At 34.9% G+C, this 72,089-nt stretch overlaps 1 protein-coding gene across 3 annotated transcripts; it reads left to right on the top strand.

The window, feature by feature from the left end:
- The first annotated feature begins 24,608 nt into the window (after positions 1-24,608).
- Positions 24,609-26,995, top strand: LOC131060828 (uncharacterized). 3 transcript variants are annotated; one of them, XM_057994247.2, is made up of 3 exons: positions 24,609-25,195; positions 25,870-26,052; positions 26,733-26,995. In XM_057994247.2, exons 1-3 carry the CDS (start codon positions 25,004-25,006, stop codon positions 26,787-26,789), a joined length of 432 nt encoding a protein of 143 aa, XP_057850230.2. In that variant the 5' UTR covers positions 24,609-25,003; the 3' UTR covers positions 26,790-26,995. The 3 variants fall into 3 exon arrangements, 2 of the variants coding, with proteins under 2 accessions (XP_057850230.2, XP_057850229.2); XM_057994246.2 differs by lacking the exon at positions 26,733-26,995 and adding an exon at positions 26,144-26,538; XR_009110452.2 differs by lacking the exon at positions 26,733-26,995 and adding an exon at positions 26,144-26,538 and having other exon boundaries at positions 24,762-25,195; positions 25,883-26,052.
- The last annotated feature ends 45,094 nt before the right edge of the window (positions 26,996-72,089 follow it).

Consider the following 72,089-nt stretch of genomic DNA (forward strand, 5'->3'; position numbering starts at 1 on the left):
ATTCCTTCTCCTACTCAATGCATCTACAAATTTGTTAGATTTCCCACTTCTATGTTTAAACACAAAGGTGTAACTCTACAAGAACTCTACCAATCTCATATGTCTCTGATTCAACTTATTTTGACTGCTCAAATATTGCAAAGCTTGATGATTTGTATACAACACAACCTCCTTAGGAAGCAAGTAATGTCTCCATTTCTTCAAGGCTTGAATTAAGGCATAAAATCCCTGATCATATACTGAATATATCTTCTGGGCATCATTCAATTTCTCACTGAAATATGCTATTGCTCTCCCTTCTTGACTCAAAACTTCTCCTATTGTTGTTCCACTTGAAATACCTTATTGAAATCCGGTAAAGCCAACACAAGTTGTTCAGTCACTTTCTGCTTCAACAACTTGAAACTTTGGTTTGCTCCAGTGGTCCACTTGAATCCCTTCTTATCTCCCCTCATGGTCTCAGTCATAGGATTACAAACTGAACTGAAATTTTTTATAAACTTCTAGTAAAAACTAGCCAATCCATGAAATTATCTTACCTCTCCAATGATTTCTAGTGTAGGCCACTCAACAATGGCTTTCACTTTCTCAGGGTCCATCTTCAAACCATCCTCAGATATCACAAAGCCCAAATAGACTAACTCATCCTTCATGAAAGTGCACTTCTTGATATTGATCAGTAACTTTTCTTCTCTCAACCTCTCTAAAACTTGTCTTAACTGCAACAAATGTTTCTCTTTTGTTTTACTGAAAATTAGAATTTCATCCAAGTATACAATAACAAACTTACCCAATAATTTCTTTAAAACCTCATTCATCAACCTCATGAAATTACTCAGTGCATTAGTTAGTCCAAAAGGCATCACCAACCACTCATATAATCCTTCATTGGTCTTAAATGCAGTCTTCCATTCATCGCCTTCTCTGATCCTGATATGATGATATCCACTCCTCAAATCTATCTTTGTAAAGTACTTTGCTCCACTCAAACAGTCCATTATGTCATCCATCCTAGGCAAGGGAAACCAATATTTCACTATGATCTTGTTTATTTCTCTTGAATCGATGCATATCCTCCATTCTCCATTCTTCTTAGGTGCTAATATTGTTGGTACTCCACAAGGACTCAGACTTTTCCTGATCAAACCTCTCTTCAATAGCTCCTGCACTTGTCTATTTAGTTTTTCATTCTTTGTTGGTGTTAACCAGTGTGCAACTTTGTTAGGCAAACTAGCTCCGAGAACTAAGTCCATGTAATGACTAATACTTCTAATAGGTGGCAATCCATCAAGTACATTATCTGAAATGATGTCCTCATATTCTGTCAGCAAATCTCTTATCTCTATTGGGTGTTCTCCTTCCAATTTTGATCTCTCAGTCCTCTTAGGAATTAAGGCAAAACATACATTCTCATGTCTCATTCCATCTATGAACTTCCTTGCATCTACAAGATAGATTCTGGTATTTGTACAGACTTCATTCTTCAAAGGTTCCTCCAAAGGAAACAAGGTTTGCTTCATCCCATTAGCCACAATAGTGTATGTATTCTTCCTTCCATCATATATTACCTGTCTATCAAGCTGCCAAGTGTAATACCCTAAAAATGGTCATCTAAACCATGGGCCCCTAATCTCGACAACATCACCAAGGTCCTAACCAAAGGCAATTAAATAAATCTTGAGCACACAATTAATTCCTAAAATCATCAATGTCACATTGCAAATCAATCACTCAATATTAATTAAATATTTATTTAATTAATTGATCATTCCAAGTAAATCATTTTAAACAATTATCTTATTTATTTTAATTAAATATCTTAGCATATTTAATTAAATAAATCAAATTTCCATAAATCTTCAAAAAAGGAAACAAATCAAGAAAGAGGAATTAATTCAATTAAATAAATCAATTGAGCACAAATATTCAAAAATGGAAATAAATCAAAAAAGGAATTAATTGACCAAGAAAGGAATTAATTGAGAAAAGAAATCAATTGGAGATAATCTTGAAAAAATAAATTAAAAATTGATAGATAATCTCAAAGAAAACAATTAAAACAATTAAATATTAAAATTGAATGAAATAGATAATAAATCAGTTTTTTCTTTATTTTATCTTAATTTTAGTTCAATTTCCTTTAAATCAGTTTTTTCTTGATTTAATCTTAATTTTAGTTAAATTTCCTTTAAAATTGAGAAAAGCACGCAATCACATCAATTCACCTGGATTATGCTTCCTCTTGGAAAATCTTGACCACTCATCATCATTTGATCTCAACTGTTGGTTTCTTTCTGAATTTTCTATAAATTCAGGCTCATCTCTCATTCAAAGAGAGGCTGGAGAATATATTGTTATTATACTGTTTTTGCTCTAGGATTTTATTGAGATATTGCATATTAATTATTTCATATTGATTAAATCATTTAGTTTAATATTGCAAAAATATTGTTAGATTAATATTGCATCCTTCTAGCATTCATCATGTTCATATAGATAAAATCATTCGTCTTGATGTTGTCTAGTCACTAGTATTGCTTATAATCTGAGAGAAATCTTATACTCTCATCTTTTAGAAGGCAATGGGTTGATTTGTTATGGTTTATTATTCATTTATTATATCTGATTAACCATGCATGTAATGACTTGATTGAAGTGTTGTGCTTACAGATACAGGTTCATTTTTCACACACACACCAAGGTCTTCCCAACAAAAGATGATAGATGTCCATAGGTATAATATCACACAAAACTTAATCATGATAATTCCCAATTTTCAATTCTACTAAGCACTGTTCACTTACTAACAACTTATGTTCATCCTGAATCCATGCTATCTGGTAAGGCTTAGGGTGTTTCAATCTCTCCAGTTTCAACTTAGTCACCATCTCTTTTGAAACAAGATTATCCAAACTACCACTATCAATAACAACTTTACAACACTTATCGGATACCTTACATCTGGTCTTGAATAGGTTCTTCCTCTGTAAGGGTTCTTTATCTTCTCTGATATGACATAAAGCTCTCCTCATCATCAACAGTTCTCCATCTTCCAATTTATTGTCTGATTCGGTGGGGTTCTCTTCCACCACTGCCGATCTTTTGGTAGTCTCCAACTTCTTATATTCAAATGCACGGTGTCCTTCTCCTCTACATTTAAAACAGGTTCCTTTGAATGTCCTTTTGTCTTGTCTTCCAAAGTTTTCATTCTGGTAACCATCCGGTTCTCTCCTCTAGTAGAAATTTCTATCATCCTTCCGGTATGAACTACCTTCTTTTCTTACTTCCTTATCCTTGTTCTGATCTATACTGGTTCCTCTTCCTCCAGTGTATCCTCTTCCTCCTTGAAATCTTCCTCTGGTAAACCTTCCACCTCTACCTCTATGTCTCTACTCATGCCTTTTATTCAATTTTTCTTCAGCCTTTATTGCATACCGATAAGCCTCTTCAATGCTCTCTAATTTGATCATACTGAGTTCATCTTGTATAGACATCCACAATCTGTTCAAATATCTTACAATTTGTTCAATTTCATGTCTGGATTTGATGTTCAACTTGTAAAATGTTTTGGTGTACTCCTTCACACTAGATTCCTTATGTCTCTGATTCTACAACTTCTGGAACAGATCTACTTGATAATTTGTCAGGATAAACTTTGATTTTAACTTAGCAATCATCCTATCCCATGTCTTAATCTTTTCTTTACCTCTTCTTTGCCTATCAACTTGCAAGTTCTCCCACCAAAGAGATGCATGACCCTTCAACTGGGTACAAGCATACTTCACCTTCCTCTCTTCTACAGTGTTTTCTAAGTAAAAATATTTCTCCATCTTCGAGATCCAATTCAACAATTCATCTGAATCTAACTTCCCATCATATTCCAGTGGGGTAAAATGAGGCTTAGTGTTCACCCTAGTCAAAACCCTTAAAAACCTCTCCTCCTCTCGATGAACTGCCGGTAGGTTTACTTGTTCTGCTGGGGATTCTTCTCCTTCATCTTCGCTCACATCCTCCACATGTTGGCCTCTTCTCTGGGTTGTCCCCATGACTTCTAACTAGGTTGTTATTCCTTGCAACATCTCCATTACAGCAGGGTTTGCATTCCCACGCGCTCCACCATTCGTAGTTCCTCTTCGCACCCTTGATTCACGTTAGTCCTTCGCAATTGCAGGTCAGATCCGCAATCTACCACCCTACAACAAAATTTAGTACACGCAACCTCTGAAATGAACTTCGCTCTAATACCACTTGAAGCAGTCACCGGTAAGGAGAGACCTCAAAGAGATTGGTGCAAACTGGTCAACAAGAGTTAATACAACGGAAACAAACAGATATGATGGAGGCAAATGAAGAACAAATTGTTTTATTGCATGAAAGTCAAATACATCCAACTGGCAACAACTAGATTACAACATACCAACACATAGGCCTGGTAGAATAGGTCTCATAAGGAACTTGAATTGAAAGATTTATCTTCTAAACACTATCTATCTGATACTTCTTTTCTTTGAATTGATTGACTACATTGTAAAGCATGATTAAATATATATATATATTGATCCAAAGGATCAAGTCAGCCCAAAAGGATCAAAACCCTAATGTGCAGAAATGAATGAGGTCGGCCTCTAGAAAATCCCAAAGGATGAAATGTAGAAGGTCGGCCACACGTCAAGAAACATTGAGATCAATGTCCAAGGCTCTGCAAGAATCAAAATTGGTTCTGATAGATCACCAAAATAAGTCTCAGGCAACCGGAAACAACAAAACAATCCGGTAACAAGAAACTATTAAGGAAAACTGGTAGCGATATCTTGCCGGAAAGTGATCCAAATGAGATGCAGTTAGAAAGCAATCTGGGTGATCAAGTCTTCAAGAAGAATCCAACTCCATAGGAAACCAGTGTGCCAAAACTGGGATACATAGAAAGAAAAACTAAAACTACAAACATAAAAAGAAATGTTTTTGGTTGATGCAAGATTTCTATGAGTTGGGGATGCTCCTACATCATTTTGTCTCCAATGATCTAATTTGCAGAATGATTTAGCCTTACATACCTTGGTGTTTTCTAATTTTTAGGTTCTCTGTACTGCTCTTCAGTTATAGTTCAGTTTTCTGATGATGTTAGGGTAACTAGTTTAGTATTTTGTTCCGGTACAGGCATTATCACTTCAATTATGATCATTTCCACTGTCAGTGCACTGTCATAAGATTTAGCTTGGTCTTTATACTACTCATCCACTTTCACATTAGCACTCTCCACAATTCTCTACAATATTTTATTATAACATCTATATGCTTTTATTTTAGTTGAATAATGAAGAAATATTCCTTCATCACATCTAGGGTCAAAATTTCCAATGGAATCATCTCTTTTGATATAACACTTACTTCCAAAGATTCTAAAATATTTAAGAGTAGGAGAATAACCAAACCATAATTCATAAGGTGTGTTGCCGGTATCTCCTTTGATATGAACTTTGTTGAATGTATAAACTGTTGTACTCACTAGTTCTCTCTAGTAGATATGAGAAAAATTAGTTTCCATCATCATGCTTCTTGCTACATCCAAAATGGTTTTGTTCTTTCTTTCCACAATGTCACTCTGTTGAGGTGTCCGGGGTGAAGATAACTGTCTCCTAATGACATTTTTCTCACAATAGTTGTTGAACCCACCAGATGTGAATTCACCACCTTGATCTAATCTCAGACACTTGATTTTCATTCATGTCTCTATCTCAACCATAGCTTTAAAGATCTTGAATTTCTCAAAGGCTTCAGATTTCTCCCTCAGAAAAGCAACCCACATCATTCTAAAATAGTCATCAATGATTAACATGAAATGTCTATCACCTTGAAAGATTCTTGTAGTAGCAGGACCACATAGGTCAGTATGAATCAAATCAAGAACATCATTAGATTTATCAAGTATGCTCTTAAAAGAAGTTCTGATTTGCTTACCCATTTGAAATTCTTTACATACCAGATTATGAGGCTTCACAATATTCGGTAAATCTCTAACTGCCTTAGTTGAAGTGATCTTTACAATGCAATCAAAATTTACATGACACAACCTCTTATGCCATAGCCAACTTTCATCAATGTGTGCAATCAAACATGTCTTTTCATTGGACTTCAAATGAAAGATGTTACCTTTTGTCTGTGTACCAGTTGCAATCTCCAAACCTGATTTGCTAATGATTTTGTACATTCCATCCTTGAATTGTAATTGAAATCCTCTGTCTACCAACTGCCCTACACTCAAAAGATTATGCTTCAGACCTTCAACATAATAAACATTATCAGTGCTATGCTTACCATCCAATGAAATGGTTCCTCTTCCTTTGATCATGTTGGCATTCTACACTCTTATGAGAATAGTTGGTGTTGTCATTGATGGCAACCATCTGGAAACCTTCTGGCACTCATCTGGTAAAGCCATCGGCAGGCACCATCACTAGCATAGACATCTACATACACCGGCAGACACTTCACCAGCAGTGGTAACAATGCATACCAGCACCCCAACCGACAGGGAATAAACTTTTGTTTATTGTATTTAATTGTAATTATCTTTTGTAAAGCTGACATGGCATATTGTAAAAGACTCATATATAGGTATGAGATCTTATAGGTTATTTTGTGTAGTAAGGTATATGCATGGAGAGAATATATAGATGATATTTTCTAAAAGGAGATATAGTTGACATCGAAGGTTTTGGTTATAGAATGAGCTTAAACCGATACTCAACCTGGCATAGTTGATGCTGATTTGAAGCAGTACATTGTATTGGATTTCATAATCCACTTTTGTAGTCAGTGTGACTATTATTGAGTAGTGAGCTCTAGGTAGTTGACCTTCCTGCATGTGCATGCCCCTCATTGTAAGTAATATTTATTCATTGGCCAGTGAGTGAATATTGTGGGTCACAAATCCCATCGAGGTTTTTCTCACACCGGGTTTCTATTAGAGGTCCCACAGATACTGAGAGGGGGGGATGAATCAGTATCTAACTGATGATAAGAATTTCTTAACTTAAAACATGCAGAACATAATATAACAGTGTATCGGTATGCAAGAAATAATGCAGTAAACAGAATCAAGAATATCCACATGAAAAGTACACCATAACACAAGATGTTTAATGAGGAAACCTGGTGTGGGAAAAACCTTGGTGGAATTTGTGACCCACAATATTCACTCACTGGCCAATAAGAGAATATTACTTACTATAGGGGCCTGCACATGCAGGAAGGCCAACTGCCTAGAGCTCATTGCTCAATGGGAAGTCACACTGACTTACAATAAGGATTATACTAATCCAATAACTTGTACTACTTTACAATAGCATCTTCAATGCCAGATTTAGTATCGGTTCCTACTCTATTCTTTACATATACCCTTGACCTATATTTCGCACATTAGGTCAGCCTAATATTTTCCTTTATGCTTTTTCCATCACTATTACAAATTTCTGCAATGACCTCCTTTATATATAAGAGTCATTTTACAATTTGCCAAGTCGGCTTACAATAATAAACAAAATATTGTATAACAAAAATCATGTTGGCCTCAGTGCCGGTATACTTTCTTTCTTCTATGCTGGTACCAGTGTCTTGAGTGATCTGCTAATGCCGGTGCACTATCTTTCCGATGTAATGCTTTGCTGGTATAATGTCTTGCCAGTGCCATAGGATTGCAAGGTTGCCATCAATGACAAAACCTTCAATCACATACAATGTCTCATTGGAGTGTGCATATTCCAACAGTTTCCTCATTAAACATCTTGTGTTATGGTATGTTTTCTATGCTGTCTTTATTGTTCCTATTTACTGCATTAATTTTTATTTATCGGTACACTATTTTGGGATGCAAAGTTCTTAATAAGGTTAAATATCTTGTTAATCAGTTAGACACTGATTCACCCCCCCCCCCTCTCAGTATCTTTGGGACTGCCATTAATCCTAACAATTGGTATTAGAGCCTCGTCCTCTATTTTTGAAAGCCTAATAGCTTGAGGAAGATTCTGACACCGGTACAGATGGAGAACTTAAGAAAACAATTGGAAGGAGCTCTTGTAGACTATGATGCAGAGAAGTTGAAGAACATCAAACTTGAAGATGATCTAAGGACTGCATAGGAATTCATTCAAGGACTTCAGGAGAATCTTACTATAGCTTGAAATAAAATAAAAGAACTTCATGAGAAGATGCAAAATGATAATGATGAAAAGGAAACTCTTAATGAACTTGTGAACAAGTTGAGACAAGAAAACAATAATATGAAAAATGAAATGCAAGATATGACTATGAGGTTTTGTAAAGACATTGAAGATAGAAAGAAGAATGAAGATGACTTGACTAAGAGACTCAATGATGCTGGAAATAAAAATCTAAGACTCAGTCATGAAAATGATATGTTGAAGACAGATCTGATTCACATGAAACATGATAAAACTGAACTTATGAGACAAAAGGGAATTATGGAAAATGAGTTAGCTACTGCAAATCAACACAAAGAGAAATTCAAGAAAAGCTCAGAAGAATTTGATAACGTGCTGAAATTTTAGAAACCTAATAGAGATACTAATGGAATTGTATTTGAAGTTGGAGAAAGTTTTGGTACTACAAACAATCATGATCACAATAAACCGGTAAGACAACCTAGTGCTTATAAATTTAATGGGAAATGTTTTAACTATAACAAGTATGGTCATAGAGAAAATTAGTGTAGATTTAGAAACAATATAAACATCAATGCACCCACCAGTCAATGTTCCAAATGCAACAAAGTTGGTCATAATTTAGAAAACTACAAAATGAATGTGAAATGTTATGTTTGTGGAAGATTTGGGCGCTTATCTAATCAATGCAGAACACAAACCAGCATAGGATATGGAAAAGCTATTCAGAAGAATAATGTAACTTGTTATGCCTGTAACAAAATTGGACATATTGCAAAATTTTGTAGAAGCAAGACTTCACCGGCAAATAGTAAAGCACCCAGTTTGAAAGGAAAAGAAAAGGCAAATGAGGTAAAGCAAGAATTTTCAAAACAATGGATTAGGAAGACAAATTAGAATGTTGATGAGACTATTTCTTCACTGGTAGAATAGAGTATTACTCCATCGGCAGGAGATTCTTCATCCAACTGAGAAGTAACCCTTTGGGGGTATTGCAGCAAATTGAATATCATGCAAATTACCCTAGGTCGATGGTGAGAAGATAGATTTCTTCTTTACCGACAGATGTGTTAAGTTTTCACTTAATTGACGAGCATTTAATGCAGTTGTTGAAAGAAATTTTATTATAAATCATCGATTTTCCCTCATTTTTGATTCACCGAGCATTCAAATTAGCAGTGAGCGTGAAATATAAGCAAAGGCATTCAAGGCGAAGGTGTGAAGCGATTTCTTTCAAACATTCAGATATTATTAGGCAGCTAAAGGTATTTTTCAAATGGCTTCTTCTTCTACTCCCGAATTTATTGCAAACCCTACTATTGTGGAAAAAGTAAAACGCCCTAGGCCCGTGTTCAAAATTATTCCTGAAGTAGCTAAGAAAGATGATTCCATAGGAGCATTTTCAAAGATTCCTAAAGGTGTAGCTTATGCTGAAGACCCTAGGATTTATATTTATTGCAACATTGAAGAATTAGGTTCTAAGGAATTGCTGAAAATATTTAGAACCGTAATTTGTGATGAAAATGGCACTGTTAAACCCAAGCACAAGATTGTGGAGACTTTAGGTTTTGTTGAGATAATGAATATGCCCAAATTTCTAGAAGAAGTAGTGAGAATTGTCCTATGTAGGGCACATGGAAAATTTCTTTGGTTAGATTCTGTCTGCAAATTTACCTGGCAAGCAATTAGGGCAGTAACATGTTTACCCTCAACCGACAGTAGACCAGACAAAACAAAGAAAGTCCCTAACAACAAAGTCATGACCCTAACCGGAGCAACATATGATACTATATCTATAAGAGTGAATGACATTAAGGACATCAATGTGAGATTCATAAGTATGGTTTTAGGTTACAAGACTACACATGCAAACAAACTTAATTCAGTTGCTAGTATTTGCATTAATAGTGCTTATGAAATGGTGAACAACAATGCAAAAATAGATGTATGTGAATGGATGAAGGATGAACTCATAGATAATTTGAAAAAGATTAAAGGAGACAAGAAAGGGACATTTCATTTTGGTAATCTCTTGGTATGCTTAATGTTGTATTTCACAAAGGAGATACCCAGTATAGGACATAAAGACTTTGGATATGACATACTAGTAGGAAAACAATTACAGGAAGCTTTCACCGGCATGGGTACTGCTAAGGACAACAATATAATTGAATATTTCAAAGCTTTTCAAGCCAAAATGAAAACTAGAGAAAGACTACCACAGAGTGTAGTGGATAAATATGATAAAGAAATCTGTTTTGTAATCAAGAAAGATGAAACATGGATGGAAGTTGTACTACCTAGGACTGTATGGGTAACAGAAATGGGTTATGAGGTAGATCTCAACATAATTGAGACTTATGCAAAAGCCTTGTTAGATGCACCAAGAGAACCAATAGAAGAAGTTTTTGGTAGTGTTGAAACAATTGAAAGCAATGTGAAAACAATGAAGCAAAGGAAGAAAAGAGAAAAATACATAAGAGATGCATTGAAGCAAGTAAAGGAAATCAAAGAAAATGTTATGAACATTACTGGTATATCGGCTAGTGAGATGGAAGGACTGCAACCGGAGGCACACATTTCACTAGTTGGCACATCTTCTGACAGTGAGATACCAGTTGAATTCAAAAGAGTTGAAAGGAAGAGAAATCCTTCACCGGTACCCTCTCCTCCACCCAAAAGGACAAGAACCTTAAGGAAGAAACAATAGGCAGTAAGGCAACTGACTAAGAAACTAACTCCTAAGAAGAAACAGAAACTGGTCATACCCTCATTGGATAATCTGCTAAATGAAATAACTGATGATGGTAATTTGGCTAATGTGAGAAAATTGTATAACACATTCAAAGATTCAGAAATGGAAAGCATTGAAAACAATATAATTTTACATCTAGATATATACAAGAAAGTTTTAATTGAAGTTGTGGATGACTTGCCCAATGAACTATATAGAAGATTAGATGCAAAGAGGATCGTCGTGATGGAATTGGACAAGAAACTAAAAGTTGAAAAACTTCTAGTTGTACATCTAGTTAACTCAAAAGAGGAGATTGATGACCTAATTTGTGAGGCTAACAGATTTGTTTTTGCTAGTGGTCACCAGCAAGTGAGTTTGATGGTAGGTAGAGTAAATGAGATTGCAGAGGAGATTGTTGATAAATGGGATATCTTTTTTGTGGTAAAAGAAAAACAAGAGGAATTGAACCGACCAAAGAAAACATTCAAATTTTATCATAAGGATAAAGACAAAGGGAAAGGTAAAGTTGGTGGAATACCAAACATCAAGATAACTGATAACTTGCCACCACCTTTGGATACTACGTCGGTACATACTGATGTTCCACTGGTTACTGAAAGTGAATGTATCACACATGACAACACTAATCCTGAATCTGAAATACTATTCACCATGAATGTAGACACTCAGGAAGTGAATATTGTTGTGGATAAAGAGGGTACAGAGGATAAGGATGATAATGTTGACAGTGGCAACATTGCTGATAAACTGGTAGAGACTATTGAGGTTGAGATCCAAATAGAAAAATCATTACAAACTAAGGAAACATTACAAATAGAGCAACCATTGGATACTAGAATGAATACTGAAGGTATAGATGCTAGCATAGAGAAACCTATTGAGACAGAGATACCGACAGTTGAGAACACAAAGAAACCTACTGAAACTAAGACACCAACAATTGAGCACACAGAGAAACTGACAAAGGCAGAGGTACAAATTGAGGTAGTGAAACCGGTAATCACTGAGATACCTAAATAATCCAACAAACCTTTACTGGTTGAAATACAAACTCAGACTGATCCACCGGAGGATAACATAGGCAAAATGGTTACAAATGTTGGAAGCACAGAGGTAATCAAGGTAGTTGGTCAGACATCTAGTACTTCATCAAGTGAATTCAGACCTACTAATGTGATAGAGGTACTCCTGGACTCTATCAAGAAGATAACTGACTGTAATGCATTGGCTTACAAAGCAATTGATGACACAATACTGATTCTTAAATTAATTGCACCGAAATGTAATATAGATCATGTAAAGGATTCTTAGGGTAAATTGGACACATTGTCCAAATTCATTACTGACAATGTAATAATAGTTGATAAGGTGAATGAGGACACCTTCAAAGAGAAAGTTGAAAAGGAAAAGGATAAATTCATTAAGGATACAATAAAGAAGTGCACAGAACATATAAACACACTTTTACTGGCACTGAATACTACAATTTTGGAATATAAACAGTTGTACAGATAAACATGTTGTCGTGCCTGTGAAGTGTGTACCTGTTCCTACAACACAAAACACTCAATAAATCATTACAAGCAATGGTTAATGAATTTAAAGCAAAGAAAGATAAAACCATAGCTAAGCGATCTATCGCCTCCTAGTAAATGCGAGTATGAATTTTTCTCTCTGATCTGGTTAGGTAAATTCTAGTTACTTAACTACACTTAAATGGAGGATTTAAATGATGAAGATGCATAAGCTAGAAATGATAGCATGATTAAGCTACATGATTTCATGATTATTCTATATAATAATCTAGAATGAAGATGTAATTAAGCTAAAATTGATCATTATGACAATGCTAAAATGATAAACTAAGAGCTATATGACTATAGTAACAATGCTTGAATGCAAATGAGATGGGATGATTATTGCTCCAAAATGGGGTCTATTTATAGGATTTCCAAGGCTAGGGGTGAGGTGGCAGGAATCAACGGTCAAGATTAAGTCTGAAGATATCAATGGTTAAATTGGAGGAGGTTGGAAAAGAGGTTGGATTAAAGGGAACATTTGGAGGTTGGTAGGAGAAGGGGTTGGATGAAAGGGGATAATGTCATCTCCATGGTGACAAGTGTCAAGAAGCTTCTAGAAAGGTTCGATAAAAGGGAACATTTAGTGACACGTGTCACAAAGATTTTCTCATGAGAGGGTAAACTGTTCAAGGAAAGGGGACATGGTGGTTAGGATGTGCACGCTAGGATGGTTAATTAAACCTGGGGTTAGATGGAATGAGTTAGGTTTAGGAATGGTTAGGTTAGGTGGTTAAAAGTTAGGAGAATTAGAATTTAAAAATTCAAATAATAGGAAAAGGCTAATTAATTTCAACAACTCATGAATTTGATTTTTTTTAATTATTTAGGAGATTTAGAAGAAGTGAATTTGATGGGGGGAATTAATTAATTTAAATTAATTAATCAAAGGGGATTATTGAAATGAACCTATTAAATAACTCCTTAGATTTATTAATAAGTAGATGAATGGGAGAATTTAATCAAATTGCTTAGTGAATTTAATTAAATTGCGAAGGGGGATTAATTAAATAATTTCTTATTCAATTAATTATCTTCAGACAATTTTTAGGTGTATATATTTTGCCCTTCTTTGAAGCGAGGTGTGATGATGCATTGATTCAAAGATTAAATTCCTTTTGATGTTGATATTGGTTCGATAGGATACCCCATTCCTTAATTGATAAATTGCGGTATGATGATGCCCCCTCGAGAGATTAATTGAGATTTATGAGATTGATGTCCCGATTACAATTGATTTGATTTCTGCAATGTTGATTGATGAAAATGCAAGTTCTTTGATCTTGATGATACAATTCTGATTGATTGATAAAGCTTGATATGATATGATAAGATTGATTGAGATTTAGTCTGGTTTCGGGAAGGATACATCCTGTATAAGACAAAGCTGATCAGAGCGTCTGGTTTTAGGAAGGATACATCCTGTATAAGACTAGATCAGAACGTCTGGTTTTAGGAAAGATACATCTTGTATAAGACTAGATCTGAACGTCTGGTTTCAGGAACGATATATCCTATGATGTGGGACAAGATTATCCTAAACAAATGTTTCAGTTTCGTGATAAAGGATGATATATCTTGATGAGAAACTATGTTTGAGTGATCAGTTTATCAAATAGGGTGATAATGCACTTTGAGATGTTTAGATCTTGAACTTGTTGAGGGTGAGCACTTGAAAATCTTGAGGTGTCTATGTTATAGAGTCTGATTTCGATGGATGATAACTTGACCAGGCCAACAAAGTAGACAATCCAAGCACAGATTGACAGATAACAAGTGTTTATGATTACTACAAATTGATCAAGCAAAATGATAGAGCTAAAAAATTCATGCAAAGTAATAGCTCTAGACTGATAAAAATAGAGACTCCTACGACAATACTTCATGAACCATACGACAAAACATACAAGACCAGATGACAAATCAGAAATTTCCTTTGAAAGAGTAGAGACTCATACAACAAAAATTTATGAACCATATGACAAAATAGATATCTCATACGACAGATAACCTGCCTTGTACGACAGAGAATAGGACAATGAAAAAAATGTTTGTTTTACCAAATTTGATTAGTGAATTTTGGTGTTTTGCTTTTTTGTTTTTCATTTTTAGATGTCTGATTTTTCAATTTAGGGATGAATACACAGCAAACACATGATGTGATAATCGACTCCAAGCATGCTAAACCCTAAGGAAATTGGCTAAGGAGAGAAAACCTTTGCTTGCAAGCTTAGGCACACACCCAATAGCTAATCAGAATATGATCGCTGAGTCTCACGCAATGGATTCTCAACGTCGTATTATCCGACTCCAAATGCTAATGGGGGCACGATATGGCAAGTATCTTGGGAGAGTTACTATCTCTCTTGCACAAAGATTATCACCCTTTTGGAGGTGAATCAGGTAGCTTCTAATTTAATCGAAACTAGTAAGGGATCCATTTGGTGCGTCGGGGTATAATACTCAATTAAGAGGTCTCCCAGCCTTGAAAACAAAGGTTTGCTATACCCGAAGGTACGGAGGAGAGCTATTCCTGAGCATTGTCGTTGACTTGATTTTCATCAAATCAAATTTATTTTATAGTGGGTTGGATTACTTGGCGTTAGCCGTTCCCAATTAGGTCGTGCCTGTGAAGTGTGTACCTGTTCCTGCAACACAAAAAACTCAATAAATCATTACAAGCAATGGTTAATGAATTTAAAGCAAAGAAAGATAAAACCATAGCTAAGTGATCTATTGCCTCCTAGTAAATGCGAGTATGAATTTTTCTCTCAGATCTAGTTAGGCAAATTCTAGTGACTTGACTACACTTAAATGGAGGATTTAAAAGATGAAGATGCATAAGATAGAAATGATAGCATGATTAAGCTACATGATTTCATGATTATTCTAGAAAATAAGTTAGAATGAAGATGCAATTAAGCTAAAATTGATCATTATGACAATGATAAAATGATAAACTAAGAGTTATATGACTATAGTAACAATGCTTGAATGCAAATGAGATGGGATGATTATTGCTCCAAAATGGGGTCTATTTATAGGAATTCTAAGGCTAGAGGTGAGGTGGCAGGAATCAACGATCAAGATTAAGTCTAAAGATATCAATGGTTAAATTGGAGGAGGTTGGCAAAGAGGTTGGTAGGAGAAGGAGTTGGATAAAAGGGGACAATGTCATCTCCATGGTGACAAGTATCAAGAAGCTTCTAGAAAGGTTCGATAAAAGGGAACATTTAGTGACACGTGTCACAAAGCTTTTCTCATGAGAGGGTAAACTATTCAAGGAAAGGGGACATGGTGGTTAGGATGTGCAAGATAGGATGGTTAATTAAACCCGGGGTTAGATGGAATGAGTTATGTTTAGGAATGGTTAGGTTAGGTGGTTAAAAGCTAGGAGAATTTGAATTTAAAAATTCAAATAATAAGAAAAAGCTAATTAATTTCAACAACTCATGAATTTGATTTGTTTTAATTATTTAGGAGATTTAGAAGAAGTGAATTTGATGGGGGGAATTAATTAATTTAAATTAATTAATCAAAGGGGATTATTGAAATGAACCTATTAAATAACTCCTTAGATTTATTAATAGGTAGATGAATGGGAGAATTTAATCAAATTGCTTAGTGAATTTAATTAAATTGGGAAGGGGGGTTACTTAAATAATTGCTTATTCAATTAATCATCTTCAGACCATTTTTAGGTGTATACACATGCAAACCACATCTGTTGACACGGGACATAGAAAAGGAAATAAGCAGAGTAGAGAAAGAAATAGATGACATAGCTGATAACATAATTGGTTCATCTGAACCTATATCAGTTATTGAGTGGGAAATAGCAGGTTTTGAGGAGAAACTGGAGAAATTTGAGAAAGAGAAGGCAAGGATTAAGGCTAATGCCAGAGAACTTAAGTATAAACTTGGTCCTAAGTTGGACAACCTTATCTCTCTGAGAAATGAGATCTCTAAGGCATTACTTCAAGTAGAAAGATCACCGAAAGAGCACATGCATCATCTCACCATCACAATCCAACAGACTGAGGCAACCTTAAATGACAGCAACAAATTCATGCAGAGTTTAAATTTGGTTTTGGTAGACATATTTCAGATTGTAACCAACCGGTTACAAACCTTGAGGTGAAATTTTTGCACTCGTTTGACAATTTTTGACAACCTTTTTCATTGATGTCAAAGGGGGAGTAGTGGAGAGAGAAAATTGATTAATCAGAGGAGATCATCTACTCAGGGGGAGCATATCTTTTTGGTAACTTTTTGGACTTCGATTTTTGGAAACAATTTTTGGATTTTTCTCATGAGTGTTACCATCAATGCCAAAAGGGGATATTGTTGGCATTCTACACTCTTATGAGAATAGTTGGTGTTGTCATTGATGGAAACCATCTGGCAACCTTCTAGCACTCATCTAGTAAAGCCATTGATAGGCACCGGCACCAGCATAGACATCTACATACACAGGTAGACACTTCATCGACAGTGGCAACAATGCATACCGGCACCCCAGCCGACAGGGAATAAACTTTTCTTTATTGTATTTAATTATAATTATCTTTTGTAAAGCCAACATGGCATATTGTAAACGACTCATATATATGTATGAGATCTTATAGGTCATTTTGTGTAGTAAGGTATATGCATGGACAAAATATATAGATGATATTTTGTAAAAGGAGATATAGTTGACAACAAAGGTTTTGGTTATAGAATGAGCTTAAACCGATACTAAACCTAGCATAGTTGATGCTAATTTGAAGCAATACATTGTATTGGATTTCATAATCCACTTTTGTAGTCAGTGTGACTCTTATTGAGTAGTGAGCTCTAGGCATTTGGCCTCCCTGCATGTGCAAGCCCCTCATTGTAACTAATATTTATTCATTGGCCAGTGAGTGAATATTGTGGGTCACAAATCCCACCGAGGTTTTTCCCACACTGGGTTTCCTTGTTAAACATCTTGTGTTATGGTGTGTTTTCTATGATGTATTTATTGTTCCTGTTTACTGCATTAATTCTTATTTATCGATACACTATTTTGGGATGCAAAGTTTTTAATAAGGTTAAATATTCTGCTAATCGGTTAGATACTAATTCACCCCCTCCCCTCTCTGTATCTTTGGGACTGTCATTAATCCTAACAGATCATGCATGCCTTTTTATTACCAAATCTGACTTGACCACCATCAAATTCTTACAGGGTTAGAAACTTTCATTTATGACCTATCATATGATGAGAACATCCACTGTCTATTACCCATTCATTTGTGTCTTCAAATTTTGTTCCAAGGTCCTTTTCCTCATTCTTGATAACTGGTTTTAGATCATCTTCCTTCATAGCATAAAATACCTAGTCTTTTCCATTGTCAAATCCACTAGCTGAATCTCCTGCCGGTTCTTCTTCTGATTCATCAGTTACTCCTTCCTCATCAACATAGTAGCATGATTTGTTTTTGTATTTCCTGTACTTATGCTTGATCTGATATCCAGGGTTAGGCTTAAAAGATCTTCTTTCTTTTTCTTCCAATTTTGAATTCCTTTCAGGACATCTAGATGCAAAATTACCTATCTTATTACATGCAAAACATTTGAAAGGAGATTTTCCTTCATAATTTCTTCCCAACGGACCTCTAGGTATCCTTCTAGCAAATAGGGCTTCAAGCTGCTCAAGCTCTTCATCTTCTTTTTCATACAAAACTTTCTAATCTTGCTTCTTGATTGATGATATAGATGACTTAAATGCAGTATCAACCTTTGTAGCTCTAGGAGGACCAAATTCTTCAATCTCAAAAGCAGATATCTTCCCAACAAGAGTATCTCTATTGAAAGAAGAATTAGGCATGGTTATTATCTCATTAATTGTAGTTACCTTCATCTTATATGTTGGTGGAAAAACCCTTAACACTTTTAAAACAATCTCTTCCTTGCTCAGAGATACACCACAACACTGAATTCCCAATACAATTTCATTAACCCTTTCCATGAATGCATAAATTCTTTCATCTTCTTCCATCTTCAAGTTTTCATATCTTACCTGGTAACATTCAAGTTTTGCAATTTTAACAGTAGGATCACCTTCATTCAGAGTCTCCAACTTGTCCCAATAGCTTTTGCTAATGATTTGTCTGATAGTCCCATGATTAACTGATCTGATCTGATAAGGCGCTTAAGAGGGCTTCTATATCTTTGCAATCATTCTCAATGTTATTATCCAATTTTCCTGGTGCAGGAATGCCAGATGTCGAATTATGAGGAGTGTAACCATTCTCAGTTATTTCCCAAATTTCCTTTCTAATGCATCTTAAATGAGTCTCCATCTGAATCTTCCATACTCCATAGTTTGTTCCATCAAGCCTAGGGCTATCCTTCCCAAAAACATGAGTTGAACTATTAGTTGCCATAGAATCTTCCTCAAGCGGTTAAGCTTCTACAAAAAGAGGACCAGACTTTGATACCAATTGTTAGGATAACTGGTGAACAACTGAGGGGGGGTGAATCAGTTGTTAACAGATTATGTGAATTAAAGCACTTAAAACCTTATACCAGTATAATTGATTAAGAATTAAAGCATAAATGAAAACAAGAGAATCAATATGATGCAACCATAACACATAACACCATGATTTGTACGTAGAAAACGTCAATGAGGAAAAACCACAATGGGAAACCCTACCCACAGTTAGATGATACTTCTGCAGCAAGTATATGATTACAATAGAGGCCTACACACACAGGAAGGCACACTGCCTAGAGCGCACTGCTCATCACAATGGAGTCTCATTGAATACAGATATTTCAACCACCTCAAGATGTTTGGACTACAATCTAGAGAGAAGAACTGTCAGTGATAGCATCAAACATGCTAGATTAGAGTTCTAGTTAAGCTCAATACCAGAGGTCTAAAAATTCTTACATAAACCCAACTCGATCACCTATGTTTGACCAAATCCTCTGCACAAAATATTATTACATTATTCACTCCTTTCCCATATCCATATGTCCACACCTCATCTACAATGAGATCTTACATATATTTATGCCAACCCAGGACCTAACCAATTAGGTCGGCCACACAAATGATAATACAATAGATCCATTACATAATCCTGAAATAAAATCATAACACATGTCGGCCTAAGGCCAAAAAAATAGCATCCAATCAATGAAACATCCTGGAAGCGCATCCGAGGATCCACCAACACGTTTCATGCAAACCGGTACATAACCTAGATAGCACCAGACCTAAATTAGATCCACACATGTGAAAGCAATGACACCGATAAATCAAGGCACGGACACAATCACCATCAACATCCTAAATCCCTTCTATAAGCTACACCAACACCACTTATGCATAACATCAAAGATCTTCAATAAAGCTCTATCAGTAAAACCCTTACCGGGCCAATAAAGCAAGCTTACTAGAACAAAAGATAGCATCTAATCATCAAGTCAATACCAACTAATTGAAACATATTTCAAAAGCATATGAACCATCCATACAAACATATTCCATCAACCAGATCATACCAGTGGCAATCAATTGATTATCTTCCCAATCCAATCTTCCTACCGGAAGCTAGTAAACAACCAAAATATCAAGTATTGACATCAATGACAAAACATCACTGCAACACATAATCAATTCCATCATATGGCCAACAGATCAACCCACAAATAATCCACACCCAAAATCATTTTAATGACATGAATTATCAAATCATTATTCAACTTGAAAATTCTCCTAAGCTATTTGTCAAAGACTTTCATCCATAAAATCCATTTTTTTTCTTTTTTTGTACACAAGCCTCACTAGAGTATCCATGTCTGTTAGCCTCTCAAAACACTAGTATAACAAGCCAAAGGCACAAATAATACCTCATAGATCCCTTCAATAAATAAAAATTTATTTAACACACTTATCTCTCAAAATTTATTTTAAGGTAATCAATAATCTTTCATCCCCTCCCAAAAATACCATCCACCATCATAAATATAATCCTTTTCATCTGTACCAAAATTTGGATATGATTCCACCCAAACTATACTATTTGAGAAAAAGGTCCTGAGTTGGCCTGAGGAACAAACAAGTTAGCATAATCTCAAGCCACACATTGGTTGATTCGTCTCCCCATTGACCCTCCCATCATTGACCCCCTAGGTCCTAACTACAAGTCCCATGGTGGGAGCGATCTCCAACCCAATTGTTTATGTTGTTGTCACTTCCTTTTCTTCTTTTGCCTACATTTTTAAGAATTCTCCTTCTTGAAATATAATTAATTAAATATTTTTTATATTTAATTAATCTAGCATTATTCCTCTAAATCACTTTCAAAAATCAATATTCCCTCTATTTCTCATATTTAAATATTTTTTATTATTTAACTATTCTAAGTTTCCTTCAATGTTAACTAAATGATATTATTATTTAATTAATTTCTTTCTCTATAATAATTAAATAATCTAATTATTAATTATTTAATTAGCTAACTAATTCTTCTATAATTAAATGAATTCTTAAATTTATAAATAAGTATTCCTTCTTCTAAACATATATTTTCTAAAAATAAATTAAATATTTATTTTAATTATTTTATCCTCACATGCACACAATTAAATAATTTTTTGTTTAATGTTAATTACTTCTCCACTTCCACCTCTCAACTAGCACTCACTTTGAGTTCAACTAATTAATCAATTTAGTCTTTTCAATCATGCATCCACATCTCTCCATCTTGCAATCAATTATCTCCTACTCAAGTCTTCGCACCAAATATCACCCATTGATCTTCAATCTTTCTCATCAAATCTCGACCATTCATCACTATCAAAGATCTATAATAAATCTTCATTTTTAATCATCAACGACCACAGTCTTTGAGCTTTTTTGGGGATCACACTGTCAAAATAGTGCTTCAATATAATTATGAGAGCAATACATTGCCAATACAAAAATGTTGAGAAGAGCAATGGAGGTGAAAATATTGACTGCATAAAGTATTATCATTTTATTATTTGATTTATTGCATTCGTCATACATTCTTCATTTTTTGAGATTTAGGACATGTAGTGTATTTCTTAGGATTTGTGGTTGTACATTATTGTTTCACATCGATTTCTATTTTGGTTTCTACAAAAACCTTAATAAATCTCACAATGAAAAAACTTAAGTGGTACCTTGCTTTCAATAGGTCTTGATTCTATGTTAAGTTTGAAAAAATCTTTCTCCCATAACTAGTTTATCATGGCTACTTCTTCAATTCATAGCCTCATAATTATTATATCTATCTATTGTACTACTATAGTTTCAGACAATTCTTTTGCTTCGCCCTTCCTCAAATTTATATATAATGAGGCTATTTTTCTTAGGTTTCTCACTTTGGGTGGTTGCTAGATCCAAATTTATTCTTCATCCTATGATGAGAATATGAGCAATGCTACCATTTAGAGTAATTATAATGTAAGGACAAATAATTACCTTCTTCAAATGTAGTAACTGCGTATGATCTTATGGTTTCAAAATAAAATTTCTAGGTCTAGGAAATATAAAATGGATTAAGTGGGGGAATTAGCATCAAAATATAAGAAGGTGCCATTGTAGCCATTAGATTATTCGTCAAGGGCTTAAAAATTCATAAAATTAATAAATTCAAAAATAAGTAACATGTGGATGCTTTTCTCGGAGGCAAGGAGAGACTCTATAAATCTTAGGCTAGTTACCTTTGTTAAGTCCTTCCCAATCTATAGGCCAATATATGTATCACCCTAATAAAAAAATTATCCTTGAAGGTTGTTACAAGTGTATGTTCTCATATCACTACCTTCTAGTTAATTATTTAAGGTGAAGATAGTTCATCAATTTTCCTTTTTACCTTCCAATGACCCTTGAATAGTTTGTTCAATATGTTTTTCTTGGTAAAGTTGACCTTCCCCTCCGTCAAATCTACATATACAAGCTGGTTGAATTCAAAAAAGCTAAAAGCGTCCCACCTAGAACTATGAATTGGATCTAGATTATTGATCATGGAAAGCCTAATAAGGCTTCTTTATGACCTAATCCCATCATTACAGTCTGATTGGTAAAACTCAAAATCCTTGCTTTCACTCCCTTGAGTCATGGTCTAGTGACTTTTTTTACCACCCCTTTCCCTACCTTGAAACCCCACTCTCTAATTCTATTGAACTTCCCACTAAAGTGTAAAGTATAAAGACAAGTCCCCTATGGATGATGTAACCCTAGAGAGTTATTCACCTCCCCTAAATCTAAACATGTCAATGCTACTTTGGAGGAAGCCAAACAAGAAAATACCATGTCCAAGGTAAGAAGGATAAGACTTTCTATAGGAACTATGAAGAATTGGAGATTGAAATGAGACACCTTTAGGATAGTTTCGACCAACATAACATCATCCTATGATGGTTCAAGAATAAAAACAAAAGGTTAAAAAAAGGAATCTCCTCTCTTAGCAATCAAATTAGAGGAGATGAAATTGAAATTGATATCCATGTTTTTTAAAGAGTGGAGAAAAAAAAAAAAAAAAATCTAACCTTATGCTCATTTATATCATGGTACTAAAGTAGAGAATGGAGATGATGGAGTGAATTCAATTGAAATTCTTATCCTCCCTAAAGAATTTTATGTAGATTAGAAAAATCACAATTAAGAACTTTGCAACAAGCATGACTTGATTGTATGTTCAACATGAAATATTATATGGTTGGCAAAGGACTTAAGATTTAAAATCCAATTCCAAAACAAATAAATCCAAAAAATATATGGCCAAAGTGGATAGTAAGATTATGGTGAAACATGTAAGCTTTCTTAGGGGTGAATGGAATTATATAAAAGGTCTTAAGTTTATGTCTTCTAACTAATTTTCTTCACTATCTCTATGTTGTTTGTGTTGATTTATAGTATTGCCTTTTGATGTGGCTTTTCACGTATCATGAGAACCTTTTTTGTGTGTCTTGATTTTAGGACATGTTGTGGACCTTTGAATCCCATTTGCAAAAGGGGTTGGCCCTTTCAAAAACCCACTTTTACCCTTAATATGAAAAGAAAAAAAAATGATCAATATTACACTAGAAATAAATGTACACCCATCTCATTACTACTCATCAAAACTAAAAACTTCCTCTTTATCAAATGTAAATAATATATTTGTCCACTCATGTGATATATACCCATCAAAACTTAATTTGTTATCATTTAAATAATGTATCTATTAACTTCTAAAAATGTATTTAAACATGGTTTTAAAAGTTAATATTTTTTCCAAGTGGGACACTAATTTGATATATTAGACTGTCTTGACATATGCCCCCAAAAAGAGTCATTTCTCATTTACCTTGTATGTTACCTTAGAAGATGTACATACATCAAATCTCTCATTTTGAAATCTATTATACACAAACACCATCATCATTCATCCACTTATGAAGTTAAACATATGTAAACTAAGTATTCTTTGTAGCTGTATGAAAGTCAAGAATAAAGAGTCAGCCCTAAATTATTTTATACTAATACCTAAGAAATACATATATATATATATATATATACATATATATACATATATACATATATATACATATATACATATATATACATATATACATATATACATATATATACATATATATACATATATACATATATATAAAATACTCAATTATGATTTTATGTAGTAGAATATTACCTATTTCCATTATAAATTTATGTATTAGAATATTACCTATTCATTAATACCCCAGAGACTAACCCTGAGTTCTTCTAATTCACATCTGCAAGCTATGTTCAAAGAAAATGGGTTAATTCTAATCGACTAGAAATAGTATCTTGCTTTAAAAGTACACAAACTCATTTCAAAGCTTTTTGATCATTTATTTTGATAGATAAATCTTACAGAGTAACATCTGCCTTTCCTCATCTAGAAAGATATTTGGAGCAATTTTTTTCCTTCCTTACTGGTAAGCTGTTCAAAACATTTTTCTCCTTGGTTGGGCCTCAATTTTGGGAGATGCTATTTACTACTGAATGAGGTTCCGCCTTGGTCTACTGCTTGAACAATGGACGCCATATTTTTCTCTGTGGGGATACAAGAGACTAACGTCTTTCAGTTCCTAATCAAGATGTACAGCCAGCAAATGAGTTAACTCTTATCATTATTGCTTAGTCCATTTAGAAAGAGTCTTAAAAATTATACTAATGTCCACAAGCGAACAAAATGTGGGCAGTGAAATTCCTCAATATGTTTCATGTATGCTATATCAATGAAGTCCCCAACTCATCTGTGGTGAATAGAATATAGTAAAATAATACCATAAAACTACAACAAATGCAAGCCAGCATTCTGCCATCTGCCAGGGAGAAGGTGACAATTTTAAGTGGTTCACAGCTGTCAATGATCATTTTCCCAAACCTAGCATTATAAAGTTCCTCCTTTCCTCTCTTGAGAACCAGAATTTCATATTTTGAAATGTATGCAGCCATTGGGGTTTACTGCACTAGGTTCCATGGATGTTGCAGTCAGATAGCTCCCAATGGAAAGGGTGTATCTCTCCTAGCATTCAAGGCCGATTTCCTATTCCATGGAGGAATGCTTGTTTCATCTTCCAAGACCATTGCCCTCCACTCTCCCCACTTAGCTCTCTCAGAGACTAAAGCAGATGTGAGAAAAAATATTTCATTTATTCTTACTAAAGATGAACTTGTCTTTTTTAGACTTAAGATTTTTATATTTTACGATATTGACATGAGATGTTTTTGGATTTGATTTTGTCTTTTCTTTTCTTCTTTTCTTGATGATGAATCGTAGAATTTGATTCAAAATATCCAAAAAAAACCATGCAGTCAAATCTAGAAATATCTCATACTGAACTGTTTTTTTGATGAAATGTTAAAAAAAAATCATTAAATCTAGCACTAGCTAATCTGTTTTAGTTGATTCTATGTAATGAATTTCTAATTCTCCTTTTTATTGATTTTTCAGATCAAATTTCATGATCCATCATTTTATCTTCTCTTTTTTCTTAATAATAAATCATTAAATTTGATCTAAAACATTAACCACACAATCAAACACAAAAACATTTCTTACTGAACTGTCTCTTGATCCAATGTTAAAAAAAATAAAATCATTAAATCTAGCACTAGCTTATCTGATTCTCTGTAATGAATTTCTAATTCTCTCTTGCAAAGAAAGTTATTTTCCTGAAAGTAAACAGCCAAGTAGTTTGTCAATTTCAATGTCAAAGAGATTTAACATCTAAATTAACAGACAACTCACGGGTTGTTGAATCCATTCTGAGCTATTCTGACTAGGGTGCACCCTTACAAATTCAGTCTGTATTTGCAGGTAGAAGTGAGGACAAGGGAAGCACAGAGCCTGAAGCTTCACTTGTTCTTCTAAACAAATTCTTGCTTGCTTCTGTCCATAAAAGGGGTCTACATGGACTTGGTCTTGATGTCAAGCAAGGAGTTGTACCCTGCTTCAATGGGTTTGCACTCGATGTTTTCCAAACAAAGGTATTTTAACCATTTCCTTTGAGTTCATTCTCTTGTCTATAGGACCAATCTCTCATGATAGCTAATACACTTGGTATTTTGGATTTCGTAGCAACAAGCAAAGCATTCGAGCCAAGGAGAAAAGAGAATTACTCTCACAAACAATCAACTGAGTCAACATACTACCAGATGAATTCAAAATCAATTGGGCTATAATCAAACACAATATACTACCAGTTGAATTCAAAATCAACAGCCAATAGCATATGTTTATACCCCTTGTAATGACAGATGATCAGGCATAGCTTTTAAAGATTTTTGGTTTTTTTATATTTTGATGATAAAGCATTTAATGTGATTCGAAATGTTGATGAAAAACTCTTAACACAATCTAATCTAGAAACAATAATGATCAACCATCATTACTTCCAATATCGATACAAGAGTTTTACAGCTAAAAAATTGTAAAAAACAATAAGAATTGTAATTACAGCTTAAAAAAAATTGCGTAATAAGGATTGTAGTTTGTTGGGTTAGGGCTGAAGGTGTACGAAGTCGTGGAGCTTTTTTTTTGTTTGGTACAGATGCACATGTGAATGATGATTGTGATGTAATGCCAAAAATGCTCTCGTGAATGCTCTCGTGAATAGTAATATTGTGAATCATGTCTATTCTAATTGATGTGTGGTACCCGAGTGCAGAAGACAATCCAGCTGTATCGATCATTAGAAAGGCAAAACCATTGCAAGGGAACGTGATATCTCACGAGTTGGCTTATCATTTCTGCTTGTCATATGAAAACGATGCAAAAATCTTGTCATCTTGCCTCCTAAGAAATCAGAAATAGATTTGTATTCGTCTGGAATGGGCTGCATTGTTGGATAGAATTTATCTCTTAACTTAGCTCTCAGACAGGCATCTTATATAATTTGGAAGTGATTGATTTTAAGAGATTTAAACAAAAGTTGAGGAATTCAGAATACTTTTTCTTATGTCATTGTTTTCATTTTCATTCACTGTCACGCAATTTAAAGTTGATAGAAAATAAATTCAATTAATAAATGTCTATTGTTTTAGCAAGCTTTTGTAAATTTGATATAGTTAGTAAACAATCTAGTGAGTGTATAATTGGATTTTTTTTTAGATATTAGACATATCCACTACTTAATTGGCTTGGGAAAGGAAACTACTATTGAGTGTGTTGGTTAATAGATTTGTCTTTCACACAATTTAATTCTTTAACTTTTGCATGTCCATAAATGAAAGACAAAACACACTAACAGTTGGATAACTGCTTAAACAATTAACATCTGTATACGGGTACAACTCCCCAAGAATGATTTTCAATAAGCTTAGGTTACAACAATTTCTATGCACACTTTTTACCAAAAAGCATTAAAGATATTTAAGCATTCATTTGTCAACACAAAATGAATACCGCAAATATTTTTAAGCACAATTTTTTTTTAAAAGTTCACAGACTTTCATTCCTTTAATCGGTAAGACAGACATTTCAGAAGTTTTTCTTTTTGCACATTCACATACACTGCATCAGAAAAATGACAAATTCCGCAATTGAATCAAATCTTCACAGAGATTCACACTTTAATTTATAAATACACAGATTTAAAAGACAGAATATGCTACAATTTCATTCACAGATCAAATTGTCTTTCCTTTAGAATACATAGCACTGCAAAAATATAAAGTTTATGTCCTATCTCAACCAAAATTTGTTCGGGCCATTTACAAGGCTTATAACAGAGTATATACAGCCACCAGGCCATGATAGTTCGTTACAATTAAAACCAGAGTAAAATGTCTAGCTCTCCCCGAGATTAAAATAAGTCTATCCCTAAAACTAAAAAGCAACTACCAAAACAGGAAAAGCGGCATAAGCCGCGAGCAACAGCTATGTGATCAATCTCCGGTAGTCGACGTGGCATCCACCTGTTTCTCCTAAGGCGAAGGAGTGTTGTGGATATTGCGCCATTCCAAATGAGCTATAGAGAAGTTGACGATGAGCTAGTAATGCGGAAGACCAATATGAAGTATTCGCTGCTTCTAGACCTCCTTCTTCTTCCTCACCTGTACAACTTGTCCCTTATGTGTCTCGAGATAATCAAAGCAAACAACCAACATGGATTCAATTCGTGCAATTTTTGAGAAGTCTTCTATTGTTAAGGATTTTTCTTCCTGGATTTGTTGAACTCGATCCTTGAAGGCTTGAATCATATTAGTTGAATCTTCAAGTGTCTGCCTATCATCTTTCATGAGCTGAATATCTATGCACTTCATAACTTCTTGCATAATATTAATCAATTATTTTAACTCCTTCAAAAGTTTGATTGATTCTTCATGCCCCTACTCAATAATAGAGTTCCTTCATTCGATATTTTCTTTACATACAAAAAGCACATTGTCATCTAGACCATGCACTAGTTTTTCTACCAAGAAGTTCATGACTATATACCTTTGGGTATCTCTCATTTGTTTCAGCACAGCTACCCATTTGCATTTCTCTTTCTCCCAGGTGATTATTTTTGTTTCTAATTTCTTTCCCACAGACTCTGCACTTCCAAATAAATTAATCAGATCAGAGATGTAGCTTGTGCCTTGCTGAGCAATTAATTCCAACCACTCACTAAAAATGTATGCTACCATCCAACTTCTTTGAACCTGATCAAGCAATTTTTGTTTCATTGGTGACTTTAAATTAAATGACAAAGGTACCTGGGAAAGCGGTTGTGGATTGGGATCTTGTATGGCATTGATGTATGGAGCCATCTGCATTATAATCTGTTTCATTTCATTCTTATCTTTTTCATCCTTCCAAGTCCTGGTCAGAATTCTCTTGGTGGAGGTCTCCAGGTGTTTGGCATCTACAGCTTGAGAGGCCACCCCTAAATCAACTTTCTCAATAACAAAGTCTTTTTCAATGACAGTCTCAGCATCTTTATCCAGTGGAGGTCAAGCTACCTCTCCAACCCAATGCCCTGTTTGATCATCTACATCTATCAGTGCTTCAGTTTTGAGTTTCTTGGACTTTGACGTTCTCCCCAAACATTTACTAACAATATCTTTCATTGGAATAGAGATTGGAATTACATTTTTTTTCTTGCTAAGTGAAGTGCTTAACCATTTGGGGACAGTAGACATTTCCTTGGGTGGAGGTGTTTGCTAGCTAGTGATAACAACAACCACAACATTTATACAGTCCCCTGCTTCTTGAATCTCTTTTCCCTTGTCAGTAGCATCAGCAGTGAGCTTGTCTAGTACCTAGGCATCCATCGTCCCTTGAATTTCTTCTCCAGAGTCCAAATCTACCATAAGTGGATTTGTGGGAAGTTTCTAACTGTTCTTCTTGCTATGGGAGCATGTGACGCGAACAAGGGAGGAACCTAGAGAAGATTATCCTAAGTTTGCAGTTTTAATTTTCTCGGTCCTCTATTTTTCATTGTCTGCAACATCAATAGAAATATTAGAAGAGGAAAAAGATACTTGTGAAGTTGCACGAGTTCAGCCAACTTTTCTACTCCTTGGTGCAGAAATGGACTGCTATCCAAAATGATGGTCCTTTAGCCATCTTTCAGTCTGTGCAATAACATTGAAAGTTTTAGCTTGAATGTTGTCATCTCCTTTTCTATCCCAATCAACTTTTGGAATAGGTTGCCCTTGTATCTTCTCATTGAACTCGAGATCAACAACTTCTTTGCCCTCATCCTCTTGTACATCAGAGACATTCATAGATAGACTCATCGTCACAATTTGTTGAACTGTGAACCTAGATCACATTCTCTTACTGATTTCAAACTCATCATTACAGTTATCCCAATAGTCTTCCAGCTGAGATTCATGATGAAAATCAATACCAACATTCAAGTTTTCTATGGCATACCTTCGGCTATCAAATTTGTGTCTAGCAACATATGACTACAAATTGAACTTCTTGAATTCAAGTTCAAGATTTAAAGCATTTGAAACAAATTTACAGCTATAATAACCCATCTCTACTCGAAAAACAACTCTAGACTTCCCTTCATTTGTTTTATCAATATAGGCGAGTTGTCGACTGACCTCAATCAAAATATAACTATCCAGAGCATACCTGGGTAACCTGAAAGGTTCACCCTGAAAGCCATCAACTCTAACATAAGTGAACTGAGAAAACTAAATGAAGAAACTACCATAGATACCTACAAATTCCATCACTTCTGTTGATAATCTTTTGTTTTTGTTACCTTGCAACTCATGAACCAGTCTACCTGCAAAAATAGCATTCCACCTCATGAAGTTTTCAACATATTTCTGCTGCGGCAGGTGAGGGTAGTATTCGTAAACCCTTATCCCATCAACCCAGGGTTCATGGTATAAACCATTCCAGACTCGAGTGCAGGAAGAGCATATAAAATAGGTATGAGGACATATAAAAACTGCACATCCCTACAAATTTGTGTAAGCCCTCATGTAATCTCTCTGCAATAACTTGCCCCCAATCTAGATAAGCACTTCCATTCAACATAACTTGAATGTAGACATACATCCAGTCTTCCCAATAGAAGGCATGAGTATTTCCCTTCAATCTGTTCAACAAAATAATAATATCTCGCACTTGTGTTATAAAATGTTCTCTGGTGAGTGGCCTCGACAACCTAGAACCTCCTTTTTAGATTTTCAGCAACCAGTTTCTAGCAATTATGCTTCTATAGGTACTCTTCTTCTCAGAGAAGAAAGAGTATGAGGTTCCAATGGTCCAGTATTCGTATGGCTCCTTATGGGGAATTCCCATGGCTGCTATTATAGTCTCCCTATCAATTTTCAATAACACCTCTCCATTGATATCCCTAATACACCTTTGTTTTGCATCATACTGATTCATGCATTCTAAAACCAACTCTGGGACCGGTGCTACAATAGGAAATGTAGCGGCTTCAATCAGACCACTTCTTACAATTTTCTCCATCATGGAATTCTGAGCTAGATTCTTATCTCTTTCTAGGAAGTTAGTGAGGTCTGCTTGCATTAGTGAAGTGTCACCCATCTCCGGTAGTGAGCGAATCAAACAAGAAGTATGACCCAATTTTGGCAAAGTTGGCCTCATGATGGCCCCTCTCATACTTATCAAACAACTTTGGGAATAAAATGAGTTTCACTTTTATAGAAAAGGAAATGGACAACAACTAGCTTTTGATCAAGAAAATATAGCAGGAGAAGAAATAATTGAAACTAACCTGATCCTGATAGCAAATTCCCAAAACCTTCTGGGTGCAGATACAATATGTCTGGCCTCCCTCGCTTTCATAGCTACTAAGAAAATACTTGAGAGATTGCTAGTTTTTACAACAAAAATGAATAAAATCTCACTCAAATCCTTGCTAGTTGCACTAATTAAGAAAGTTCATTGATTTGATGGATATTCAGCATGCATTTAATTCTGGGTCACTCCATTACATGTCTCATGAATTGTCGTAATTACTTGCCATAATTAGAAACTGAAATCCCGAACTTCCCAAAATATTTCCTTTTCCACCATCATTTTCCCTCCATGATATGTGCACCACTTCTGAATGAGGCCTCGGATTATGAATTTCAAACATTAAACCTTCAACCAAGAACCAAAAGGTTCAAGGGTTCAAGTTCAACTCTGAGAAGAAACATAGAACACAACACAAAACAGTCTTCACAACATTAAAAAAAAAAAGACAATGAACAAGCAAAGATAAGACTGACACACAACTAACTTTGAACCTTGAACCAAAAGGTTCAAGTTCAACATAAAATTTCAACAATAGTGCTCGCCTTTTACCATGAAACAAATCCGCGAAGACAACTAACTTTAAAGTGGACATTGAACTTGAACTAAGACAAGGTTCAATCACTTAAGTTCAAATGAAGGAAACACACAATCGAAAAGGAAAAGGAAAATAAAAATTAAAGGACGAACTTTGAATTGAAACTCAAAAAAAAGGGGGGAACTAATAGAGTGTATGGTTGGAATTTATTAAGATCATAGACATATTCATCCTATTTAATTAGGGCATGCTTCTTAATTGTTTGTACTAGTAGAATTTAATTTCAATTAGGTTCTTCGTGAGCTAAAGTACAAGTGAATTTAAACTTATAATTTATTTCAGTTTGAATTTTAAATCTAAGTAAAGTCAGATTATAATATTAAAGAATATTTTGTTAAGCAACAATAAATATATTACTATAGTTATAGATGAGAAATGTATATCATATTTCAGATTGTTTTCTACTTGTTTTACACTTGCTTTAGTTTTCTTGTAAATGTATTGTTCAAAGTATTTATTTTGAGATATTAGTGCATCCATGACTAAAACCTAGTCTTGTCCTATTATTGTGTTTCATTTATCCCATGTGGTATAAACTTAACCTAAATCTTACTCATTTCCTCACCTTGTTTCACAACTATGACTATGTATTGTAGGAAGAATCGCTAGTGTGATCTTGTCCACCTTTATCAAAACCTAATCTCACTTTCCTTGAGCTCACCTAATTCAAAAATTTAACCATTTTGTATTGTCTTGTGTGCAAATTCATTCAATTAACATATTGGATTTGTTAATTTAAAGGAGAGCTCCTAGAATATATATGATCACTCGTGAATATTAAAAGTGCTCATTCAAGAGCATTATAAAAATTATCTAATGGAATTTAAATCAAAGAAAAAATACATTAGCAAAATAATTTGTTACATTGACCACTCATCTTGTATAAATCACATACTCAAATTACTCTCATACAAATTGTGGACAAGAACAAATAAGGGACTTTAGTTAAGCTTAAATAAAATTAACACTCCAAACTTAGAAAAATAAGCTCACAAAGTCTTTCTTTAACACCATCTTGACAACGTTTCTATTGAAACACTAGAGAAGAAAGATTTTGAATAAAATGATTAACAAATGTATGATTGCAGCAACCACATTACAATTGTGGGAGTGAAAGATAGAATCATTGTTGTAAGCATGTTGTTACATCCCACTTATGCCCTAAATATTTTGATGATGTTTAAATACAATGATGCGTATTACTTTATGTTGTTGAATAGTGATTCACAATGCAAATGTTAATTATATGATTTTGATCATTATGAAATATAAGTTAAATTTTATCAATGTATGTAAATATTGGTGTTATGATAAGATTTTGGACTAACTACATGATTTTTGACCTAGTGGATGAAGGAAAGTCAACATCCTCTGAGAAGGGAGGGAAAGTATCATTAGGAATAGGAGGTAATAGAAGAAGGACCTAAAAAAATATGAAACCCTAACCTATAAGTTTTAAATTGGTTGAGAAGAGTAGGGTTTGGTACCTTCAAATCGGTGTCTATCCAAATAAACACTAATGGTGAATCTAACGGTTAAGATTGTTTCATCCTTGTCAAAGATTATGTTATTCTCTTAAAACAAATTATAATTTAAAAATAATTAAGATCTTTTTATTTTATCTCTCAATGATTCTTATGACAAAATTAATATATCGATGATTACGTGTGATTGCTATGATATATATATGACATTAATTATTTCTCACACTTTAACTTGTATGTAAAGCCTAGGTTGCCACTACTTGAGTGGTTTATGCCATAGTTGAGTGGCCTTATATAATATTATCATCGGAAAAGCTTTGGAATAAATTCAAAAAGGCAAACCATAAGAGCCATCAGCTCTTAGCTAATGAAAAGGTAAATTATTTTGCATTCTATTCAAATGTGTCATCTATCGCCACCTTCATGATGAAGGAACAAGAAAATAGCATATGGATGACAATTCGATGAAGTTAAATGAAATTTGATTCTAATTAAAATGAAATAAGCTTGAAATATCATGTAATGTTGATAACCGATTTCATTATAAAAATTGAGATAAAAGTGAGATTCGTGGATATAGTATGGGAAGGAGTAACATTTTAAAACCACCATTTTTGGTTGGGAGACACTTTTTTTATATAAAAATATAGTTGCAAAAGAAGCTCTGAGCTCATAATTCAAGAGAAAAAAGTTTAAGAAAGGTCAGCATTAACCTTGCAGTAGCTAGCGGGGAGAGAAGGGAGTTGTAGCTCTCAATAGGAAAAAGAAATCTGCTTTTTATTTAGTCAACAACATCTCCAGGTTACGTACTTGGTTTTATTCTGCATGTAAATAAATTATGTTCTTTTCATTAGAAATTCACTTCATCTTTGCTTTGAACAATGTTGTTTAAATATGAATTTAGAATAATGGAAGTGTTACAAGTGTGGTTGTCGTTGCACTAAAAGATCAACCTATTAATGCTTGATACAACCATTAGACTTATAGAATCCATAGGAGGCAGTTAAGCCATGTCACAAACCTGAGCGTTGTGTTGCACAAAACAATGAGACCAAGGGCACACACCTTTCAACAATCCCCCCAGTGCAAGCGAGGGGTTTGAACCTGTGACCAAGCTCTAATACCACTTGTTACAAGTGTGGTTATCATTGCACCAAAATATTGACCTGTTAATGCCTGATACAGACACTAGACTTATAGAATCTATAGGAGGCAGTTAAGCCATGTCACAAACCTAAGCATTGCACTACACAACACAAGGAGACCAAGGGAGCACACCTTGCAATAGGAAGTAATACTATAATTTGGCCATTACGTCATAGACAATAAGTTATTGTTAGACCAAAGATATGTATTTATATGGAATCATATAAGAGTTAAAGAGTATGCCATCTCATTGTCCTTATAGTATAACACCATGGTAATTATAATGAGAATTATGATCGTTCATTACAAAAAGAACATTAAGGATTTCATGAGGAAGCCATAAACAAAGACAAAGTACCACTTCTGAATGAAAACTTAGAAACCTAAAATGATACCTTTGGATGCTAAGGCTCATGGTAGAAAACAAAACAATTGTTAAAAGCTTAATAAGTATGCAACTCAACTTCTAATACCAGTTAACAATGGTTGATTATTGGCTACATATCATTTTCATACAGTATTGAGACTCCTACAAATTATTATTACTTTAACTACTCCAATTAAAGATTGTATAAATCTGATAAGGAATACATCTCACAAAGAAGAGGAATGGATAATTTGCATTACCATTAAACAAAGGATTTCATTCATGAGAACATGAGTGAGTAGGATGCTAACTCATGAGAAAAAACATGAAATCAACATATAATTAATCCAAGTAATTGTCAAATGAATGGTTAAACCATAAGGGTGATTGTCACCATGAGCTTGTTTGACCGGTATGTTTAACTTGAGTATAAATATGTAAGCCCATTTTGCCTCCAAAGAGTCAGTATGTAGTAGCATAAGAGACACACATTATGGCTTGGAAACCTTCACCGGTTAAAGTCTTGTCAAGTAGGGTGATGAAAAATGACTACATACATTAATGTGTTGCAAACTCTTAAAACCTTTGGCCAAGTTGATGTTACAAACTATAAGTGTCAATCAGTTCTTTTGGTCCAAATATCCAACCTATTCAGAGGTCGTACTAGTTAGGAGCGGTCCATGTTGTGTGATTGATTAGAGATTGTGTAGGGTCAAACATTGGTCTCAGATGGTATTAGATCCAACATCTATTACTCCCCTATGAAGGGTCAATTCTTTCTAGTTTGAAATGGCATGAGGGACTAGTAAGTTCATGGTTGGGCAAAAAAGCGCACTAATGATACTTTCCCTCTTTCAACATTGTAAATATTATCTAAAGTTCAAGAAGAAGTCTAGAAGCCATAAACACTAAACCTCTCTAAATCTTTTAATTATATTTTGTTCTATGTTAGTTTTATGAAATCAATCTTATGCAAGTGCTATAATTTCTTTCTAGTTTAATTTCATTCTTTGTATTTTTGTTTTTAAAGTTGTCTAGATTTTCAGTTACAATTTACAATTTTAGTTGCTAGTTGTATGCATGTTACATACGGTATTAAAGCACCAAACTCAATATTAAACCTAGGGATCACCACCACAAATAATTTCAAGATAGAAAAACTAAAACGAAGTATTTTGGTTTTTGCCAGGATGTGGATTCAAACCACCAAATACAAGAGAGCTTGAGATCCAATTTACTCTCAGCTTTGGAGAGTAACAATTTTGAAACATGACAATTCATGTTACTCTCCACCCTCTGACACAAAAACTCTTGCTAACACACTTAAAAGATTGAAAAGAGAGAGACAACCCTAGATAGCTTCAAGAAGAGAAGCAAATGGAGCAACTATCATGGCCAACAAAGCACCTAAGACTAAAAACAAACTAACAGACCTAGTTGTAAACAAAAATGAGTATGTTGACTCAAAGGAACTTTGTGTACCCACTCCAAGCTTTTAATTAGCTCCATTATCTAAATTTGAAGGGCAAGAAGATCCCATAACTGAAAGTGACAGTAGCTCCTAGACAAAGCCTTGTTTGTGTATATAATATAAAAAGCAAATTTTGGAGTGAATAATAAAATGTCAATTTTGTTGTGTGTAATTATTGTTCCTTTTACTTGTAAATAGATTAAAAAAAAGATTGAATTTTGAGACTGAATGAATGTTTAATCTCTAGGTCACAAAATAAATATTAGATGTCTAATATGCAAGAGGGCGAAGGAGAATATGGACAACTAGAAACTTTGACAGCCAAGTTAGATAGGCTTATACTCATGATGCAAGACACCCAAAGCAAGCTCCGAAATTTTGGAGCAAGGGGAAGGGGGTCAAACTAAAAACCAAAATGAGGAGCATGAATCTTAGTATAGAGAAAATACAGTCTAAAAAAGAGCATAAAGATAATCATGTAGCAGGTATCATCTAAGATGATATGAAAAAGGTTAAATCTCCTCAATATGATGGATCAAAGGCCAGTGATGCCACTAAGGTGTGGTTAACTAGAATGGAGAAATATTTTGAAATTCAAGATCATACCGAGAATATGAGAGTAGTTTGGGGGGCCTACAAGCTAACAAGAGAGGTTGTCGATTGGTGGGAGAATAAGAAAGTTGAACTATGCCTGAAGTTAGCCAATGTTGTTGGAAATATGAGTTGATGTGTTGATGTGGTTTTCATTGATGTCAAACTTGTTGTTTTGGCTTGGTCTCAAATGTCTTTGGTGCAAATTTATCTTGCTATGTTGTTTTTGCAGATGCTATGTTAGTTATTCTAGAAGTTCTTGGGTCTGGAATCTTCTGTTGGTGTTGAATATTATTATCTTCACTGGATAAAGGTTCAATATCATGGATATGTTGGTTTTGAAGTCCAGAAACATCTTTGTGTTAGTGTCAATTTTTGTGGTATTGTTCGTTGTTGGTTGTGAGATTCTATGCTTGACGTATCCTTAGGTCTAGATATGATTTATGGGAACATGTTTGATATTTTATGGTCTCACCGTAGTGTGTGGAGATCTAGATTTGAGTTATTTGCTTTGGAGAGTATATTTTGTTTGGTAATTTCTTATATGGTTGTGTAGTGTGTTGATATGTTGTTGGTTAGGTTCCAATGATTGCAAATCGATGAATTAATCTTTGGAAGAAATGTTTTTGTCTTCTCTTTCTCTTGGAGTGGATCAACATGTGTTTTTTTGGTTCAGAAAGTATATTTTGTTTCAATTCAACTTATTTTAAGCTTTGATGATCTATCTCGCATATAAGGCATTTTGAATGTTTGAGTTAGTGGCAAGTGGAATGAGAGAGCATAGATTATGTGGTGAAGTGCAAAGATCAAAGGAAGTGTGAGCAACGAAGAAGAATTGTGTTCAAATGATATGCAAGTTGTGTTGTGACTATAACAGAGAGTTGAGACAGAGTGTTGGCAGTTGAGAGTAGAGTTGTGTGTTGATGTTGGTTGATTGATGCAAAGTTCAATGACAACTTCATGATCAAGAGATCCTTAATTTGAGATTATCTTTCTACATCTTTCCTTGAGTGTAGTATTAGAAGTGTGGTTGTCGTTGTACCAAAAGATCAGCTTATTAATGCCCAATACAACCACTAGACCTATAGAATCCATAGGAGGCGGTTAATCCATGTCACAAACCTAAGCGTTGCATTGCAAAACACAAGGAGACCAAGGGCGCACACCTTGCAATTCGTAGTTAGCTTCAATTTTTGCAAGTCCTCTTTGTATCTTGTCCCATGAGAAGTTAGCCTTGGTGTACAAGTCTAAAGCAATGAGCTCTATCTTTGTAATTATTTTAAATATAGTAGATTATATTATGCATCGGCTCCCACTGTGGTTCTTCCCTATTTTTGTTTTTCATGTATAAATCTTGGTGTTCATGTGTTGTATATGTGTTGTTCATTAATTGTTTATGTGTTGTTGTAATTGTTTATGTGGACGTATTCACCCCCTCTCTCAGTTTTGCCTTGGGTTCAACAATTGGTATCAGAGTGTGGCTCCTCTTAAGTAAGCTTAACCACTTGAGGTAGATCCAGTATGGCACAATACATTCATTACAAAGTTCTTATTTTTGATGGTACAAATTTTTCATATTGAAAGGAGATAATGGAGTTGCATTTGGAGACATTGCATAATGGAATTTGGGAGATCATTCAGACTAGATATACCAATCCATAGGGTGGTGCTAAGACTCCATATGAGATAAAGTCGAAGGAAGCTAATGCTAAGGCTAGAGCTATAATTTGAGTTGCATAAGTGATTAAATGTTTGGAAGAGTAAAAGGTTTGAAGGAAGGTAAAGCTGTGTTTGGCATATGAAGGTGATGCAAAGACAAAGCAGGCTAGGCTGATGACTTTGAATCAGAAGTATGAGTATCTGAGAATGCTTGAAGATGAAGGAGTTGATAATTATATTCACAAAGTGACTAATTTTGTTGATGTTATTAGAGCTATTGGAGGACATTTAGAAGAATGTGATGTTGTGAATAAGATCTTGTTGACCTTGCCTAAATCGTACAAGCCGCAGAGATGTTATTTATAGGAGAGTAATGATCTACGCAAATATCCTATTGATCAACTTATTGGTACCTTAGCAGCCTATGAGATTTCAGAAATGAAGAGAAAAGAGAAAAGAGAGCAACAACATTTAATGCTTCAAGGTTTGATGATTCAGAATGCAGTGGAGACCTAGATGAAGTTGAAGCAAATTTTGTGAGAAGATTGCAGCGAGGCACTGGAAAATATAAAGGTAATTTACCTTTGAAATGATTTTCTTGTGGTAGAATTGGACATTATGCTTCTAATTGTAAGTACAAAGAAGATACTAAGAAATCAGACGATGATGAGAAGAAGAACAAGTTTAGAAGATGCAATTTCAACAGAAAGGAGAAGGGATTGTGCTCTATTGAAGAACATGCATATGAAGATGATGTTGATGATGACTCAAATGAAGAATATTTGTTTTTAAAAATTGAGGATAAGGAGAGTGCTCAGGAGAAATCGGAAGATGAGAAGACTGATAAGACTGCATTGCATGCTAAGATAGAACTTAATACATGGATTATAGAAATGTTCAAATGATATGACCAGTGAAAAAGGTAGGTTTATTAATCTGAAGAAATATGATGGAGGATCTGTGAAGTTTGCTGGAAAAGGTGATACAACTATTCAAGGTATTGGAAGCATTTCAATTGGTGGTAAGCATAAGACTGATTATGTTTATTATGTTGAAGGATTGAGAAATAGTTTGTTAACTATTAGTCAAATGTGTAGAAAAGGGTATGAAGTTTTATTTAGCAGTACCAGATATGTGATTAGAAAGGAGAAGACTGTCAAAAGAGTTGTAGAAGCAATCAGAACAGGTGGAAATGTTTACTTGATTAAATATAAAGAGGAGAACAAATGTTTTCTGACACAGAGCAATGAATGTTGGTTATGGTACAGAAGAATGGGAAATGTCAATTTTGATAACAAGATCAAGATTTGTAAATCTGAGGCAGTTAGAGATTTACCTAGACTTGTGAATCCTACTGATAATGTGTGCAAAGAATTTCAATTAGGAAAGAAGATAGAGAATATTCATGAATTAGGAATATTCAACTATGAAACCTTTGGAGCTGATTCATATAGACTTATGTGGACCTACAAGGACAAGAGGATTAAATGGTAAAAGGTATTTTATATTACTCATTGATTATTTTTCTAGAATGGCAGGTTACATTTCTAAAGGATAAATCTGAGGCTTTTGATAGATTTAAAATTTTCAAATCAATGGTTGAGAATTAAGTTGATGCTAAGATTAATTCCTTAAGATCAGATGGAGTAGGAGAAATTACTTCATGGGAATTTGATAGTTTCTATGAAATTCATGGGAATAGAAGGCACTTTTCTACTCCAAGGACTGCTTAGCAAAATGGTGTTGTGGAAAGAAAGAATAGAACTATTATTGAGATTTCTAGGACTTTGTTAAAAGATGCTAAAGTGGCTAATGTGTATTGGAAAGAAGTAGTACATACTATAGTATATCTTCTTAATAGGGTGCAGATTAGAGTAAATCGTACCAAAACCCCCTATGAGCTATGGAATGGAAGGCTGCCTACTATGAAGTACTTCAAGATCTTTATAAGTAAATGTTATATTAGAAGAGATGAGGATAATCTTGGGAAATTTGACTCTAGAGTAGATGAGGGAATATTTTTGGGATATGCTACAAACAACAAAACTTACCAGTGTTTCAAAAAAAGGCTGAACTGAATAGTAGAATGTACAAATGTGAACGTATGTGAAGAATAGAATCAAACTGAACCTAGTACTAAGACCAGTATTGAGATCGTTCCTACAATTCCAAAGAAGTCAAGTGCTCTGAAAGAAAGAAAAGAGAAGGAATCAAATGAAAATGATGAGGAAAAAGAGAGGAAGATTCAGTGAAAGTTCCTACTAAGTATGTTCAGAAACATCATTCAGAGAATCAAATAATTGGAGATGGAAAAAGGTGTTCAGACAAGAAGAAATATTGCAAAAGCTCAAAGTCAAGCTAATTAATGTATTCTATCAATAACTGAGCCAAAGACTTATGAGGAAGCAAACAAAGATGAAAGTTGGGTAAAGGAAATGGAAGAAGTAAATTAGATTTAGACAAACAAGGCTTGGAAGCTGGTACCTAGGCTGGTGGACATGAATGTAATTGGAACTAAGTGAGTATTCAGAAATAGGTTGAATGAGAAAGAAAAAGTAACAAGGAATAAAGTGAAACCAGTATGTAAAGGATATTCTCGAGAATATAGAAGGTATATACTTTGAAGAAAATTTTTCTCATGTAGCAAGGATTGAAGCTATATGCATGTTTCTTGCATTTTCTTCTTATAAAAACTTTAAGGTTTATCAAATGGATGTTAAATCAGCATTTTTGAATGGAGATCTAGAAGAAGAAGTTTACATTGAGCAAATAGATGGATTTAGATTCATAAAAGATCCAGATATGGTGTGCAAAGTGAAGAAATCTCTGTATGAACATAAACAAGAACTGAGAGCCTAGTATGCAAGATTGTACAAGTATTTATGTCAACAAAATTTCAAGAAAGGTACAGTGAAGAGTAATATTTATTTCAAAATTAATGGAGATAAGTTGTTGATTGTTATAGTTTATGTTGATGATATATTTACTGGTAGAAATGATGATCTTGTGTAAATAATGTGCTAAGGAGATGCGGAATGAATTTGAGATGTCAATGATTGGTGAGTTGTCTTTCTTTCTTAGGTTGCAAGTTAGTCAATCAGAAGATGAAATCTTTATTTCACAAAGCAAGTATGTAAAATAAATGTTAAAGTTTGGTTTTGATGATTGCAAATCGGTTACTACTTTAACCACTGGGTGCAAGTTGAGAAAAGCTAATGAGTCTCTAAAAGTTAAACAAAATAAATACAAGTCGATGATTGTAGGATTGTTGTATTTGATTGTGTCTAGACCAGATATCATAAAAGTTATTTGTCTGGAAGCGAGATTTTAGGTGAATTCGAAGGTGGCACATGAGCAAGAAGTGAAAAGAATTTTCAGATACTTGAAAGGAATAATGGACTTTGGAATTTAGTACAAGAAAGGTGGAAATTTCATGTGTTGAAAGCCTAAACTAATACAGATTGGGTTGGAAGTATTGATGACTAGAAGAGTACTAGTGGTGGTACATTCTTTTTAGGAGATAGATTGGTTTCTTGGTTTAGTAAGAAACAAGATCTGGTTTCCTTATCTACTGTTGAAGAAGAGTATATTGTAGTGGCATCGTGTTGTACTCAAGTGATGTGGATGAGATACTCTTAAGGATATCAATGTAACATATGATGAAGCAATTCCTATTTTGTGTGACAATACAAGTGCAATAAAATTTTCAAAGAATCTAATCATGCATTCAAGAACAAAGCATATTTCAATCAGATATAATTATTTAAGGGAGAAAGTGGTTGAGAAGGAAGTTCGGTTGGAATACATTTCTACAAAGGAGTAGATTGTCGATATTTTCACTAAGGCATTGGCAAAGGATTCATTTGAGTTTATTAAAGAGAAGCTTGGGTTCATTGTCCATCCTTCTTCTAGCTAGGTGCATTATTGGGATTCATATTTCTAGGGAGAGATTTCATGCCTATTTATTTTCTTGGATTGATTATATGGTTTCTCTTTGGGGGAGACGTGGTGAGTAGTGGTGAGAATTGGTATGCAGTATTGTTGTGACCTTTGTCCTTGATGGAAAAGGGGAGTGATTGAGTTTTTAGTTACAGAGAGCTTGAGAAATATGTTCTATCAGAGTGAGAGATAACGAGTAGTATTATTCTTCTTTGAGTGTTGGTTGGAGTGCAAGCTTTATCAAGTGCTTATCAAGTGTTATCAAGTGTTACCATTAATGACAAGGGGGAAGATTGTTGGAAGTATAAGTTGATGTGTTTTTGTGGTTGTCATTGTGGTGCAAAGGTACCTAAGCACACAAGTATACCAAGAGGTAAAAGTCATAATATGAGCAATTTTATTGTATTTGAGTCATTCATAATGTATTAAGGTTATTTGAGTCCATTGAACCATAATATGTAAGGCTAAATGAGTCATTTTGTCCAAAGATATCATATTTGGTCCATCTTGAAGTGTTAAAAGTGTCCATGTAAGGGTTAGAGTCATTTATGTCAAAAATGCAAAAATTGTAAAAATTCCAACATTGCAACATTGCCAAAAAGTGTAACAAAATTGTAAGAATGAAATCCATTGGTCATGAGGTGGTTAGAGTAGTTAGGAAGGAGTTGGAAATGGTTTATAAAACCATGTTTAGTCCAAATCAAGGGGGTAGAGCAGTTTGGAGGGGATTTTACAAAGATTATCCATCAAACCCTCAAACTGTTATAAAGTTTTAAGGAATCTGTGGCTGTCATAAGATCCATGGAGGATCACATTTGGTGTAATATTTATATTTAGATAATATTGAATGATATATTAATGAAATATATTTCAGATGAATCCTTGATTATTCATTTTTTTGGATTATTTGCAAGATATGTTTGTTTTTACAAAAATTATCAAAACCCTGCCAAGGGTTACCCGTTTTGGAAAAATCCTCATAACGTTTGATTTAACAGTTGGATCTGGCTGAAAATTTGAGAGAAGTTTTGTAACTTAGTAATATAGAGTATGACTAGAGAGATATTCTTTATGATAAATATTTAAAAAGTTATTGATGATTGTTTTCTATAGCTCATGGTGAAAAGCAGACTGGTGAAGGCAGCAGCAGTCCAATTGCATCATTTCTAGTGATTTTTTTCTTACTTAATTTGGTTAAGAATTGAATAATTTGTGTTTATCTTGGTGAAAACATTTTTTAAAGGATGAAAGCCTGAACTAGGCTATTCCATGGCGATAAAGAATTTGTTCCCTCGTGTTATGTTGAATGTTATGATCTGAAATCTTGAATGAAGGTTTGTAGGGATGAAATATAACTTTTGCAATTGGTTTGGAGTTGATAAGAGTTGTTGATATTTTTATATGCCTCTTGATTAAAGTTTAAGGTCTTTTATTAGTTTTGGGTCAGTAATACCCTTGAATGAAGGTGTCATATGGTTTATCATTAATGCTCTGCATCAAATTACTATCAGATCCCAACAAAATATCTGGGCTAAGAGAGATGTTTGTGTTTTGTGTTACGGATGAGTTATGATTGAAGGTGCTTGTCCATCTAGCTGCAAGAGGAAGTTGGTGTTGTGTGTGGGCAGACGGGAAAGGTCTGTCAAGGGCCAAAGGGATGGTCCATTGATTTCCAAAAGACTAGGGAGAGATGCAAAAAGGATAACTCCTAGGTGAGCTACATAGGTTGTTGGTGAGGTGATGCAGCATGGAGTGGTAGACTTATGGTTGGTAAAAGCACTTGGAATGCAGCCACTACAAAATCCATTGGTAGGAGTCACAAAGCGATTGTTTGAGAAGGAAGCAATGACATAAAGAGGCATAAAGAGGTAAAGATGAAGACAAAGGTGAAAATTTCACTCAAAATTTTTCTTGCAGGTCATTGTACCCACATTTTCAAAGGACTTAGAAAATTTTCAAGGTTGGGAGTATGGTGCAGAGGCACCTAAGCACACAAGTATACCAGGAGGTCAAAAGTCATAATATGAGAAATTTTATTGTATTTGAGTCATTCATAATGTATTAAGGTTATTTGAGTCCATTGAATTAGAATATGTAAGGATAAATGAGCCATTTTTTCATAAGATATCATATTTGGTCCATCTTGAAGTGTTAAAAGTGTTCATTTAAGGGTTAGAGTCATTTATGTCAAAAATGCAAAAATTGTAAAAATTGCAAAGTTGCAACATTGTCAAAAAGTGCAACAAAAGTGTAAGAATGAAATCCATTGGTCATAAGGTGGTTAGAGTAGTTAGGAAGAAGTTGTAAATGGTTTATAAAACCATGTTTGGTCCAAATCAAGGGGTAGAGCAGTTTGGAAGGGATTTGACAAAGATTATCCATCAAACCCTCAAACTGTCATAAGGTTTTAAGGAATCTGTGGCTATCATAGATCCATGGAGGATCACATTTGGTGTAATATTTATATGTAGATGTGTTTGAATGATATATTAATGCAATATATTTCAGATGAATCCTTGATTATTCATATTTGTGGAGTATTTGCAAGATATGTTTGTTTTTACAAAAATTGTCAAAACCCTAGCAAGGGTTACCCATTTTGGCAAAATCCTCATAACATTTGATTTAACAATTGGATCTAGCTGAAAATTTGAGAGAAGTTTTGTAACTCAGTAATCTAGAGTTTGATTGGAGTTAGTTTCTTTATGATCAATATTTAAAAAATTATTGATGATTGTTCGCTACATTTCATGGTCAAAAGCAGACTGGTGAAGGCAGTAGTAGTCCAATTGCATCATTTGGTGTGGACACATGAGGAATCACAATGAAGAAAGGCTATATGTGTTGGAAAGGTCTCTGAATCCTATTTCTAGTGATTTTTGTCTTACTTAATTTGGTTAAGAATTGAATAATTTATGATTATCTTGGTGAAAACATTTTTTAAAGGATGAGAGCTTGAACTAGGGTATTCCATGGCAATAAGAATATGTTCCCTCATGTTATGTTGAATGTTATGATTTGAAATCTTGAATGAAGCTCTGTAGGGATGGAATATAACCTTTGTAATTGGTTTGGAGTTGATAAGAGTGGCTGATCTTTTTATATTCCTCTTGATTCAAGTTTAAGGTCTTGTATTAGTTTTGGGTCAGTAATACCCTTGAATGAAGGTGTCATATGGTTTGTGATAGATGCTTTGTATCAAATTGGTATTAGATCCCAGCAAAAGATCTGGGCTAAGAGAGATGTTTGTGTTTTGTCTTACGAATGAGTTTTGGTTGCAGGTGCTTGTCCATCTAGCTGCAAGAGGAAGTTGGTGTTGTGTGTGGGCAGACAAAGAAGGTCTATCAAGGGCCAAAGGGATTGTCCAAGGCCATGGGATGGTCCATTGATTGCCAAAAGACTAGGGAGACAAGCAAAGAGGAGAACTCCTAGGTGAGCCATAGATGTTGTTGGTGAGTTGATGTAGCATGGAGAGGTAGATTTATGGTTGGTAAAATCACTTAGATGGCAGCCACTACAAACTCCATTGGTAGGAGTCACAAAGCGATTGTTTGAGAAGGAAGCAACAATATCTAGAGGCATAAAGAGGTAAAGATGAAGACAAAGTTGAAAATTTCACTCAAAATTTTTATTGCAAGCCATTGTACCCACATTTTCAAGGGACTTGGAAACTTTTCAAGGTTGGGAGTAAGGTGCAGAGGCACGTAAGCACACAAATATACCAGGAGGTCAAAAGTCATAATATGAGCAATTTTATTGTATTTGAGTCATTCATAATGTATTAAGGTTATTTAAGTCCTTTGAGTCATAATATGTAAGGCTAAATGAGCCATTTTGTCTAAATATATACTATTTGGTCCATCTTGAAGTGTTAAAAGTGTCCATGTAATGGTTAGAGTCATTTATGTCAAAAATACAAAAATTATAAAAATTGCAAAGTTGCAACATTGCCAAAAAGTGCAACAAAAGTGTAAAAATGAAATCCATTGGTCATGAGGTGGTTAGAGTATTTAGGAAGGAGTTTGAAATGGTTTCTAAAACCATGTTTTGTACAATCAAGGGGGTGGAGAAGTTTGGAGGGGATTTGACAAAGATTATCCATCAAACCCTTAAACTGTCATAAGGTTTTAAGGAATCTATGGTTGTCATAGATCCATGGAGGATCACATTTAGTGTAATATTTATATGTAGATATTTTTGAATGATATATTAATGAAATATACTTCAAATGAATCCTTGATTATTTATTTTTGTGGAGTATTTGCAAAATATGTTTGTTTTTACAAAAATTGTCAAAACCCTGCCAAGGGTTACCCGTTTTGGCAAAATTCTCATAACTTTTGATTTCACCATTGGATCTGGCTCAAAATTTGAGAGAAATTTTGTAACTCAGTAATCTAGATTCTGATGGGAGAGAATTTCTTTATGATAAATATTTAAAAAGTTATTGATGACTGTTTGGTACAGTTCATGGGGAAAAGAAGACTGGTGAAGGCAGTAGCAGTCTGAATGCATCATTTGGTGTCGTCACATGAGAAATCACAATGAAGAAAGGCTATATGTGTTAGAAAGGCTTTTGAATCCTCTTTCCAGTGATTTTTGTCTTACTTAATTTGGTTAATAATTCAATAATTTGTGATTATCTTGGTGAAAACATTTTTTAAAGGATGAAAGCCTGAATTAGTGTATTCCATGGCAATAAAGAATTTGTTCCCTCGTGTTATGTCGAATGTTATGATCTGAATTCTTGAATGAAGGTCTGTAGGGATGGAATATAACCTTTTCTATTGGTTTGGAGTTTATAAGAGTGGTTTTTATTTCTATATGCCTCTTGATTCAAGTTTAAGGTCTTGTATTAGTTTTGGGTCAATAATACCCTTGAATGAAGGTGTCATATGGTTTGTGATAGATGCTCTCTATCAAATTGGTATCAGAGCCCAAAAAAAGATCTGGGATAAGAGATATGTTTTTATTTTGTGTTATGGATGAGTTTTAGTTGTAGGTGCTTGTCCATCTACCTGTAAGAGGAAGTTGGTCTTGTGTGTGGGTAAACAAGGAAGGTCTGTTAGGGGGCAAAGAGATGGTCCATCGATTCCCAAAAGACTTGGGAGAGAGGCAAAGAAAATAACTCCTAGGTGAGGAAAAAAGGTTGTTAGTGAGGTGATGCAGCATGGAGAGGTGGACTTATGGTTGGTAAAAGCACTTGGATGGCAACCACTACAAACTCCATTGGTAGGAGTCACAAAGCGATTGTTTGAGAAGGAAGCAACGACATAAAGAGGCATAAAGAGGTAAAGATGAAGACAAAGGTGAAAATTTCACTCATAATTTTTCTTACAGATCATTGTACCCATGTTTTGAAGGGACTTGGAAACTTTTCAAGGTTGGGAGTATGGTGTAGAAGCACCTAAGCACACAAGTATACCAGGAGGTCAAAAGTCATAATATGAGCAATTTTATTGTATTTAAGTAATTCATAATGTATTAAGGTTATTTGAGTCCATTGAATCATAATATGTAAGGCTAAATGAGCCATTTTGTCCAAATATATCATATTTGGTCCATCTTTAAGTGTTAAAAGTGTCCATGTAAGGGTTAGAGTCATTTATGTCAAAAATGCAAAAATTGTAAAAATAACAAAGTTGCAACATTGCCAAAAAGTGCAACAAAAGCATAAGAATGAAATCCATTTGTCATGAGGTGGTTAGAGTAGTTGGGAAGGAGTTTGAAATGGTTCATAAAACCATGTTTGGTCTAAATCAAGGTGGTAGAGCAGTTTGGAGGGGATTTGACAAAGATTATCCATCAAACCCTGAAACTGTCATAAGGTTTTAAGGAATCTGTGGCTATCATAGATCCATGGAGGATCACATGTGGTGTAATATTTATATGTAGATGTTTTTTTAATTATATATTAATAAAATATATTTTAGATGAATCCTTGATTATTCATTTTTGTGGAGTATTTGCAAGATATGTTTGTTTTTACAAAAATTGTCAAAACCTTGCCAAGGGTTACCCGTTTTGGAAAAATCCTCATAACTTTTGATTTAACTATTGGATTTGGCTACAAATTTGAGAGAAGTTTTGTAACTAATTAATATAGAGTCTTATTGGAGAAATTTTCTTTAAGATAAATATTTAAAAAGTTACTGTTAACTATTTGCTACAATTCATGGTGAAAAGCAAACTGGTGAAGGCATCAGCAATCCAATTGCATCATTTGGTGTGTTCACATGAGGAATCACAATGAAGAAAGGTTATATGTGTTGGAAAGGCCTCTGAATCCTCTTTCTATTTCTATTTTTCTTACTTAATTTGGTTAAGAATTGAATAATTTGTGATTATCTTGGTGAAAACATTTTTTAAAGGATGAAAGTGTGAACTAGGGTATTCCATGGCAATAAAGAATTTCTTCCCTCATGTTGTATTGAATTTTATGATCTGAAATCTTGAATGAAGGTTTGTAGGGATAGAATATAACATTTTATATTGGTTTGGAGTTGATAAAAGTGGTTTATCTTTTTATATGCCTCTTGATTCAAGTTTAAGGTCTTGTATAAGTTTTGGTTTGGTAATACCTTTGAATAAAGGTGTCATATGGTTTGTGATAGATGCTTTGCTACAAATTGGTATCAGAGCCCAGCAAAAGATCTAGTCTAAAAGAGATGTTTATTTTTATGTGTTACAAATGAGTTTTGGTTGTAGGTGTTGTTATCACTGATTAAAATTGGGTTTTTCTTTTCCCATGATTGGCTATGGTATGTTGAATTTTTTGAATAGGGTGTAATTCCAAATGCTTCAGCTTTGTTCTGGCCTTTAAGGGTTTAAGGGTTTTTGATTTTAGATCCTATCATTTTTGTTTTAAACCCTCTGGTTTCTAATCTTTCATTACTTTATTCACTTAAGTAATGGGTCATGGGGTCGTAGGAAGTGTTCCCCCTTGTTGTTTGCCTAGGCGGTTATGTTAATTAATCGAAAAATTTATGCCTTGTATATTTTTCTTCTAAAGTTGTCGGGCCCAGTAATTAGTGCACATCTCACGGATGGATCCACGACTCGTGCTATTTCACTAGGCAAAGTTGCGAAAACCACGTGGCATGCCACATAGATGGTCCAGCTGGTTGTTGATAGCGAGTAAAATGGTGGCACATGGCACGGGTCACGACAGTCAGAGGGTCAGGATTAAAAGCTGAAAGGCGGGCCCCGGAGGTGAGTCAGGTCACAGATGGAGATGACCTAGCAGGTACAGCTGTTAACAATTTATTGAGGCCCTGTGTTTTCATATTAACAAATGACAGAGTGACAAATCAGCACCGAAAGTGACAGGGCGACAGGTGTTCACGACGAGTCAGCGGGCCCACCCCTCTTGAGAGCCATTTCAGAGGATTAAACACCGATCAACTTCATAGATGATCCGACAGCCTGTGCTATTTCGCAAGGGTAAAGTGCTCACTCTTTATGCCCGCAAAATAGAGAGAATGAACGAGAACCGTCCACGTGTCATGATGATGACCTGGAGGATAGAGCCGTTGAGACGAAAGTGGGGCCCCGTGGTTTTCTTTTGGCAAATGACAGAGCGACAAATCAGCGCCGAAAGTGACAGGGCGCCAGGTGTTCATGACGAGTCAGTGGGCCCACCCCTCCTGAGAGCCATTTCAGAGGATTAAATGCCAATCAACTTCAGAGATGATCCGACAGCCCGCGCTATTTCACAAGGGTAAAGTGCTCACTCTTTATGCCCGCGAAATAGCGAGAATGAACGAGAACCATCCACGTGTCATGATAATGACCTGGAGGATAGAGCTGTTGAGATGAAAGTGGGGCCCTGTGGTTTTCTTTTGGCAAATGACAGAGCGATAAATCAGTGCCGAAAGTGACAGGGCGCCAGGTGTTCATGACGAGTCAGCGGGCCCACTCCTCCTGAGAGCCATTTCAGAGGATTAAATGTCGATCAACTTCAGAGATGATCTGATGGCCCACGCTATTTCGCAAGGGTAAAGTGCTCACTCTTTATGCCCGCGAAATAGCGAGAAAGAACGAGAACCATCCACGTGTCATGATGATGATGTGGTCTAAGAAGAATGTGTGGGCCCACCAAGGTGGAACCGTCGGTATAAAAGAAAGACACGCGGCTAGTATCAGTGGAATGCGAAGGGGATTTCAAGGCCAATGATTAGCTGCCACGTGGTATTATGTAGCCAATAGAAAAGCAGGACCCAGAGAAAAGCCAAAGCCGTCAGTTAATCTAACGCTCGATCAAGTTTCTTTTGATCGAACGGTTGGCATTGTTTCACAGGACTAAGTTGCTCAATAGTTATGCCTTGCAAAGTTGCGAAAGAACAAAATGAAGCACTTGCAGGAATATTGTGACCCGTTGGAGCGAAAAATATGAATTCTTGTATGAATTCAATTTCGAAGGGACGGTCGAAGCATGCGGAATCAATGTTACAGTTAAGGCCCTGAGTATAAATATTTGATTTCCTAACAACCGAGTAAAGATATCTTTTAAAGGATTTTTGTAGAAGAGCAGACGTAGAGTTATTTTCATTAGATACAGAGCAAGTCGGTTCAGTTGCAGAACAATTTCCTTCAAGCAAAGAACAGGTTCTCTCATATTTTTGTAGCAATTCTTGTGTAGTGTTCTGAAATAGATAATTAATTCTTTGCAGAGTTGTTTAAGAGTGGCATTTATTTCTTGCATTTACAAAATGGATCCTAAAAGGGAATTCTCCGGCAAGGTTAATTATTTAGAAAGAAGTGTATGTGATGATTTTTTAGAACAGTTGATGTTGTCAACCAATCAGGCATCAAAGGCTAAAGAGTTAGTGCCCAGGGCTCCCCGTTTAAAAATAGGAGAAGGATTATATGATAAGGGCAATTGGTTGAGAGACCCACAGGTTGGACTGTCTGGGTTGGGGTTATTCAAAGTGGGATTTGGAATGAGAAATTCTCCTGCCCCGCAGAATAGTATCTAGGAACTGGATGTTGGAAAACTAGTTGTCCCAGGAGTATTCATGGATACAGACCTGCTAACCCAAATGGCGTTAAATTATGATCCAGTCACAAGATGCATCCAGGATGTAAATGGGAAAACCCTTGTTGAAATTAATGCTGAAGAGTTTAGGATGGCATTTGGGCTTAATGAGTTCACAAACTTCCTAGAACCTATAAATTTCACATCATTAGCCCAAATTTATGGTGCACAGAGGAGTCATCGCAGGAATGGGCCTCTCAAGGAACATTTTGTGAAAATAGGAGGGTTAACAGTTGTAGGACCTAACACACAAGAGCCCTTCTCATTAAGTATGTTTACCCTGAGGGCTAAAGGAATGTACTAGGCACTTTGTCAAGTTCTAGGAGAAGATGCTGAAGCAAATATGTCGAATCATTATTTACTAATGATTGTCCAGATTTTGAATCCTTCTCTTGCTATCACATTTGATTATGCCTCTTTCATTGTTGATGCTATCCATGGAGGGTTGATAGGAATAAAGAATGGAAAGGTGGATAGACCTTTTGGATGGTATTCACTCCTAATGCACCTTTTTCTCTTCAAAGGTGGTGATTATTTTGCCAGTGGACTAGACTTGGTTAAGGAGAAGGAAGGAGAAAAAATGCCGGTACAATTATGGAGTACTATGTTGTCATGGGACAGAGAGGATGCTAGTTTTTTGAAGTTTGATAAATATTTCACATCCAAAATAAGAACTCTCCTCTGCTCTAATAATCCAAGAGTCCCCAAGGTTCTTCTGGAATTCATAAGGCCAAAAGAATTCACAGAAAATATAAAAATTGTTCATAACTGGGGCGACATTTATTTATATCCAGTCTCCACAGTTTTCAGAGTTTTTGGTTTTAGGGGTACTCCATTTTTGTTACCTTACCAGGTCCCTCTCAAAGTGGGGATAGCGGAGATCCTTAGGCAAATTGGTGGCCTACAAGAAGCAGAGTTGACAGGCAGAGGTAAAGGGACTATTTTCCCTGCAGCTACCATAGCCCACCAATTTGTAATAACGAAGGGAGGTTGGAACTGCTTTGAAGATTTCCTCAAACCTTATCATTTTTCCACTGCAGTGTCCAGGTGTGCTGATCCAGAGGATTTCTTCAATGGTGTGTTTAGGAAGAAGGTAGCATGCAGAGGTAGGCCTCATCAATTCCAGTTTCCTGAAGACCTCATCAAAAATGAGTTTGATCTAGATGAGTAGGAGCTAAGGAAAGAAAAGTGGGTGGCTTATAAGAAAGCCTTGGATTTTGTGCATCAGTTTGATGCTAGCTATGACCCATTGTCTAGCTTCTTCCCACTAGAAGAGAAAATAAAGTTTTTGATTGTTTGCTTTGAAGATGTGATGCAAACACTGAAGGAGAAGAGGGAAGCTGTGATTAAGAGTAACCCTGAAAAAGCCAGAATAATCCTAAGTAGGTCAGCTTCCAGCAAAGCAATTCCTCTTGGTGATTACACACTACACAAGAAATCAAGTTGCAGTATGCTAGTGCCTACAACAGGGGAGCCCTCTACATCCAAAGGAAAGAGGAAGATACAAAATGTCATTGACATCCAAGACAGCCCAAAGAAGCAAAGGGTGGGGAAGGAAGTGCAATCAGATACACCTTTGTATTCCCCATCCCAATCCCCTATCCATATAGGAGATGAACAAGCAGCAATTGAATACCTCTTGCAGTTGGGTAGTTTAGGGGAAATTGCATACACCTATGATGAAGTGGAGGAAGGGATGCCAAAAGAACCCATTGATGCTAAAATGGACGTCACCTCTACTAAACTTAAAGGCTAGGAGTGGGATCCTAAGATAAAAAAGGCAAGTAGTGCCTTTCTAGCTGATGACAATTTTGTCACATCGGAAGCATTTGTGCAATTCATTTGGAAATAGCATATAGATAGATATAATGCTAGATGTGAGACAAGAAAGGCTGAGTAGCCCAATAAAGATCCAGCCTCAGTGAAAGAAGAAATAAAACAAGAGATGATGGAAGAATTCAAAACCATCACCCCTAAGCAGGGAAGAGATATGGTAGCACAAGCTAGAGTGCTTATCTTACCAGAGTGGGACATTGTAGATGCCCTGGTGTTAGATGTAGTAAGAAAAGAGACTAAACCCATGGAAGGGGTAACTTTCAATAAAGACAATGCTGCACTAGTCATGTGGTCTCTCAAAAGAAATGAGAGCAAGAAAGGCAAAGATACCCCAGGGTCAAGTTAACTTGGTGGAATGATGGTAAAGAGAGTGCAAAGTACATGGGTAGTAGAAGCTGCTAGCACTGTGCTAGAAACTGCAAAATTTAGTGTTGCAGTGGCAGAGAAGGAAGCCAAAGAAAAAGAGGCCCTCCAAATTAAGTTGGAAATAGTTTTAAAGGCCTATAATAGTGCCAAGGAGGTAAGAGGTAAAGATAGCATCATTGCTAAATTGCAGAGCCAATTGATTGGACAATACCAACAAGGTGAGTCCTCAACACTGATGATTTCCTCTTCTCCTGCAAGCCCTCTACCTACTAGTCCCATCATTGAACTTCCACCATCTCCAGCACCCTCCAGCTCTCAAATGATTGAGATTACTCCCCAGGAACTAGAGAACCTGAAACAGGCTCAGGCCTTATATGCAGGGAAATATGAGGAGAAAGTAAGGGCCACAATCTCCAGTTTTGCAGATACGATAAATGCCCCATTGCTTTACAACAATGTGGGAAAAATTATGGAGATATGGAATGAGCTGAGGAGAGATAAGGCCATTTTGACACCCATTTTTGATAGATGGAGGCCTAGGGAGCAAGATCTAGAGTTCATGTGTGTATCCTATGATGAAGCAAGAGCCAATCCCATCATCAAATCCACTTCTGATGTTGCAAAAGTCTTAATGCAATTGGCGGCAGAAGTGGACAATGTGGATAGGAAGGTTAATTTGTGTAAGAAGGAATACACTGATCAAGTTTTTGAGTTGCTCCCAGGAATTTTTGCTAATCAGGTTCAATTAAAAGACAAGCAGATATGGCTTAAGGAGATAGAGGCTAAATTGTCAGCAAGAGTTAAAGGAATCATTGATCTTGATGATACTTCTTTCTTTGTTGTGACAATACAAGAGATAGAAAAAATTAAGTCACATTATGGTTTCCTTAATTCAGAAGTCAACAAACTGAGAAATTCTTGGAAAAGGTTGACTAAAATTAAAGATAATGTGATTAATTTTTCATGGCCGATAGAAGAGATATATAGTGAGTGGGCAACTAAATATGCTACCTAGGATCCAGAACAGTTGGAGAGTGCCCCTGAAAAGACAGAAGAGGTTGCAACAGAACAAGAGGTTGAAGTAACTGTAGAGGCTGAAAAGAGCTTGTAACTGCTTTTGCGAAAAGCTTGTAACCTCTTTATTTTGAAAGAAATAATTGTAACAAACTCTCCTCGAAAGGTCTGAAGCTTTGTGCATCCATGTTGTTATAAATGGATACCAGGACTAGAAGAAAAGGGATCACAAAATTTTGTAAGAAAACACTGCTGAAATTTATCTGAGCTTTTCTAGGTCTAATGGAGAATCAGAATTTATTGTAATATTTCTTGAACTGAATATCAATATACAGGCCACCGGTTTTGAGTAAAGCTTTGTGTTGTCTTCAAGTTCGTTCACAAATTTATTTACTGTTTTCATTCTGAATAATCCAGGGTTGTTCTGTTTGAATGGAATTGCAAAGCGATTTTAGTATAAGTGTTTGTTAGCTTTTCTCTTTAGGAGGGAAATTAAATACGCGGGATCACTCATACCAGTAATTTTTTTTGGGAGGAATTTTGAATTTTGAGGACCATAGCTTAGTTTGGAATGCTTGAATTCTTGTATGTGTCAAGAATATATATGAATTAATTGAAACCAAGCCGATGAGAAGCATAAAGATGTATTGTTTGAGGAGTTTTATTTAAGTTTAGATGACTTTGTGACCTTGGATAAGGCACTGGTATTAAGTGAAGTTGTTTATTGCATGCTTTGTTGATTGAAATGTTGAATTTAAGTATAATTTCTATCCTTTGTTTTCAGTTGATTTCAAGGTGAATAAATCCACTGGTTTTTTGGATTGGTTTGCTGTGGGTTTTTGTTTGAAAGTGTGAATTTAATTCACAAAGGTATACCCACCTGGGCTCTAAGGAAGCTTGAAGTGTAGAAGGTCTATCCAAACCTTGTCATATGTTGTCTTGAGAATTTCTTTATCTCTGATGTCTCTTCTGCACCAAGCTTGAATCATATTATTCTAAGGATATTTAAAGGGAATCAGATTTTGAAGACAACAGGTGCTTGTCCATCTAGCTGCAAGGGGAAGTTGTTGTTGTGTGTGGGCAGACAAGGAAGGTCTGGCAGGGGCCAAAGAGATGGTCCATTGATTTCCAAAAGACTAAGGAGAGAATCAAAGAGGAGAACTCCTAGGTGAGGCGCAGAGGTTGTTGGTGAGGTGATAGAGCATGGAGAGGTGGACTTATGGTTGGTAAAAGCACTTGGATGGCAGCCACCAGAAACTCCATTGGTAGGAGTCACAAAGCGATCATTTGAGAAAGAAGCAACAACATAAAGAGGCATAAAGAGGTAAAGGTGAAAATTTCACTCATAATTTTTCTTACAGGTCTTTGTACCCATGTTTTCAAGGGACTTGGAAACTTTTCAAGGTTGGGAGTATGGTGCAAAGGCACCTAAGAACACAAGTATACCAGGAGGTCAAAAGTCATAATATGAGCAATTTTATTGTATTTGAGTCATTCATAATGTATTAAGGTTATTTGAGTCCATTGAATCATAATATGTAAGGCTAAATGAGCCATTTTGTCCAAAGATATCATATTTGGTCCGTCTTGAAATGTTAAAAATGTCCATGTAAGGGTTAGAGTCATTTATGTCGAAAATGCAAAAATTGTAAAAATTGCAAAGTTACAACATTGCCAAAAAGTGCAACAAAAGTTTAAGAATGAAATCCATTGGTCATGAGGTGGTTATAGTAGTTATGAAGGAGTTGGAAATGGTTATAAAACCATGTTTTGTCCAAATCAAGGGGGTAGAGTAGTTTGGAGGGGATTTGACAAAGATTATTCATCAAACCCTCAAACTGTCATAAGGTTTTAAGGAATCTGTGGCTGTCATAGATCAATGGAGGATCACATTTGGTGTAATATTTATATGTATGTGTTTTTGAATGATATATTCATGAAATATATTTCATATGAATCCTTGATTATTCATTTTTGTGGAGTATTTGCAAGATATGTATGTTTCTACAAAAATTGTCAAAACACTGTCAAGGGTTAGCCGTTTTGGCAAAATCCTCATAACTTTTGATTTAACCATTGGATCTAGTTGTAAATTTGAGAGAATATTTGTAACTCAGTAATCTAGAGTCTTACTAGAGCGAGTTTCTTTTAGATCATATTTAAAAAGTTATTGTTGACTGCTTTCTACAGTTCATGGTGAAAAGCAAACTAGTGAAGGCAGCAACAATCTGATTGCATCATTTGGTGTGGTCACATGAGGAATAACAATGAAGAAAGTCTATATGTGTTGGAAAGGTCTCTGAATTCTCTTTCTATTGTTTTTTGTCTTACTTAATTTTGTTAACAATTGAATAATTTATGATTATCTTGGTGAAAACATTTTTTAAAGGATGAAAGCATGAACTAGGGTATTCCATGGCATTAAATAATTTGTTCCATCATGTTATGCTGAATGTTATGATCTCAAATCTTGAATGAAGGTCTGTAGGGATGGAATATAGCCTTTGCTATTGGTTTGGAGTTGATAAGAGTGGTTGATCTTTTTATATGCCTCTTGATTCAGGTTTAAGGTCTTGTATTAGTTTGGGTCAGTAATACCCTTGAATGAAGGTGTCATATGGTTTGTGATAGATGTTCTTCATCAAATTGGTATGAGAGCCCAGCAAAATATTTGGGCTAAGAGAGATGTTTGAGTATTGTGTTACGGATGATTTTTTGTTGCAGGTGCTTGTCCATCTAGCTGCAAGAGGAAGTTGGTGTTGTGTGTGGGCAGACAAGGAAGGTCTATCAGGGGCCAAAGGGATGGTCCATTGATTGCCAAAAGACTAGGGAGAGATGAAAAGAGGAGAAATCTTAGGTGAGACACAAAGGTTGTTGGTGAGGTGATGCAGCATTGAGAGGTGGACTTATGGTTGGTAAAAGCACTTGGATGGTAGCCACTACAAACTCCATTGGTAGGAGTCACAAAGCGATTGTTTGAGAAAGAAGCAATGACATAAAGAGGCATAAAGAGGTAAAGATGAAGAAAAAGGTGAAAATTTCACTCAAAAATTTTCTTCCAGGTCATTGTACCCACATTTTCAAGGGACTTGGAAACTTTTCAAGGTTGGGAGTATGATACAGAGGTACCTAAGCACACAAATATACCAAGAGGTCAAAAGTCATAATATGAACAATTTTATTTTATTTGAGTCATTCATAATATATTAAGGTTATTTGAGTCCATTAAATCATAATATATAAGGCTAAATGAGCCATTTTGTCCAAACATATCATGTAGTACCCCTCCTCGATTGAACTTATTAGACTCATATTTTACTATTGTTTATTTTTAGTGGATACATTACCATTATGTGTTATTCAGACTTATATGACATTATTTCATGCTTTATCTGGATATGACATGCATACTTTATTACAGTATTTCAGTACTTGTGATTTATGGTATTTTATGGATTATTGTTATGTACTGACACTTTACTTTATCTAAGCAATGTGTAATTATATGTTGCATGTCTGCGAGTGTATTGGATGTGAGGGGATGATTTTCCTTCACTCACTCCGGTGAGACAGGGAACGTCACGATTGTCCTTCATCAGTGTCTGTGCCATGTATTTTATATTTGTATATATGCATATGTGGTTATACGATGTAGGTCATTGCAGGTACAAGTATCAGGTAGGTATGGGGTATTGTCTCCACCTGGCTTCACAGGTCTGAGTGTGCCTTATTTGTCTGATGGGAGTGGAGGAGATAGTGGTTGACCCTAATTGTACCTCAGTTACACTCTTGCGAGTGTCGTCAGTCAATCGTCCCTTTTGGTTTTGTTCGGTCGTTGAGTCGGTTTGTTTGACATTTTCAGAGTCCTTGTTTGGGTCTTCTTGATTTGTGTGCCTTAGTAGATTAGATTAATTATTTGAGTTATGGCGTCACTTTATAGTTAGCATAATTAATTTATGAATTATAATACTTAGGTGATTATGTATTTAATTAATCAAGTGAAGTGATTAAATTTAGTTGCAAATTACATTATATTAGAAATATAATTTTATTTAAATTTAGTAGAAAATAAATTATTTGCATTTATTGTTCTCTAGATTTTAAAAATAAAATTACTTTCCTTTATTAGTTTGGAAATTGCATTATTTTAGAAATATAATTTTACTTGAACTTTAGTGGGAAAATAAATAAAATTAAATGAATTTATTGTTCTCTAGATTTTAAAAATAAAGTAGAAATAAATAAAATAGAGTAAATTTTCTTTCCTTAATTATTTTTTTTAGAAAGTTAATTAAATGGGCATGAGAAAAGAAAAAAAAGGGGAAAGTAATGATTTTTTGGGAAATTGCAGTTTCAATTGCTTTTGTGGAAATTAGAAAATAAAATCCTTTTTAAGTTTTAAAATGGAATATTATATTTTGGGGGAAAGGAAAATATTTTCAACCTAAAAAGGTTTAGGTTAAATATATTTTTCAAAATTAATTTTGGGGGTTCACGAGAAGGAGGCAGCAGTTTGTAGGAAGAAATTCCAAAATTTTCTTGGATGCATGTTGGAGAAGTGAGGATTGGCATGGATATCTGATTGCAGGAGCTCTTCCTCAAGATCTTGCAGGAAAGCTTTCCAAGGTTAGATAGCTTCTGCCTAGTTATTTATTTTTTTATATTAGCTCAAGTATTTGTCCTTCCTCTGTAGCTTCTGGTGTGTATTGTAAAAGAAAAATATTTCTGGTTGAGTCTTGATTTTTGTTTATATGTAAATGCTTTATTATTTCCTTTCTGTATTATTTAGCTTGATATTGTGAAATTATAGGGGGTTATGCTGGCAAAATTTTGCCAGATTTACCTTCCTTTGTTCCATATAATTTTCTCTGTGTGTTATGTGATTTTGTGTTCTTCCTAACTGTGAAAAGAAAAAAAATAGGGGATTTAGAAATCTGGGTTAAAGTTTATTTCTCATGTTTTGTGTAAGAAATTTTTCCCTTCAAAAGAAATTTGAGTTTTTATTAATCCCATTTTTGTCTTAGAGTTTTGAATCTTTTGGCAAGATTTATTTGCCAGTAAATGTTGTAGAAGAAATTTTGGTAAATTTTAGAAAATAAAATAAAAAATAAAAAAAAGTGACATTATATTCTTGTTGTGTTTTATTAGACTATGTTGTCTCAGAGTGGAGGGGGAGATTTTATTAATCTCTGGTTTTTTTTATATATTCAATTGTATTTTTAAAAAAATAAAAATTAAAAAAAATAAAGAAAAAAAAATATAACAGGGGGCTGGCAGCCTGCTACCCCACGGTAGCAGCTGCTACCCCAAGGTAGCGCCTGCTACACCAAGGTAGGGGTAGCAGTGCTATCGTAAGGTATGGTAGCAGTGCTACCATAACGTAGCACTTGCTACCTTGCGGTTAGCCAGGGGCTGCCACATTAAAACAATTGCCTTCCTTTATATTTGCCTACCGTAATTTCATAATTCGGTTTTTTTTAAATGTTTTAAAATATATATTTAACCAAAGAAAATACAATATACATATATACATAAATATATATGTATATATATGTATATATGTATGTATATATATGTATATTGTATTTTCTTTGGTTAAATATGTGATTGTGGAGTATTTAAGTTATTTTATGGGAAAATGAAATATTCAATTTATTATATATATTTCTAATTTGGGATTTAAATTATGTTATTGAAATTATTTATTTGGGGGTATTTGTAAATTATTTTTGAACATATTATTAGGGAGTTAATTTTAATATGGTTAAATTTAGCTTTACTGGACAAATGACAACTCTGTGTTTTCTTTTATCAATAAAGATGTAGTTGCTAGTTTTCCGAAATATCTATATTTGCAAAGTATATAATGTTCTGTTTACTGTTTTAAAAAGATTGCCTGTTATGGATCTTTAGTATAAATGGTAGTTTTGGTAAAAGCATATTTACATTGTAGATCTGATTTTGAGTTGTTGTCACATCGTAAAGGTTGTTTTATACCCCTTGGTCAAGTGTTGTTGTGTAACCTTGTTGTTGTGAACCATTAAGTGTTTTTTTCAAATGGTCAATCCTAGGTTTATGATTTGTGTATCCTTCACCTGTAGTTTGTCAAGATTAGATATGGCTGTCAGTTTTTGCCATAGATTTCTCGTAGAGAGACCATTCCTGTTAGTGTCCTATGAGAGAGAGTGGCTTTCGAGCAGGGGCCTCTCCCAAAGAGGATGGTAGGATAACCCCTCGAAAGTCAGTTAAGAAGTGATAACCTAATAATTGATTTGGGGGCGGGTAGCTCAAATATTTAATTAAGATAATGTGCCTCGCACATGGTTGAGTGCTTGTATAGGCTCGAGATCTGGTGAGAAGGCCTGCAATGGAAAACCTACCACCTTGTCTTCACAAAGGGATTGGTAGGGTCCGCATGATGTTTAGATGGAGCCCAAGGTTTGGGAGAGGTTACCAGGATAACCCAGAATGGGGGTCGAGACCTATGGAGACCTACCTAGGGTAATCACCTTAAGCCATGTGATGAAACTCTCTCCTTAGGGTCACTAGTGTTTATGAGTTGAGTCACATGGTTTTTGCGGAGTCATGTTGTACTGTTGTACTTGTCTTGTTCTTCTTGCTTGAGGGTCTGCCACTATCTCCCAGCATGGTGGGGTGGTTCCACTTTGGGATCGCATGGTCGGGTGGTAGTGCCATTTCCCATCAGATATCTGTGTTCATACCTTCATGCGAGGATCAACTTCACTGGTGTTTCTTGGTTCATGACTCTTGTATTAGCTCTTGTTTGAGATTATTGTATATTTGAGACCATGTGGTCATTGTATCAATAAACTATGTAACCTTGGCATTGTAACCTATGTATTTCATTTGTGTTATTGGAAGCTATGTAATTATGGAATATTGTAATCTTAATTCAATGGGATGTATGGTATTTCAGTTATCTTTCTTCTTATGTGTAAATGAATCATTAAAAATAAATATAATGTAACACTTTAAATCTTTCAATATGGAATTCAGTTTTATAAGAACAATTTTATTAATTGCAATTGAATTTCATAGTTAGATGGATAATTGGATTAACCTTTGGTGTGTTTATTTTCATAGTAATCTTCATTGGTAACCCTTTACGATGTCATTGTTAGACTTCCGCTTGTGTAATTAAATGTGCAATGTTATAATTAATGCACTTAATTGTTTTTTAAAAAAAAATTATTTCACATTTTAGTTCCCTAGATGTGTTGTTTCCCTATATGGTTCCTAACGGGGCATTAAATATCATATTTGTTCCATCTTGAAGTGTTAAAAGTGTTCATGTAAGGGTTAAAGTCATTTATGTCAAAAATGCAAAAATTATAAAAATTGCAAAGTTGCAACATTGCCAAAAAGTGCAACAAAAGTGCAAGAATGAAATCCATTGGTCATGAGGTGGTTAGAGTAGTTAGGAAGGAGTTGCAAATGGTTTATAAAACCATACTTGGTCCAAATCAAGGGGGTAGAGCAGTTTGGAGGGGATTTGAAAAAGATTATCCATCAAACCCTCAAGCTGTCATAAGGTTTTAAGGAATCTGTGGCTCTCATAGATCCATGGAGGATAATATTTGGTGTAATATTTATATGTATATGTTTTTGAATGATAGATTAATGAAATATATTTCAGATGAATCCTTGATTATTCATTTTTGTGGAGTATTTGCAAGATATGTTTGTTTTTACAAAAATTGTCAAAACCCTACCAAGGGTTACCCGTTTTGGCAAAATCCTCATAACTTTTGATTTAACTGTTGGATTTGATTGCAAATTTGAGAGACGTTTTTTAACTCATTAATCTAGAGTTTGCCTGGATCGAGTTTCTTTATGATTAATGTCTAAAAAGTTATTGTTGACTGTTTGCTACAGTTCGTAGTGAAAAGCAGACTGGTGAAGGCAACAACAGTCTGATTGCATCATTTGGTGTGGTCACATGAGGAATCACAATGAAGAAAGGATATATGTGTTGAAAATTTCTATGAATCCTCTTTTTTGTGCTTTTTGTCTTACTTAATTTGGTTAAGAAGTAAATAATTTGTGATTATCTTGGTGAAAACATTTTGTAAAGGATGAAAGCCTGAACTATGGTATTCCATGGCAATAAAGAATTTGTTCCCTCATGTTATGTTGAATGTTATGAACTGAAATATTGAATGAAGGTCTATAGGGATGGAATATAACCTTTTCTATTGGTTTAGAGTTGATAAGAGTGGTTGATCTTTTTATATGCATCTTGATTCAAGTTTAAGGTCTTGTATTAGTTTTGGATCAGTAATACCTTTGAATGAAGGTGTCATATGGTTTGTGATAGATGCTCTGCATCAAATTGGTATCAGAAAAGATCTAGGCTAAGATAGATGTTTGTGCTTTGTGTTATGGATGAGTTTTGGTTGTAGGTGCTTGTCCATCTGGCTGCAAGAGGAAGTTGGTGTTGTGTGTGGGCAGACAATGAAGGTCTGACAAGGGCCAAAGGGATGGTCCATTGATTGCCAAAAGACTAGGGAGAGAGGAAAAGAGGAGAACTCCTAGGTGAGGCATATAGGTTGTTGGTAAGGTGATGCACCATGGAGAGGTGGACTTATGGTTGGTAAAAGCACTTGGATGGCAGCCACTACAAACTCCATTGGTAGGAGTCACAAAGCGATTGTTTGAGAAGGAAGCAATGACATAAAGACGCATAAAGAGGTAAAGATGAAGACAAAGGTGAAAATTTCACTCAAACATTTTCTTACAGGTGATTGTACCCACATTTTCAAGGGATCCAGAAAATTTTCAAGGTTGGGAGTATGGTGCAGAGGCACCTAAGCACACAAGTATACCAGGAGGTCAAAAGTCATAATATGAGCAATTTTATTGTATTTGAGTCATTCATAATGTATTAAGGTTATTTGAGTCCATTGAATCATAATATGTAAGGCTAAATGAGCCACTTTTTCCAAAGATATCATATTTGGTCCATTTTGAATTGTTAAAAGTTTCCATGTAAGGGTTAGAGTCATTTATGTCAAAAATGCAAAAATTGTAAAAATTGCAAAGTTGCAACATTGCCAAAAAGTGCAACAAAAGTGTAAGAATGAAATCCATTGGTCATGAGGTGGTTAGAGTAGTTAGGAAGGATTTGGAAATGGTTTATAAAACCATGTTTGGTCCAAATCAAGGGGGTAGAGCTCTTTGGAGGGGACTTGACGAAGATTATCCATCAAACCCTCAAACTGTCAAAAGGTTTTAAGGAATCTGTGGTTGTCATACATCCATGGAGGATCACATTTGGTGTAATATTTATATATAGATATTTTTGAATGATATATTAATGAAATATATTTCAGATGAATCCTTGATTATTAATTTTTGTGGAGTATTTGCAAAATATGTTTGATTTTACAAAAATTGTCAAAACCCTGCCAAGGGTTACTCGTTTTGGCAAAATCCTCATAACTTTTGATTTAACCGTTGCATTTGGCTGAAAACTTGAGAGAAGTTTTGTAAATCAGTAAACTAGAGTTTGACCAGAGTGAGTTTCTTAATGATCAATATTTAAAAAGTTATTAATGATCTTTTGCTACTGTTCATGATGAAAAGCAAATTGGTGAAGGCAACAATAGTTCGATTTCATCATTTTGTGTGGTCACATGAGGAATAACAATGAAGAAAGGATATATGTTTTGGAAAGGCCTCTAACTAGGGATTTTTGTATTACTTAATTTGGTTAAGAATTGATTAATTTGTGATTATCTTGGTGAAAACATTTTTTAAAGGAGGAAAGCCTGACATAGGGTATTCCATGCCAATAAAAAATTTGTTCCCTCATGTTATGTTGAATGTTGTGATCTAAAATCTTGAATGAAGGTCTTTAGGGATAGAATATAACCTTTTCAATTGGTTTGGAGTTGATAAGAGTGGTTGATCTTTTCATATGCCTCTTGATACAAGATTAAGGTCTTGTATTAGTTTTGGGTCAGTAATACCCTTGAATGAAGGTGTCATATGGTTTGTGATAGATGCTCTGAATCAAATTGGTAGTAGAGCCCAACAAAAAAATTGGGCTAAAAGAGATGTTTGTGTTTTGTGTTACGGATGAGTTTTGGTTGCAGGTGCTTGTCCATCTAGCTACAAGAGGAAGTTGGTGTTGTGTGTGGGTAGATAAGGAAGGTCTGTCAAAGGCCAAAGGGATGGTCCATTGATTTCCAAAAGACTAGGGAGAGAGGCAAACAGGAGAACTCCTAGGTGAAGCACAAAGGTTGTTGGTGAGGTGATGCAACATGGAGAGGTAAACTTATGGTTGGTAAAAGCACTTGGATGGAAGCCACTAAAAATTCCATTGGTAGGAGTCACAAAGCGATTGTTTGAGAAAGAAGCAACGACATAAAGAGGCATAAAGAGGTAAAGATGAAGACAAAGGTGAAAATTTTACTCAAAATTTTTCTTATAGGTCATTGTACCCATGTTTTTAAGGGACTTGGAAACTTTTCAAGGTTGGGAGTATGGTGCAGAGGCACCTAAGCACACAAGTATACCAGGAGGTCAAAAGTCATAATATGAGCAATTTTATTGTATTTGAGTCATTCATAATGTATTAAGGTTATTTGAGTCCATTGAATCATAATATGTAAGGATAAATGAGCCATTTTGTCCAAATATATCATATTTTGTCCATCTTGAAGTGTTAAAAGTGTCCATGTAAGGGTTAGAGTTAGTTATATCAAAAATGCAAAAATTGTAGAAATGGCAAAGTTGCAACATTCCCAAAGAGTGCAACAAAAGTGTAAGAATGAAATCCATTGGTCATGAGGTGGTTAAAGTATTTAGTAAGGAGTTGGAAATGGTTTATAAAACCATGTTTTGTCCAAATCAAGGGGGTAGAGCAGTTTGGAGGGGATTTGACAAAGATTATTCATCAAACCCTCAAACTGTCATAAGGTTTTAAGGAATCTATGGCTGTCATAGATCAATGGAGGATAACGTTTGGTGTAATATTTATATGTAGATGTTTTTGAATGATATATTAATGAAATATATTTCAAATGAATCCTTTCTTATTCATTTTTGTGGAGTATTTGCAAGATATGTTTATTTTTACAAAAAAGGTCAAAACCCTGCCAAGGGTTACCCATTTTGGCAAAATCCTCATAACCTTTGATTTAACCATTGGATCTGGTTGCAAATTTGAGAGAAGTTTTGTAACTCAGTAATCTAGAGTCTGACCAAGATATTTTCTTTATGATCAATATTTTAAATGTTATTGTTCACTGTTTGCTACAGTTCATGGTGAAAAGTAGACTTGTGAAGGCAACAACAATCCGATTACATCATTTGGTATGGTCACATGAGGAATAACAATGAAGAAAGGCTATATGTGTTGGAAAGGTCTATAAATCCTCTTTCTAGTGATTTTTGTCTTACTCAATTTGGTTAAGAATTGAATAATTTGTGATTATCTTGGTGAAAACATTTTTTAAAGGATGAAAGTCTGAACTAGGGTATTTGCATGGCAATAAAGAATTTGTTCCCTCATGTTATGTTGAATGGTATGATATGAAATATTGAATGAAGGTCTATAGGGATGGAATATAACCTTTGCAATTGGTTTAGAGTTGATAAGAGTGGTTGATCTTTTTATATTCCTCTTGATTCAAGTTTAAGATCTTGTATTAGTTTTGGGTTAGGAATACCATCGAAAGAAGGTGTCATATGGTTTGTGATAGATGCTCTGCATCAAATTGGTATCAGAGCCCAGCAAAAGATCTAGGCTAAGAGAGATGTTTGTGTTTTGTGTTATTGATGATTTTTGGTTGCAGGTTCTTGACCATCTACCTGCAAGAGGAAGTTGGTTTTTTGTGTGGGTAGACAAGGAAGGTATGTCAAGGGCCAAAGGGATGATCCAGGGCCATGGTATGGTCCATTGATTGCCAAAAGACTAGGGAGAGAGGCAAAGAGGAGAACTCCTAAGTGAGTCACAAAGGTTGTTGGTGAGGTGATGTAGCATGGAGAGGTGGACTTATGGTTAGTAAAATCACTTGGATGGCAGCCACTACAAACTCCATTGGTAGGAGTCACAAAGTGATTGTTTGAGAAGGAAGCAACAACATAAAGAGGTATAAAGAAGTAAAGATGAAGACAAAGGTGGAAGTTTCACTCAAAATTTTTGTTGCAGGTCATTGTACCTACGTTTTGAAGGGACTTGGAAACTTTTCAAGGTTGAGAGTATGGTGCAAAGGCACCTAAGAACACAAGTATACCAGGAGGTCAAAAGACATAATATGAGCAATTTTATTGTATTTGAGTCATTCGTAATGTCTTAAGGTTATTTGAGTCCATTGAATCATAATATGTAAGGATAAATAATCCATTTTGTCCAAACATATAATATTTGATCCATCTTGAAGTGTTAAAAGTGTCCATGTAAGGGTTAGAGTCATTTATGTCAAAAATACAAAAATTGTAAAAATTGCAAAGTTGCAACATTGCCAAAAAGTGCAACAAAAGTGTAAGAATGAAATCCATTGGTCATAAGGTGGTTATAGTAGTTACAAAGGAGTTGGAAATGGTTTATAAAACCATGTTTGGTCCAAATCAAGGGGGTAGAGTAGTTTGGAGGGGATTTGACAAAGATTATCCATCAAACCCTCAAACTGTCATAAGGTCTTAAGGAATCTGTGGCTGTCATAGATCCATGGAGGATCACATTTGGTGTAATATTTATATTTAGATTTTTTTTAATGATATATTAATGAAATATCTTTTAGATGAATCCTTTATTATTAATTTTTGTGGATTATTTGTCAAGATATGTTTGTTTTTACAAAAATTATAAAAACCCTGCCAAGGGTGTTTTGGAAAAATCCTCGTAACTTTTGATTTAACTATTGTATCTGGCTTAAAATTTGAGAGATTTTTTGTACCTCAGTATTCTAGAGTCTGATTGGAGAGATTTTCTTTATGATCAATATTTAAAAAGTTATTGATGACTGTTTTCTACAGTTCATGGTGAAAAGCAGACTAGTGAAGGCAGCAACAGTCTGGTTGCAACATTTGGTGTGGTCACATGAGGAATAATAATTAAGAAAGGATATATGTGTTGAAAAGGTCTCTGAATCCTCTTTCCATTGATTTTCATCTTACTTAATTTGGTTAATAATTGAATAATTTGTGATTACTTGGTGAAAACAGTTTTTAAAGGATGAAACCCTAAACTTGGGTATTCCATGGCAATGGAGAATTTCTTCCCTCATGTTATGGTGAATGTTATGATCTAAATTCTTGAATGAAGGTCTGTAGGGATGGAATATAACCTTTTCAATTAGTTTGGAGTTGATAAGAGTTGTTGATCTTTTTATATGCCTCATGATTCAAGTTTAAGGTCTTGTATTAGTTTTGGGTCAGTAATACCCTTGAATGAAGGTGTCATATGGTTTGTGATAGATGCTCTGCATCACATTGATGTCAAACTTATTTTTCTAGTTTGGTTTGAAATGTTTGTGGTGCAAATTTATTTTTTGTTGTTGTTGGTTTAGTTATTGTGTTAGTTATTCCAGAAGTGCTTGGGTATGGAATCTGTTGTTGGTGTTGAATACTATTGTTTTCATTGGATATAGTTTGGTATCATGGATATATTGGTTCTTAGGTCCAGAAAAATCTTTGTGTTATTGTTTGTTGTTGGTTGTGAGATTCTATTCTTTACCTATCCTTAGGTCTAAATATGATTTGTGGAAGTGTGTTTGATGTTTTATGGGTCTTATCATAGGGTGTGGAGATCTGGATTTGAGTTACTTTCTTTGGAGAGTATGTTTTGATTGGTAATTGCTTATATGGTTGCGTAGTATGTGGATATGTCATTGATTAAGTTTTGATGATTGCAGATTGGTGAATTAATATTTGGAAGATGTATATTGGTCGTCTCTTTCTCCAGGAGTGGATCAACATGTGTTTTTTTTGTTCAAAAAGTGTATTTTGTTTCGGACCGACTTATTTTAAGCATTGATGATCTATCTTGTATATAAGGTATTTTGAATGTTTGAGTTAGTGCCAATCAGAATGAGAGAGAATGTAGATGTTGTGGTGGAGGATCAGAGGAAGTGTGAGCAACAAAGAAGAGTTGTGTTTGAATGATATGCAGGTTGTGTTGTGATTGTGACAGATAGTTGAGATAGAGTGTTGGCAATTGAGAGTAGAGTTGTGTGTTGATTTCGGTTGCTTGATGCAGAGTTCAAGGAAAGCTTCATGATTCAGAGATCCTTCATTTTAGATTATCTTTATGTATCTTTCCCTAAGTGCAATTAGGTTCAATTTTTACGAGTCCTCTTTGTATCTTGTCCCATGAGCAGTTAGCCTTGATGTACAAGTCCAAAGCAGTGAGCTCTATCTTTGTAATCATTTTATATATAGTGGATTATCTTGTGGGTTGACTCCCACCATGGTTTTTGCCTATTTGGGTTTTCCATGCATAAATCTTGGTGTCCATGTGTTGGATATGTGTTGTTCATTAATTGTTTATGTGCTAGAGTATTTTTTTGTGAGTGATTCACCCCCCTCTGTCTTGCCTTGGGTTCAAAAAATGTGATGTGGGATAAGTTTGTAGAGATCTTTAGGCAGAGTAGCTACCACAATTGTTTTTTGAATAGAAACTAACAGACTTTCAGGAAGTAAGACAAGGGGAACTCTTTGTGCATTCCTATTGGGAGAAGTTTACCCTCTTACTTAAGTATGTGCCCCAAATCCAAATAGATGAAAAGTACAGGACTACAAAATTTATCATGGGTCTTAAAAATCTCATAGGAGGATCTGTAGATGTCTTATCTCCTTCAACAATGGATGAAACCTATGAGAAGAGTATCAGAAAAGAGCAAAAGCTTAAAAAAGATGACCCCATTAGGGGCAAAAACAAAAAGAAGGGTAACTGGTCTCAACCTTCCTAGACTCTTAAAAGAAAGGGAGATAAGTACTGGTTAGGCAAAAAAAATGGTAAAGGGTTCAAGGGAGGTCTACAAGACTCCAAAGGAGATTGTAAAGGCTTCAATAATTCTAGAAAGGACAGTGAGGGGAATAGTAGAGGGACAGAGAAAAGAGGGCCACTATCTGATGCTATACACGTGGAGGCAAGAATTACACCAATCATTGTCCAACAAAAACACATGGATGACAGTAATAGAGGAATCCCCTCTGCCACCACATTAGGTGGCATTTCAATAGAGGGTACATGCAATAGTGTATAACTAATAGGTTGAATATTAGTTTACTCCAGTATAGACTCTCGGTATGTTTTATGGAAACCCCATAATAGTATTGGTAGATACAGGAGCTACTGAAAAATTTATCTCCTATATTACATAGTAAATTTCCTAAAAGAGTTAGTTTCATGGCTAAGTCTCTGACTATCGAGTATACCAACTAGTCAAGAGCTTGGGTAGAGAAATGCCTATTTGAGGATAAGGTTGAACTTCCTAGCTTCACCGCAGAAGTTGATTTATATGTAGCACCCTTGGGCACTTATGATATCATCTTAAGTATGAATTGGTTGGGAAAGTTCAAAGCTAGGGTTGATTATTATGATAAAACAATAGAGTGCATGGGTGACCTAGGAAACAAGGTGCTCTTTGAAGGCACCCATCATGAGGTCAAATTGTGGCAACTCTCCACTAACCAATTAAAGCGGAATGAAAGGAACTATTGTCAAGCATTCACAATTAAAATGGAGAAAATTAATGAATCCAATGATGTCAGATACCATGATGACATGATGATGTATGAAACTAGTTATCATCACAGAGAAGGTTCTAGGGATAGCAAGAAACCAGAGGAATCATTTGAAGAAAGATATCCTTGTCTTTGAAACTACCAAGATGTATAGCCTAAGGAGCTACCTAGTTTGCCACCCAAAAGAATATTTGATTTTTCCATTGAGTTAGTACCAGGAGCAGCGCCAATGTCAAAAGCTCCCTACTATATGACAATTGTCGAAGTCATGAAATTGAAATCATAGTTGAAGAATTTATTGAATAAGGATTTGATTAGACCTTGTGTCGTTGTGGGGGCACCAGTAATATTTTTCAAAAAGAATGGAACCCTTCATCTCTACATCAACTACAAAATGTAGAACAAATTAACCATTAGAGACAAATACCCCTTGCTAGGCATCAATGATTTGTTTGACCAAATGCATGGAGTTGTGGTATTCTCCAAAATAGATATGCATTTAGGGTACCACCAGTTAATTCTCAAGGATGAAGATATCCACAAAAAAGCCTTTAGGACTCGTTATGGGGATTACGAGTTCACTATTTTACCATTTGAACTCACCAATGGTAGGTAGTTGCATTCATGAACCTGATGAACAACATATTCCATGATTATCTCAACAAATTTGTATTGGTATTCTTAGATGATATTTTGATATACTCAAAGAATGAGGAAGAGGATCTTCAATATTTGCAAGATGTTCTTCAATGTTTGTGTTAGAACCCTCAATTTTTTTGAGAAATTATAAATTTCAAGCGTATGTTTTACCCATTCCCCTTCCAAAGTATTAACCACCTTTGAAAAATATTTATATTTCCCCATTGTTATGACTCACAAAATCCCTATTTTTCCTTCTATGAATGCAATCATGTCATTACATTGGTTGAATAATTCCCTACCATGTATATTACTGCAATACCACAGGCATGATATTCCATGATTTCAAGGAGGCCACGGGACAATGGTAAGGAAAAGAAATGTTAATAAAACACACTGTAGTATCGCAACTATTAAAACTGAAAAATAATCAAAGGGTTGTAGGATATCGATAACAATAAAAGATGTTAAAGAAATGCACCACTTTCCTATAAGACATTTGATGTGGCTTATTAAACAGTTGGTAGTATAGAAATAAGAATGAAATGATTTAGTAGTCACTATGCTACCATAGATATAATATCACAACCCTTTGGGAGGACCGCGGGATGATGGTAAAAGAATAAAATATCATCACACTCCTATAGAAGTGACACATTGAATGTTCGTGAGCTCTATGATAAATAGATAACTTAAGTAAGTTACCATCGAACCACAAAGTGTTGGTGTGTGGAGAAGAATATGACTACGGTATAGCAATGAACAAAGGGATGACATTGTGGTACCACAATGAATGAAAACATAATATAAGAGTACTTTGCGGTAATGCAATGATCATTACCACAATATCACAGCAGTCAAGACAAATTATCAAGGAAGGTTTGCGATATAGCAGTAAGGAGTGAAAAGGAAAAATACAAGTGGATGATGACATCAACAC

Source organism: Cryptomeria japonica, chromosome 10, assembly GCF_030272615.1.
Source record: "Cryptomeria japonica chromosome 10, Sugi_1.0, whole genome shotgun sequence".
In the NCBI taxonomy this organism is placed as follows: Eukaryota; Viridiplantae; Streptophyta; class Pinopsida; order Cupressales; family Cupressaceae; genus Cryptomeria; species Cryptomeria japonica.

Excerpts from the sequence above, each read along its gene's own strand:
- LOC131060828 (XM_057994246.2), top strand. The coding sequence starts at position 25,004 with ATGTATGCAGCCATTGGGGTTTACTGCACTAGGTTCCATGGATGTTGC. Across the intron at positions 25,196-25,869 it reads TCTCAGAGACTAAAGCAGAT|TCTGTATTTGCAGGTAGAAG; the intron begins GTGAGAAAAAAT and ends TTACAAATTCAG. Across the intron at positions 26,053-26,143 it reads TCGATGTTTTCCAAACAAAG|CAACAAGCAAAGCATTCGAG; the intron begins GTATTTTAACCA and ends TGGATTTCGTAG.